This window comes from Uranotaenia lowii, chromosome 2 (assembly GCF_029784155.1).
Source record: "Uranotaenia lowii strain MFRU-FL chromosome 2, ASM2978415v1, whole genome shotgun sequence".
NCBI classification, from domain to species: Eukaryota; Metazoa; Arthropoda; class Insecta; order Diptera; family Culicidae; genus Uranotaenia; species Uranotaenia lowii.
Genome location: NC_073692.1, coordinates 226,793,562 through 226,865,650, shown reverse-complemented (window position 1 = coordinate 226,865,650; position 72,089 = coordinate 226,793,562). Strand labels below are relative to the sequence as shown.

The following is a 72,089-nucleotide window of genomic DNA, read 5'->3' as shown; positions in this document are numbered from 1 at the left end:
AGTATTTGAATAAGAGAAATTTTTCAATGATGAATTGAAGTCCATTTTTTTTTTTGGCGGGAAATCATAAAGGGAGAAGGGGGCTTCCATACATTTTTTTTACTTAACTCGAGAACTAACCAAGCAAATGGAACTAATGGCGTATTTTTTTTTTGATTCCGGATTTGGCTCTGAAACCGTCAGAATAAAAAAATGAGTTTCGGGTTTCGAGTTATTCCATACGTAGGTGTGCGTGAGAACGAGCGCAATGTGTACATGCAGCTGTCATTTTGTTCTCCCTTCTGGATTTCTTCATTCGGTTCTTCACATCCGGATTGCCGTTTTTCGTGTCCGGATTGCACTTGACTGCAGATAGTACGATTTTGCTTGGCTGAGAGGTTCAAAATCGCGGCAATAATCATTTGCCCGTTCATTATTTCAACTGTTTTGTTTTCAGCCAAAAACAGCTGTTTAATGTTTTGACAACAACGTTGAGAGTATTGGTGAACTTCTCGCAAAACTGACTTTTTTCTCAGGGCGACTCCGTCCCTTTTTCGAGCGAACCTAGGTTGCCTCTCGAGCAATAAATGAGCACGATGACAGCAGTTAGAGCGAACTTAGGTTGCCTCTAGTTTGCCTCCAGGTGAAAAAAAAAACGGTATAAATTTGGCAAATTTCAATACGAGAAATATTTTTATTTGAAAAATTCCTTTTTTGCTGGTGGTGGATTGGATTGGGAATATAGAATGAGAGGAGATAGGCTCCCATGCAACATTTTTGGATAATTCGAGAATTTATCCAACAAACGGATAAAGTTTGATATGGAAAATCCTCTTTAGATTCTATACCAGTTTTTTGGTATAATCCGAGAACATGTCAAGCAAAAGGGATCATATGTTACAAGTTAGGTTGTTTACGTACAAATAATCTGAGACCCTCCATTTTCAGGGCGGAGTCGGTAAGAAAGATGCAGGTTTTATTCATACTTGAGTTGATATTACTCGAAAACTCTTATCAAACAAATGGAGAAAATGTGGCATGTGGGTTATTTTGCAATTTGATGAAAGAATAAAAATCTGAATCACTTAAAAAAAATCATTTTTTAAAGGTGTAGCAAAGCACACCGGGTCAGGTAGTATCAGATAAACGCAAAACTTTTAATGGAGTGGTAAAGTGGTCCAAAGCCAACGATATCTCTAGTGAACAAAATCTGCCAAATCCATCAAAACTACCATCGAAAGGGAAATTCTAGGCAATTTAGCTGGGCCACGCAACGAGCTTGAAATTTGTATAAGATTTTTGGTCTCTTCGAGTGACATTTTCATCCGGTCCAATCCGGCTTAGTTTTTGCATAATATTTTCAGGTATGCCTGGAAACGTTCTAGCTAGTACAATGTATGAATTTTCAATTTTTATTATTCTCATTTAGATTTGGCCACTTAATCATAATTATCAAATATTCAATATCTTTATAATTGTGTGCAACATTTTTTAGAGTCCAACGATGAGATTATATTTATGGCCAGGCAATGATTGATGATCTTAATCGTTCAACACGATGCTGGCTTTGAAAATATCCTTCGTCCAAGCATGCAATCGAGAAAATCCCATAAACTAACAATAATTGTCAGTATCTTCATATTTTGAATCCACAGCTGAAATGGCTCATTACAACCGAGCTAATCGGCTTAGCTGCCCAGCTAGCTCTGAATATTACGGCGGTTCTGCATAACTGCCACCTCGTAATGAATTTGGACAATCGCATGCAAGTAGTCGCTTTTCCTCGATCGGTAATTTGGCCAAGCACACATAATTGGTTCGTTCAACTTGGAAAATGGGCATCAATCGAGGCAGATAGCGGCCAGGTGAGTGGGGAATCTTCGAGTCTCTAAGGTATATAGAGATTCCCCACCATCTCACCGGAGACCTCCCACGTGGTGGTGGCGCGAGTATGCCTATTGTTGTTACTTGCAATTAGCTTTGGTCGCACTTTTCAGCGTTTGTGACTTACTGACTGCGTACTACTACTCATCGAACATGGGTGTCAATAAACAAGCATTTTGAGCTTCCGCACTACGTATGTTTGTATGTTGTATGTGGCGGCATCACTACTAAATTATGCTCGCGGTGCCGCCCAAGCTGTCGGTGTGGTTCGACAAAGCCAATATGTAGTGTGCTGTCGATTACCTCTACCTGATATGCAGCATGGAAAAGTCCAAATAACTCAACTGTTTGCTGACGCGCCGCCAAATTCAGTTCCTAGTTACAATGGTGGGTTTGCAGGGTATTTATTGAAGTTTTATGTTTATTTATTGTAGGTTATATAATTGGCTGGTGTTAGCCGAAAGCTAAGTTTTTTCTAGCATCATTTGGTTCAGAGCCAAGCTTTGTTACCATACCTAAATATCGGTCTGCAGATTATAATTTACCATTTAATAAAAAAAATGACAACCTCCATTAAAATACGAGATTACATATTATCTGCTTGGATTTCTATTGATTTGCCTTACATTTGGGTATTAGTTGTGATTTTTTTAGGAGTATACATGTTAAAATTTCTTCTTAATTTCAACTTAAGTGGAATGGGATTATCAGTTTATAACTTTAAGGTGGCTGGCTCGATCAATCCGTACGTGATCATGAAATTTTTTTTTGTCAAGTTGCACCATGAAAAGTCAGTATGGTGAAATAAGTGTGAAATTTCGAATTTATTTTATTTATTTATCAAAACGCATGGGATCTAAAAAGTTTTCTTCTTTGGTCAACGAACGTGAACATTTATTTCTCAAAGCAGATTAAGGTGTGTTTTGATTTGAATTTTTGTATAGAACTTTATTTTTCAACGATTATTTCTTTATTATTTTTCTGAATATTTTATTTTAATGCAATGCAAAGGAAATGTCAATACAGGAAGCTGATACAATTAAAATAACGCCTTAAAAATGTATATTTATTTCCATTAATAGAATCTAGATGCCATGGTTTAACCGCAATTGAATTTGAATTATCTTTTGTTCAAGTTTTTTCAGTAGAAATGGTAGAAACTATAAACAACTATAGAGTAAATTGAACAAATCTTATTTTAAATTTTATTTTATAAGATATTTTTAATTTTCAAATGTTTTGTTAAATATTCATTCTCAACATTTTGCAGGATTTTAAAGTGTCGTTACTCCCTTGATGGACTCCAGTGTCCATATCTCTTAATGAACTATACAGGGTGACAAAAAAGTCCGGTCACACAGGAAAACCTCAATATCTCAAAGAATAAGAAGAAAATCTGAATCTGGCTTTCATAGCTTTATTCAGTAACTCATAAAGATACTTCACAGACGATACCTCGGAATTACATCACCTTTATCTGATCGAACCAGCTTCAGACGTCTCGGAAAGTCGTCGCAAGCGGCGCGCACCTGCTCCATCGGCATCTCGTCCCAGATTTACGTGATAACTCGCTTGAATTGCTCCAAATTTGCTATTTTATAGTCGTTCAGCTTCGACATCATGTATCCCCACACGAAACAATCCAGTGGATTCAGATCCGGAGAAGACGGAAGCCATTCATTCTTCGAAATTAAATCGGTTATTGTGGGCTTCCCAAGCAACCAAAAGTTCGAATATCACTTAAGGAACGAACTAATAAGTTCATATATAGCTGTACAAAAGTTCTGTGGAACTTTTTTGCTGTTCAAAATGCTTTTTCGAGGTCCATGGAACTTCATTCTTTATCAAGTTCAGCCAATACTCAAAAAAAGCTTTAAAGTACTGTTTTGGTTTCTGTTTCTACTACAATTGTGATATAGCTCAGTTGGCAAGTCTGTTGTCTCCTAAGCAGATGTCCGCGAGTTCGAGCCCAAGAGTAAACATCGAACACAGTTGTACCGGATAAGTTTTTCGATAACGATCCGCCAACTGCAACGTTGATAAAGTCGCGAATGCCATAATGATGGTAAAACAACTATAATCGAAACAAAAAAAAAATCGGTCAAGTTTTTCTCACACCACGCCAGAACAACCTCTGCGGTGAGGGATGCTGCGCCATCTGTCAGGAAGCAAGACTGACGTCTTATTTTGGACCCGGGAAACGTTCAGCTTGTCCGCAGGAGTTTCTTGGAGGCTCACACTCCAAACTCGATCATTTTGACGATTGACTGTTTGCTCCAAAACGAACCGCTTCTCGCCCGAAAAAAGAGCTCGGCATCTGCGCGCCAAACCGAGCAGCGATAACAGCTGCCCTTAACTCTGCCATGGTAAACAAATTGCACAGAAACGAAACTCTGCCACTTTGGGCAGCAAGGTTAGCCCTTTCATTTGACATATAGAAGGCACCAGAGAGATGCAGCGTGTAGGCTACAGGCGACCCCAAAAAAGTGTGACCGGACTTTTTTGTCACCCTGTAAGTGTTACCAATAGTAACGGTTTTTTTTCCTATCTGTTAGGTAACTACCTACTACTAAATTTATTCCGATAAAGCAAAGTATACAATCTGAAAATATTCGGCATAGTTTCGTTTGTTAATTCAATTTTTTAAGCGAAATTCAAGTTAAGGTTTGTGTAGAATTATTTTCAAAAGATCTTTAAAATAGAAAAATTCTTGCTTCGTGTCAAAAATTTATTTTAATTTTAAATCAAGTCTTTCAATTGAAAATCCTTGCTGAAAACCAAGGCCTGAAAATCTGCGCTTCCAAATCCATTCCGTCTTTTTCCACCGGGAAGCCAAACCAACTGGCAATCGGTGGAAAATGTGCAACACGAGACCCCATAGTGGTCATATCACCTCTTATTCACAACTCCTATCTCTACCTTCCCGTGGTGCCGGCTGGGATGCGAGTAACCTAAGCGGAGATCGGGTACCCAACCCCGGTGGATGCTTTGGTCGCATGCAGACTGAGAAAATGGCGCACGCGTCTGTTCCCCAGGTCAGGGGTGGCGTGCAACAACAACCGAGCGTCTGTTCTCCAGGGCAGGAGCGGCTCAAGCAGCGTCTGTCTCGCATGCGGCTCCCGCCAGCTAAGTCCAAGATGGCAGCCCCATCGCGGGATAGGGACTTCAGGCGAAAGTCGGAATTGAGCAGGCATGTACCGGGTCAGCCAAAGCAGCCGCCCGCTTACGATATGCGGAGCTGGAAAAGGCAGTTAAACGAGCTTGTAGACGAGACAAGAGAGCCTAGACAAACTCCCTAGCCGAAGAGGGAGAAAGAGCCGCCGCCATTGGAGATATCCGATTATTATATGATATTTCTCGCCGCCTTAGTGGTGCAAGGACTAATGCAAGACTGCCGCTCAAAGACCGAGCAGGTCAGCTGCTGACAGATCGAACAGATCAACTCAAGCGTTGCCCGAGCAGACTTTGATGCCAGAACCGAAAGCAAACTGACACCAAAACTAGGTGTCAAGAGCAAACTGATAGCATCATTTGCTTTTGACTTTTTCTTGATAGCAAAAAAGGTATCATTAAGGTTTGAATAATCTCGATTCGACAGCAAGCTGAGACCAAATAAGGTAGCAACAGCAAGCTGTTAGCAGAGTTTGGTCTAGAAATCAATTCGGCCCAAAAATCCAAAGGGGAAAGAGAGCAAAATTGACGAGTTTTGAACTAATAAGTCCGAAAATAAAATCAATGCTTAGCGAAAAATTGGGTTTTTTTTTCAAATGGGATAACCCAGAGGAAAAAAAGCGCGTTTCCTCAAAAGTATATTTTATACACTTTACCCCTTTTGGCTGCGAAGGCCTCAAATGTCATTTTTGAATATATATGTAACAACAGAAAACTACTCCATGATTCGAATATTAAACTTGTGTCGATTTTGATTCTTCTGAAACTGCCTATTCGTATTCTACCATTACCTAAGTTTTATTTGAATACATGGTCTCTAACAGGAACTCAAGAATATGAGACTCTTACAGTGATATTAACACAATTAGTTGAATATTGAAAGTAAGCAAATCAGTACCTGATCACACATCTCGCTGTTATTTTCACCAATGATAATACGCTTCACGCCACTCTTCTCCTTCGTCGTCTTTGTCTTGAATCCGATTCCTTGGTGGATTGAGAGCTAAAATCCTTATTTTCTGAGGCGGTCTTGTTGTCTGGGTGAAGCAAAATTTGTTGGCTGGTTTGATAATGTTCCCGTTTGATTTGATGGTTTGATAAGGGTACCGTCGTCACGAACAATTGCAGATTTAGACAATCGCTTTGATATTGTTTCGATAGCATTCTGAGAATAAAATTTTACTAAACTTTCCAAAACTGATCCGATTATTCCGATTATTCATCCGCAGTATTTTTTGTATGTTTCTGTCACCATGGTGGTAAAGGCCAAGGTGTGTATATATTCAGGAGGTGTTACCGAATATGGAATTCCCGATTCAGCCATTTTGGCTATGTAGGCTTTGCAACTATACGGAATTCATGAAGTTTGTTTACCAACAAACCACCGAAAAGCTGAGCAAAAAATAAACAAACTCATTGAGAGCCCCGCTCACTCCTCGCCTACTTACTGTGAAAGTCGGAGAACCTAGTGTATCAAAAGACCTTGGTAAAGGCTAAAACCAATGACAATTGACAGCCTATCTTTCCGTATTCATCCAGTTTATGTTTATAAACATTTTTTGTTAGCACGGATCAGAGGTGCCAGGTGTCCTGATAAATCGGGATTTGTCCTGATTTCCGAAAGAAATCCTATTTCTAGAGTTTGTTTTGATTAGGTCGTATGAACCAACATTATCAAAATTGAGTTATTTACTGCAAACGATTGAGAAACATGTATTTTACGTTAGATAAAAATTTGGTTTCATTTGATCAATAAATAAATTTTAGAACATGATTTAAATTTATGACGTATAATGAATTTCTCATTTTCGAATGCAATTTGGTTTTAACGACGTTTTGCGCAGCACTGGATTGCCGTGATGCAAAACGACGCATAAACAACAGTTCGTCGTGGTGGTTTTTACGACCTAATGTTTTTTTTGGCCAGAGAATTCATTGCCAGGTGATGAAAACCTTATTTTTTTACAACAGAAATCCTTCAAAAGAGTTTTTCTGCATCGTAGGGCAATAAATGTCTTCAACTGGGTTCCAACAGGTTCCAACTGCTGCACTGGTGTGGTGAGGAGATTCCTTCACTCCATGTTACAGACTGGGACCAGGCCCTCTCACCAATTTTGTAGTGCGCACATCACACACGGAGCCAGGTAACGCTCCAGAGAGTCACACGTAAGTCCTCTTTCTTTTATATTTTTGCTAGATGCTTGACAAATTAGCACTTGCAGATTTTTTTTCAAATTACTTACAAGGCAATAATCGAGTCACACCACAAGGAACTCATGTTAGGATTTTTGTAATGAAAGCATGGTAGCATGTATTGCCGAAGATTATTACAAAACAAATTATGTTATAAGATAAAATATATAAATGTTCAAAATGACGTTTGCGCCTAAAACGTAATGTAAAAGGTCGTTAGTACTTTTTAACCCGAAAATCTCAATTAATGCCTGTATCGAGCGCACTGCCACATTTCTGATCTTTTTTTGTATCGTATATTAATTTTTTAGACAATTCTGAGTCAAATATGAAATACCATAATTGAAAATGTGTTACAAAACTTCAGCAGCGATTTTCTCAAAATTAGTCAGGTGGCTGATACGACTTAATCAAAACAAACTCTAGATTTTTTTCTTCATCGTGTCCTGATTTTCGACAAAACCACCTGGCACCCCTGGCACGGATGCCGGAGTAACCTATTTTTGGCTTTTTAATGTAGTTACCAGTTACCAGTTTTTTTCTCTTGGAATAAACTTTGTTGAAAAACATTGCATAAACCGTAAAAAAATTGAATTACCTAAAGTCAAGTCAGCACTAGACAATGGTTGCTAAAATTGGGTGCTGTAACGAGGTTTTAACTCATCTCAAATATAAATCTAACATCCTGTTTAATAGTTTCCATTTCATAAAGTTTGTATCCATTACATCCATAACACGATTTTCAAGAAGAAAAAAAAGACTGGCAACTGACTAAATAGAAGTCAAAAATAGGAAACTCTGGCATCCGTGTAAAAATGTAAACAAAAAAATTTTGAACAAGCAAACAAAAACTGCTGGAATAAGGAAATCGCAGAAATTTTAAAGAAACCTGTAGTAAAAGTGGTGAGTTCTATGCCAGGTGCTTCGAAAATTCTCCTGACGCGATTGGCTAAGCGCAGATTTGTCCATGGCGACAGCTCCGGCAGTGTTTCATCCGACAGCAGTATAAAAACCACCAAAAAATGCTGCTGAACCCAGGCAACAACAAGCAGCGCCTTTGGAACAGTCGGATTATTACTTTAATTCCAATAAGGTATCGGATTTGAACCAGAGAACGACGATGAAGAAGATCGACGTGAAAACGGGGCAATCATCCTGGCATGATTCGTTGCAAGTTACTGCCGGAACTACATGAAGCCATCCAGTTAGCTCCGTAAAATCTATCTCGTGGATATGTATCCTCTGAGCGAATGGCATCAATTGGCTAAATGTGAGTATATTCAATACTTATTGGGGTTTATTTTTAAAACTTCGTGACCGGCACTAATTTTGAGCATTTTTTCAATTTTGAGTTCAATGGATTCTTGTCTGGGTTGTATGTTCTAATCACTAAACACAAATTTGATAAAGTTTTAATGAATATTTTCATGTTTTGTCAAACGTAATGAGAACATGTTTCAAACATATTTTGGTTGAGATTCTATCGCGTTCAGTTGCTTAAAATGAGTTTCTTTCTTAATTTGGCTCTAAGTTTGGACTCTGCAGCGGATGATGTGAAAGATGAAGATGAAGTTGAATTTGAAATCCAGGTTTTTTCATTTCGAAACGTACTGTACAAGAAAGATAAGAATCGAAAGAACTCAGGCATGCCAGCGGGTCTTAGGATAGTGTATAGCTCTAGAACGGGATTATTCGTTAAATCAAGAAAAACTCAACTCAGCAGCACTCACACAGGTCTCCAAACCTTGCACTTCCATAAATTTGTACTGCAATGATATTTTTCCTTCAAACTTTTTAATACCGTTTGATAAACTATCGCACTATTGTGGAGCTGCAAAATAGCGCATTTCGTACGCTTTTTTGCAGCTCACCAACTATTATCTGACGAGATTTGTTGCAAAGTTTGGAGATCTGTGTGAGTGCGTCTGGGTATGGTCAATTTTGTGAATAATTGTTTAAACCTACTTTAGAATCAATTTTAAATGTATTTGGCAAGGTAACGCACGAATAAAGAAAAAAGTGATTTTTTTTTTCATTTTTGTTCATTCGTTGTATAAACAAAGGCGCCAAATTTCCTATGAACATGGCCATTTATTATGAACATCGCTACCACTTGTGATTGCATAAATGGAGGCGATTTTCATTACCCAAGGTTTAACATTACTGGGCATAGTGAAAATGGCCTTTAGGTATGTAATGAATATTCATGATATGCACTTTTTTTAAATAATAGGTTTTAAAATTTACCGAGCATATTTTCAAGTAAAATTATAACAAAATTTGCTATCACGTCTCGGGGTAGAATGTGCTCTCATTTTGCCTGTCATAAAGGGGTACACAGCAAAACTGAACGAAAAACGTTTGAGCTTAGATAGCAGCGTGATGTAAGAATTTGGATAAAATTGAGACCTACTCATAATTTTTCGAAAAAATTGAAAGCATAATAATGTCAAATTTTGCTATTAATGAGAAATTTGTGATGCCTTATATTAGCATCATTGTGCTCTCCAAGCTCTCGGATAACGAGGTGTAGTTGGGGTCTCAGTTTTAGCAAAATTTGGTATCACTTTGCTAACCAAATATGAAAATTTGTGCTCTCATTTTTGCTGTGTACCACCTTATGTCAAGCAAAATGAGAGCAAATTTGGCCCTCAGGGCGTGATAGCAAAATTTGCTCTTATTTTGCCATAAAAGTCTGCTCGGGACTGAGCATTTTGAACGACTTTTCCGAGTTACAAATAGCAATGGCCAACAGAACCCGCAGCTCGAGGCGCCCACAGTAAGTCGCATTAATGGCGTCAACTCGGAAGCGCCCTCGCTGGCCGAAATAGAAGCGGCAATCAAAGACATGAAATCCAACAAAGCGCCTGGAATCGATTGCATTCCTGCTGAAATGCTAAAAGCCGACCCTGCCTTGTCAGCACAAATGTTGCACCGTCTTTTCGCTGACATTTGGGATACTGCAACATTCCCGGCCGACTGGATGCAGGGTATCCTCGTAAAGGTCCCGAAGAAAGGAGACCTGACAGAGTGCGGTAACTGGCGAGGCATAACGTTGATCTGTACAACCCTCAAAGTACTCTGCAAAGTGATTCTGAACAGGATCCAGGAGAAAATCGACGCTACACTCCGACGGCAACAAGCTGGATTTCGACCCGCCAAATCTCTCTACGAATGAAAATCCAAATCTTCAACTCAAACGTTAAATCCGTATTGCTGTACGGGTGCGAGACTTGGTGCACATATGCGGTGACGACGCGAAAACTGCAAGTATTTGTGAATCGCTGCCTGCGGAACATCATCCGTGCTTGGTGGCCTGGCAACTGGATCTCAAACGTTGAACTTCATCGCCGGTGTCATCAAAAGGCGCTAAAACTCGAGATTCGGGAACGTAAGTGGAGATGGATTGGGCACACGCTGCGAAAAGATGAGAACGAGATTTACAGAGAGGCGCTGGAATGGAATCCAGAGAGACACCGAAGAAGATGCAGACCCGGAAACTCGTGGCGGCGAAGCCTAGTCGCCGAAATCCGAACTGTCGACGAGAATCTTGACTGAAACCGAGTGAAGAAGCTGGCTCCGGCTATGCACCGGAGGATCGGCTCGGGAACATTAAGTAAGTTAAGTAAGTATATGACTTTGCCAAGACCGCAATTTTATACCTCACCGAAGGGAAAGGATGTTCCTGCATCAGTACAAGCCATTTACACTGAAAAATTTGGAAATAAGGTTATGGTGCGGCAAGCCATATGTGAATGCAGTAAAATGTGTCGTCCATTCATAACCACAGATGCAATAAATTTACTGTGTGGGTGAAACTCAATATGAGAACTCTCCAGTACCTATACACCGCGGACGTGCTTATATCGTCACCTTGGCATTATGTGGTTTCCACATTTACGAGTAAGAATATTTACAAAAAAGGTTGCTACATTTAAGCAAACCCGAGCAGACTTTGATGCCTGAATCGATAGCAAACAGTAACCAAAATGAGCTATCAATGCCAAAGTGATAGCATAATTTAGTATCATATCTTTCCCGATGGCAAAATTAGGTTTCATTGAAGCATCAATATGTTGAAAGATGATACCCAACCAATACCTAAATAAGCCATTGAGACCAAAATGAAAGCACTTTTTGGTTTTGTTTTTTCCAAGATAACAAAACGAGGCATCTTTTAGCTTTCATTTGCTATGATAGAGCGGAAAGTGAGATCAAAATGATAGCATGATTTGGTATTCAGTTTCAGTAATGAAAAATTAAATCTAACTAAAACAAACAGTTAATTTGTTTTTACCGGCATACTGCGCACATTTTTGAGTGTTGAATTCTCAGTCATTGCAAAAAAAGGCATCATTGAGGTATCATTATTTAGAAAACTCAAGTTACATAGACACATCAGATTATTCCCGTAGAAAAAAATCCTAAATAATATTTTTTTTTATTTTCAACTTCAGCTCAAGGGATATTAAAGGAGGTAGTACCAAGGAAACCTCATAACATAATCAAAAAAAATGCCCATACAACACAATCCAAATTAAATTGGAATTCCATTTATTTCGTAAATGTGTTTTTCTTTGAAATTTTCTGTCAAATTAGTGTATATTCTCGATAGATTGGCATCATGGCTCCCGGCACTACCTTCTTTAAATATTCTTGGCTCAGCTCAGCTTTTACGGCTTTGGCCGATGACATAGTAAGTGCGATGCGATGCGAACCGGCGAATGCGATTCAATGCGGCGAACCACATTCGATGAAAATGTATGTGAATCGCTTAAACCTGACATACTCAACGCGGCGAAGCAGATGTCAATTTGTTCCGCCGCTCGAGTTCGCATCGCATCATTCGCATTGCTCTTACTATGTCATCGGCCTTTTGCATGCGAACGAATCCATCGGTAACAGAGGTGCCAGGTGATTTTGACAATAATCAGGAAATCACGGTAAAAAAATCAGGATTTTTCGAGACACGACTAAATTGATAGAAATAACAAGTAGCTCTCTCCAATTGCATAAAAAGGCGATATACAGGTTCGGAAGACACCTCAAATTATGCAACGTAAGTCAGGAGAATGTTGGGTGGCCTGCAGTTTATCTCGAAAAACTCCATTTAAATATCATCAGAACAAAAGATGATCGTCAGTTGAAATATTTTATTACTGAATGGTTTGATGTTCTCATCATTTAACTTCAAATACCTACAATTTAGAATATTTTTAAGAATCAGGACTCCTCCTGATAAGTCAGGACACCTGGCACCTCTGATCGGTAATCCACCAAAGTCAAGAATCACTTTAAAATTCGACCAAATTGAAAAAATAAAAAATCCAAATTAAATAAAACTTTCAAAAATATTTCTTTTGAAATTGTATATTCATTTGGAATTATATAAAAAAAATATTTGGATGTGATTTCAACTCCCGCCATTGAACGAAATTAATTATAATTTGCTTACGTTGGACTTAATCTAGTTCGACAAATTGAATTCCACAATGCAAACATTGATATAAACATCGTTATTTTGATTATCATGAACAATTTATCAAAATATTGATTGCATTTTTATATGGGTTGAAATTTGCCAGATTTAAAATGCAACCTTTTTTATATTCTTATTTTTGAACACTTTGATTATTTGCGTCATTTTGTAATGTTACGCTAGAATTTAAAGACAATAACAAACACTTGTGGATGACATCACATCAAACTGTGAATTGCAGTATCGCTTTTTTCGTCATTTCGTACGAATTTAAACTTTATCTGAAATCTAGTATCGTATTTAAGTAGTAAAACATCCTTATTGCTTTTACCGGTTTCCGAGGACCTTTTAATTTAAAAAAAACAGGTAAGTTTCTTACAAAAGTTTTAGTTAGGTATTTATACTACTTTCTTCGTTTTGATGCGCTTAATACAGGAAGAGATCAGCTGACACTAAACGTAATGCGATTCTGGAGATGCGTGAAGCTGCTGCTGGAACATTACCGAAAAACGGCGAACCGCATAATTAATGGTCTTCAGCAACGTTACTCCTACGCAGCAATACAAGCTTTAATGTTGATCAACAATGTTATACCGTATTTGTTTATGCCGAGTGTTGCACTAGTGTTGCACTAGTGTTGCACTGGTGCACCACTAGGTGCTGTCAATCTGTTTGTTTATTCGGACGGTGTTGCACTGGTTTTGACCTGTCGGAGTTCTGCTTACGGACGGTGGCCCACCGATAATTTTGCCAGTGTTGCAAGAGAGCGTGTGAGTGGGTGAGGTAGCAATACACTGGCGACGATTTGTGTTTGTTTTTGTCGGGTACGGTGGAGCACTGATCGAGGGGAGAAAGCAAATACGGTATTACTTTTCAGTCAGTAGAGAAAGAGAATGATTCGACTTACCTTGTTGACGCTTGATCATATTAAGCTACCGGTAGCTGTCGGTCGATAGTGTCAATAAATACTACATAATACTACGAATATTACTATCACGATGAAATATGCAAATAAGTGGAATTAGCAGCATTTTAAATATTTACGGAAGGGCAGCTTTTACTCATTCGGAAGCAAATCACCTGAAGAAAAGATCAATCTAAACGAGTATGCCTTGTTTGAGAATTTGTTCTATTCCATGTAAGATGAGTCTTTTTGGCCCTACAGGTAAGTTTAAATTTAGTTGGTGTTTCTCACTTGAAAAAAAAATTCCCGATTTATTCGGGTTAAAATATGAAATCCACGGAACTTGGAAAGAAAGTATCCAACTGCATTTGACAAAAACGGTTGAATCAAAATTGTCCTCGATTAAACGCTTCCGTCCGGATCGTATTCAAAAGTTTAGCCAGAACTGGTTGATGAGCAAAATTGTAGCGGTCGTTCAATGGTTTAGTAGGTGATAGGAAAATATGAATGATATTTAATTTGATGATAATCGATATCTTTAAGACGTTGTTCCTTTTTTAAGTCTAGACGGATTGTATATGAACCGACACCGCTGACAGCATTTTAATTATTATTTTTTTCTAAACGAAAGTACATAATAACCTGTTTTGAATAATGTAAAGCATAATTTATAAGGTATATTTATATTATACAGTAATATAGAATCACTCATTTCATTAACTCATAGACCAAAAAAATATTCTGAAACCAACACAGTTGGGATGTATTGTTCAAGAGAAGACCATTATTTTCAATAATTCACTTTGAGGTTTTTTAAACTTTATTTCTTCTGTTGTAATTTAGAAATTTTTTGAATTAGAAAGCTTCTTTTAATACAAGGAAAAAAGAAATTTGAAGTAGAAAAGTAGCTTTCCTGACAACGAAATTCTTAAATGCATGATTCAAGCTTAAGTGATTTATTGAATATTCAACTGTTCGGTGACGTTCAGGCAAACAAAAATTTATTATCTAAGTGTTTGAGAGAAACATTAAAAAATTGATGAATAAATATTTAGGAAGAAACAAAAATTGAAATGAGTGAATCAACCAACTGTACAAAATATAATTTTTACAATGTATGGCGTATAATTTCTGTTCAAAACTATCATAGTTCATATCACATTTCCCTAATATCTCTCACACTTTGTTAGTATGATGTTTATTATATTATTATATTATTCAAAACAAGCCAAGTCTCAAAAATTGACTGATTACTTTGTGTTCCATTCCAATAAGTATTGGATTAAAGTTTTATTATTCAAAAGCGCTTAATTTTTATAAAGTGGTATTTAGTTTGAATTTATATTATCAAAAATGTAAAAATAAAACTAGCATAACGTCGACTGATGTTCAGATCAATACATAAATTTGGGGTTTGAACGATGGTTCCATAATTAGCATAGCTTCCAAAGTTATATTGTATCGCATTGTTGTTTGCATCATTGCGTTGGCTACGAGGATTAAGCATTTGGATTGGTATTTTTTAGGGCGTTCAGCTGGTTAGAATAGGTTTTTAATTTAAATTAAAACGCCTCTAAAATTATACCTTTTATATGAATTTTTCACCACTTTTAGATGCTGAACTGAAGGTTAAAAAACGCCTCAATTTATGCAATAATGAGTCAGGCCGATACTCTAACACGTTGCGATGTTTATTTTTGGAGTTTCGTTTGAAAAGACGATATTCATATACCGCTCACTGTAACGCCTGAGTGTATGCAGTAAAACGTTGCTTTTGATTTTGTTCGAGGAATCCATTCGATAGTTTACTAATTTTGTTCTTTTGCTATTATGACTTCTAAAAGAAATTCGGTAAAATTGTTTCCGAATAAAGGTGGTTGCAAAATTTGGCGCTTTTCTATAGCACAGTTCTGCCGAAAAAAAAATTTCACTGAAAGTATTTTGATACCTCGTTTAGCCCTCTTTTTTTATTTTAAGGAATTTTGAAAGCACAATGATGCCAAATTTTGGCAGTATATTATACCTAAAAGTGGCATCATTGTGCCTTCAAAACTCATTTTGAAATGTTTGCTAAACAAGGTATCATTAAGGTTTCAGTGAAACCTAAACTTGGGATTATCGAGGTATCCGTATATGAAAAGTGAGACCCAAATTTTGGCATTGTACCTCCTTTATTCGGGCAAAATGATACCTCAATTTACTTTCAAGGCATGATAGCAAAATTAGGTATTATTTTGCCATAAAAGTCTGCTCGGGAACAGCATAAGAATCCTACAATCTTTGTGGTGTGAAGTGGTATGAAGTCAACAAGGTCATACGTTTACCGAAAGACATGAACCCACCAAACTGTCCAGAGATTCGCTTCATCGAAACTTTTTGGGCTCCGACGAAGGCAAATCTGAGAAAATACATGAAACTAGCGGACAGTGATGAAAAATTCAAGTAGGATTGGCCATTAGTGATTAAAATCTATATACATATATAAAACAGGGAGAGAGACAGACCATACAGAAATGTGCGAACACGCAGAACTCTTCACTGGATCATCCGATTTGCATGCGATTTTTTTTTGTTGTGTTCGTCTTCACGCGAAGAATAACACAACGGAGAGATAATTTCGAAAATATTTTTGTGGAGTTTGAAAATTATGGCGTATTTTTTTTTGATTCCGGATTTGGCTCTAGAACCGTCAGAATAAAAAAAACGATTTTCGGGTTTCGAGTTATTCCATACGTAGGTGTGCGTGAGAACGAGCGCAATGTTTACGTGCAGCTGTCATTTTGTTCTCCCTTCTAGATTTCTTCATTCGGTTCTTCACATCCGGATTGCCTTTTTTCGTGTCCGGATTGCACTGGATAACAGATAGTACGATTTTGCTTGGCTGAGAGGTTTAAAATCGCGGCAATCATCATTTTCCCGTTCATTATTTCAACTGTTTTGCTTTCAGCCAAAAACAGCTGTTTAATGTTTTGACAACAACGTTGAGAGTATTGGTGAACTTCTCGCAAAACTGACTTTCTTCTCAGGGCGACTCCGTCCGTTTTTCGAGCGAACCTGGGTTGCCTCTCGAGCAATAAATGAGCACGATGACAGCAGTTAGAGCGAACCTAGGTTGCCTCTAGTTTGCCTCCAGGTGAAAAAAAATAAGGTATTAGTTTTTAGTTTTTATTCGTATCAAATAAAAGTCATGGCACCCAATTTCCATTTTTTTTTCATTCGAATCACCCAGAGAAGAAGGCGCCAAAAGCAATCAAGGCTAACTGATGTGCATTCATCTCTCTATACGAAGTTTTGGCGCCCATTTTCGTTGCAAGTGTACTTTTCACGTGGCACCAGTAAAATGGATACTTGGATATGATTGTCCGTATGGGGTGCTGCAACTAGCCGGTATGAAGCATATTTACGAAATTTGTTTTTTGTTGCATCAGAATCAAGGCAATTCTAATATTTTCTTATTTTCGTGCACCGTTAATTTGTTTGAAATGTCATATTCTGTTAGCAACTCAAGCAATATGGATGAAAAATTTTCGATAGACTCAAACATTACCATAACCAAATCATTTTTGATGAGTTTTGATAACACCAATTGAAAGTCATATAACTGATAAAAAATCACCTTTATTTATTTTTGGTTGATTTTTAGAAGATTTTAGGAATTTATCCAGTCAGTTTGAGAATTGAATATTATCAATTTTGTAATTCCAAGTAAATTGCATCACTATCATAAGAATGGATTGGAGGATCAGGAAACATTGAAAAATGCACACTACCTTTTATGCTCAGTGGTTAAAAGGAACTTTTCTAAAGTTTAGCCATATAGGACTTTAACTTGATATTAGATCCAACTCTCAGTTTCAAAAGTCGGAAAAAGGATCGTAATCGAAAATATCATCAAACTGGAAAGAATATAAAAATTTAACATTTAAGTAAAAAGCATGCCACCTAAAATTTCGAAACATTTAAGTATAGTGAAAAATCTGAACCAATACACAAAAATACAAAATAAAAGTTTCGTACCAGATATCAGATGAAAAAAACAATCTATCAAGCACAAGTGAGTTTAAGATTATAAACACTTAAAGTACATCAACAAAAATAAAATCAAGATCAAAGAAAATCAGCTTTTAGATTTATGTTCAAATATAACTGAAAATCCAGATTCATAAAGCCGAATTCAGAATATTGATATAAATTAACAATAAAATTCAGACTTAAATTTAACTGTTTGGATTACAGTTTCTTATCTTACGATCATAAACTAAAATTTCAAATAGTTAGTGATTGTTTTGAATTTTTATTCCAAATACTCAAAATAGATTTGCCTCCATTCAATGTTTCAAATGCTATGAGAAAAGTAATCCAAAAACATGACAGTTTAAATTCTTTTTTTTTAAATTCCTAATTTATAGTGCAGTTTGTCCATCCCTAACTGAAAATTGAAAAAAGATAATGATGACACAAATTTTAAAGACATTTTCAAACATTATATTGATTAGGAAAGTGTTGCTTTAAAATTAGATGAATAGTGACTTTTTTTGAATTGTTAAATATTTGTCAAACTCAACTCTGTCAATTCACAATAAGATTCAATTAGTGTTTTAGTACAAAGTCCGAAAAAAACGACATTTGAAATAATGAAAAATTAAGTTTAATTCATTATTCTTTAAATGTTCTGGTTTTGTCCAATTCATTTTTTTATTTTTCTATTCTGACGATCATGCTTAGAAAAAACTTCAATTTATTTGAATACAGAGGTAAACACAAATCGAAAAAAACTCAGTTTATGATGACTCCAGCAAAAAAGATCCATTTTCTGTTCAAATCAATCTTCAGCAATTTTAAAATACTTGATCAGATAGGAGTTTTCTAATAGGAATGATGGCTAAACTAAATTGAAACTTGATAGATTAAGCGTTCTTAAGTTACCGGAAGAAAATAAGTTCGCTAACCAAAAGTTAGCGTAAATTTGTGTATTGAACTATAATTATGGATTTTTTTTTTCTAACACAAGAGTATCCACTTGCTTTTATCCACTCAAAAGGAAGGCTGACTAAGGAACAGTGCTAGAATATAAAAAAAAATCTCTAAAATACAGGCTAAACAAAGTTTGCCGGGTCAGCTAGTAATATATAATTTCAAAACAGACCCGGTCCGATTGCCGGATTTGATTGAAAAATACAGGACTTGTGATATAGCTCAGTTGGCAAGTCTGTTGTCTCCTGAGCCGATGTCCGCGAGTTCGAGCCCAAGAGTAAACATCGAAAACGGTTGTACCGGATAAGTTTTTCAATAACGATCCGCCAACTGCAATGTTGATAAAGTCGCAAATGCCATAAAAATGGTAAAACAACTATAATCAATTAAAAAAAAATGGAAAAATGCTCTGATTTTTCCTGAATTTATTAACTTTTTTTTTTATCAAATGTAACCTCAAAAACCAAATTTGTTGAGAAAGTTTTATAAAAATAATCATGCAAGATTTTTTAGAAAGGTTAAAATAAGATTCAAAATCTGTCGATAAGTTTTGTTGAAAATCTTTTTTTCAATTCAATGTTCTTGATTTTTGTTGTGTTATTTCTGGGTTTTGTTTGACTGAATTTGCTCGGATATTGCCCAGTATTTGGTTATCAATTTTGAAATCAAATGCCAGGATTTTGCCATGTTTTTACATAAAATTACCCGGATTTGTTCGGCATTTGCCTAAAAAAAATCAAAATTTAATTTATTTTTACAAATTTCATTGATTTTTAGAAGGTATTGCAAAGCGCACCGGGTCAGCTAGTTGCTTTATAAATTATGGCTTTAATTCTAAATTTCGCCATGTTCAACAGTAACGTTTATTAATATACTTAATTGATTTATTTGATACAAGGTAATATGTATCAAGAGAGCTTTCAACACGTGAGAGTCACATATTAGTTTAGCAAGGCGATCGTTAAATATCAATCATCAAAGAATTGGGCGCTACAATTGACAGTTACTTGTGGGTGGTTACTTGTTGAAAGTGTCGGGCATTTCAAGCGGTTGAAACCCTATCTGACGTATAGGTATAACAAAGCCTCACAAACTCGGAGCGATTTAAGTGCTACCCTCTCGAAAGCATTCGTAAAGAAACAAACATACGCTTTTGAAATTTCACGTAAGCTTGCCCGAACTGATTACGAGCAACAGCTATCACATTTAACAACGGCTCCAAACAAACCCATTTCATATTTCGCGCTTTAGGTACGTGGCCCACATATGGGGAACTAGCTTATGTTAATTCTCGACAGGTTGGCTAGGCATATCGTGATGATGGTAACCAAACATAGTTGGTACAGCACCCGCGCGTTTTTCTACTTTTTTTTTATTACGTCTGGGAAGTACTTAGAGGTTTATGTACTCTATTAGTTCAGGTTGTCTTATAGGATGTTTTTTGATCTAGAAAACATGAAGAAGCAAAAATGAAGTTCCAAGCAGACCAAGTTTTCCCACGCTGTTTCATCACCGACAATAGATAGGTATCAGATTGCATCATGTTTTTTTTTGCTTCTCTCAGATGATGTATGCATTATCCGCTAGAAAGGAGTTATGAATGAGATTGGGGAAGGTTTACATTTGCATCTTTATTATGAACAATTCTAGAGACCAACAAATTAATGTTGTAGTAAACAAACGATTGTTTATATTGCTGTTAAATACTCACAGTTCACGGTAACAATGACGATCTTTATAAGTTCATCATGCCTTCGATACCTACAGAGAACATTGTCCAAATATGAGAGCTACAGGTATTTTCTAAATTGATCGTACGCCTATTATATATGTTTTTTAATTGTATTTCTGGTATATAATTTATTTTTCTATATATCACGAGAAAAAATTGTCTTGAATGTGTTCTTCACATACGATGCACAACAAATTTCAATTCAAGGAACTTAGAAAAAACTCTCTAGCTACAATGCACAATGCTTGTTATTTCTTCAAGAACAAGTGGATTTCCGAATTCGTATTAAGCATATATTTCAGCTATAATATTAATCCCTGTAAGGGGACATTAGTAAATATTTTAGTGACAGTTTGTTAAATCACGATTAGTGATTTGTTCCGTTTCAAGCAATGTAAATCCTCTTAGGTGCCTATGAGACAACCCGATCACAAGACCAAGATCTTGCTACCTATTAAACATTTATAATGCGATTACACAATACAATAATTATATAAGGTTCCATCTTTCCATCTTCGAATATTTCACAAATATCACAAATTTTAGCAAATGTTCCTGTCAAAAAAAATAAAAACTCGACCGCTTTCTTCGCCCACGGCCTACCAAGTCTCAGAAGTCAAAACTAATCGCATCTCTTCCTAAGCTACGTAGTTTTCTGCTAGAGAAAGCACTCACAGGCAGGGTTGCCAACATTTGTTTTCAAAAATCAGGGAACTGGCGAACTAAAAATCAGGCAAAATCAGGCAACGTTAAAGTAACGGAAATTTCACTCAGAGTGATGACCTTTTTTTAGTCATCGCTCCACATTTTTGTTCACTCTAATATGGCCGGCCTTCGATCAGACCGAACTGAGCGCCATTAGAAAATTTAAAAATAACAGAAACAAAATCTCGAGTTATTCATGTTCTAGATCGCGAAACCGAATACAAATTATCGAAATGAATTTCTTGGATTATAAAATATTGATTCTAGCTCATAATCATCAAAGATATTGTTTCTAGATGATAATATTTGCACATGAAGTTAAAGTGTCTCGAAAAAATGCTGATGGCGTTCAGTTCAGTCTGGTCGAATCCCGACCATATGTGTTGTGAGCCTACTTGATTGAATAATTCTACTGCATCAAGCAATCGAAAGATTCCATTTAAATCTCTTTTTTAAATAAGAATTAACGGGAATGCTTCGATTGCTTTGATTCAGCCACATTTCCACTTTTTCTCTTCAGCTATGGTACCTATTCCAGATCCTCACTACCCATTTTTTATGATATTCGCAAAAATCAGGCAAAATCTGGCATATTTTCTAAAATCAGAGAGAATCAATGGCTTGTCAGGTTGTCAGGCAGAGCCTCGAAAAATCAGGCACATTTGCATCTCTGCTCACAGGGCCCCATTTATGCACAAATTGTTCTCTTTGCTCTCGAGTTTGGTCACGGGTGTTGGCTGATCCACTCACGAATGTGCCGGTTGAGAATCAAGGGCCGGTTCTTCAAAATCAGCATTATCAACGTGCACAGCCCTCACCTCGGAAGTACCGGTGACGACAAAGACGAATTTTACGCGCAGCTGGAGCGTGAATACGACCGTTGCCCAAAACATGATATCAAGATCGTCATCGGGGATTTTAATCCTCAGGTCGACCAGAAGGAGGAATTCAAACCGACAATTGGAAGGTTCAGTGCGCACCAGCTGACCAACGAAAACGGCCTTAGACTGATAGATTTCGCCGCCTCCAAACGAATGGCCGTACGTAGTACCTTTTTCCAGAACGGCCTCCCACACAAGTACACCTGGAGATCACCGTACCAAACGCACTCACAGATCGACCACGTTTTGATTGACAGCCGGCACTTCTTGAACATATCGACGTCAGATCCTGTCGAGGCGCCAACATCGAGTCAGACCATTATCTGGTGATGGTGAAAATGCGCCCAAAACTCTCCGTAGTGAACAAACACACACACCGACGCCCGCCTCGGTTAAATATCGCATGACTGAAGCAACCTGAGGTCTCGGCATACTACGCGCAATCGGTCGAAGCAGCGTTGCCGGCAGAGGGCGAGCTTGACGAAGCCCCTCTCGAGGACTGTTGGGATACCATCAAGATAGCCATCAACAGTGCTGCGGAGAACGTCATCGGTTATGTGGAGCGAACTTGAAGGAACGACTGGTTCGACGAGGAGTGTAGGAGGGTGATGGACGAAGAGAATGCTGCGGGGGCGGCAGTAGTGCAAAGAGGCACCCGTCGAAATGTGGAAAATCACCGACAGCGGAAGAGGCAGCGAGTCCGAATTTTCCAGGAGAAAAAGCGCCGCCTTGAGGAGGAGGCGCTCGAGGAGCTGGAGCAGCTGCATCGTTCCCAAGAAACACGAAAGTTCCATCAGAAACTCAATGCATCCCGCAAAGGCTTCGTGCCGCAAGCTGAAATGTGCCGGGATAAGGACGGGGGCATCCTGACGGACAATCGTGAGGTGATCAAAAGGTGGAAGCAACACTTCGATGAACACCTGAACGGCTCACATGCAGGAGATCAAGACGGTGGGGAAAGGTACATCGCCCGGATCTGGGACATAGAACAGCTACCGGTGGAGTGGAAGGAGGGAGTAATATGCCCCATCTACAAGAAGGGCGACAAATTGGACTGTGAGAACTACCGAGCGATCACTGTCCTCAATGCCGCCTACAAAGGGGTTGTCTCGCACGAAGTGTAACTTGTATATGACGCTCATTAGACCGGTTGTTCTCTACGGGCACGAGACATGGATATTGCTCGAGGAAGACCTGCGTACACTTGGAGTATTCGAGCGACGAGTGTTAAGAACCATCTTTGGCGGCTTACAGGAGAACGGAGTGTGGAGGCGAACGATGAACCACGAGCTTGCGTGATTCTACGGCGAACCTAGTATCCAGAAGGTGGTGAAGGCTGGCCGGATAAGGACATGTTGCGAGAATGCCGGACGATTGTCCTGCAAAACAGGTGTTCGCTACGAATCCGGTAGGAACAAGACGAGCGGGGGCGCAACGAGCGAGGTGGTTAGATCAAGTGGAGCGTGATCTGGCGAACGTGGGGTGTCCGAGATATTGAAGAACGGTTGCCATGGACCGAGTGAATTTTAGGAATTATGTTCGTCAAGTTATGTCGTGAGACGGAATACTATCTAAATAAAAAAATAAATAAATAATTAACTTGTATTTGTAATTATCGGAACAGTCTAAATATAAACGAACTAAGTGTTTATTTATGGCTGTGGTATACATAAAAAATATCTTCACATGAATATTAAATTTTATTGATTCATATCCTACTTACTGTTTACAAGACTTATCGCGGCACAAAAATTGTGCCAGTTTTCAATTCAAATAATCAAAACCTTTGCAAACTAAAGATCGGTTGTGTTTCATTTCTGATTTTTTTCCGTTTCTCATGATGCATTGTAATTTCTTGAGTGGAACAATTTGCTCGAACGAATCGAATGAATATCAAACATAACCGCTATCATTTTTTTCCTTCAAACTGTCCACGGGAGCTGATTAGCGTAAGTAATGGTATGCAGGCTAGTGTGCATAAAATCAGAGCGCACAATCTTCCGATGCAATTATGCATCGCCTACCGCTTTTCAGCCAGCGTTTTTTTCCCTCTTTTAGCCAACTGCAAAGCTAATTCTTTCTGCTTGACACCTACCTATTTGCTGCTTGTAGCCTGGAAAATGTTTCCTAGCAACGACTTTATGAAGACATTTTCTTCATTTAGGGTGCGCTAGCGGACATGTCTCGATTGTTCTGTTGTTGGTTTGATGGCACTGATTTGTAACTTTTCCTGTTTTGTTTTTGTTAAGCTTTTCCTTGGCTGTTTTTTTTTCTCTCATTAGCTTGTCCTCAATTAGGTTAATAAATATAAGTTTTCCGCTTCTTCTGAGCGATTTGAGGCGTTTGTTTGTGTTTTTTCATCTCTTAGCCCTCTTTGGGTGCCTTAGAAACAACACTGATGCGTATAATAAATAATGTTGGCTGCTCGCGTTCGGTAAACAACACGTGCTCCTTTGGGGGTTTAGTGTGTTTGATAAGGTGTGTAGTTTATATGTGATGTAACATGGGGGTGTTAGTCAGTCAGTTTTCTAGTTTTGAATATTAGAGATATAGTTTAACGAGTAGGAGCGTTTCCTAAATTGACTAGTGTGTGTTAAAATAACATTTGTTATCAATTTAATTTCTAAATAAATATGTTTTATTAGGTATTGTGTCATGTAAATCTACAAGGAAAACCGCATCGTCGCTTGTTTTCTTTCTTTCAGAATAATGAATTTTATGATTTTTTTGTTGCTACAATTACTTGCAATAGTATATCTAAAAAAAACTGAAACAAATTCAAGATTTCGAATCAAAATGTTTCCTTATTGGTTCATCGCACGATTTCCTTGCAAAATTATCATCCTACATTTTGTTTAAATAAATAATGTCAAACTGATTTCGTTTAAACAATAATGTTCTGTATTAGTTTTAATTTCGTTTAAGGTTCGTGTTCACTTGAGTTACATATGGCCTCAGTATATCAGTAGTGAATTAATCCCATATAACAATGAATTAAAAATCGATAACGCTACAATATACTTTTCGAGGTCGGGCATGTTAGTATAAAATTTCCTTAACTGTTCCGTTATGTTTTTCATTCTTTCAACTGATGGAATGTAGTCTGATCAAGTCGTTTTGCTTATCCGGAAACTCAAGGTTAGCTTCACTTTCCTATGGTGTGAGAATTTTCGCTCCGAAAAAGAAGGTACAATTAGGGTCCTTTTTTTCTCGGGATTTGTTTCGTTTTTTCTTAAACCGTGTTCGATCGAGTGTTTCGTTTCATTTTTTTGGTAAGTGTTTTTTCTTTAATTCGTCGAAAGTTCTCCATTTTCCAACACTTTGGTCAAACTGTAAAGTGGTAAGCTTTTGATTTCCATGTAGTGCAGGAAAAACGTGCTTTTTGAGCTTTTCCAAAGAACAATCCAGAAAAAAATAAAATATTCGAAATTCGTGGGTTTCGAATAAGTAGAGCTTCAATTCCAAAACTATCACAATTTTTCTTCTAAATTTTATAATAAATATTTGAGATTTTTAAACAAATTTTTGACATCTGGGAAATTCTCTAAAAAAGCGCAAAAGCATCTATTTTGTTCTGTAAAATTAGCAGGATAATCCAACCAGACCAGGCTGTGTCCATCTAGAACGCCAAGATTTGGCTACGCCTTCGATAAAACTACTTTGAAGATGGGTAATAATAGAGGACCGTATTTCCGGGAAGCTGCCAGTGGGAGGCCTGAAGCTCGATCAGCTGCAGCAGAGTGCGGCGGATGGCCGGAGCCGAGGCCGAAGAATTGAGAAAAGCATCCCGAACGGCGGCCAAAAGGGTTTCCAGCTGTTGGGGCAGATGCATCTCAAGATCACGACCGATGCAGGTCAGCACGAAAAAGAGACATTCGATCTACGGATAAAAAAAATTAAATTGAAGTCAACACAGTGAGTAACAAGAACACGAACATACCTCAGAGAGTGATCGAACGGGTGGCCGAACGCAGTCCTCGCAGCATTTACCCAGCAGTGTTAGCAGGAGCAAGGGCGGAGGGACTCCGTCACATTCCGTGCGTAACTGCAGCTGGCGACGCTTTAGCTGACAAAACATCTCCGTGAGGAAGGCCATGAAGGCGGTGAACCGGGGCCGGGCTGGATTTTTCATGTTGAGAATCGGGGGACCGAGAACCTAGAATTGAGATTATAAGGTTATAACATCGATGTCTTTGTAGATTTATCTACTTTAATCACCTTATCACGTTCCTGGTACCACTGCCGACAAGTGTTCAACAGAGCCTCCAAAAAGGTTTCCTTCTTTTCCTTTGAGATTATCGTGATGCACAGCCGTGAGATTGGAAGCGCATATCTAAAATATGAAAATTAGGGTTTTTGAATAATATAGGCGAAAAGGAGTTAAGTTGTACTTTCAAAGTTACCGAACCGTTATAATGGAATAAATTGTTAAATAATAGCGTTTGTTGTAAGATTTCAAGTCTGATTAGGTAGGGTTTTCATACATTTTCACTTACTTTCGTTACTTTCTCTACATTCAACTCGATATTTTTGAGCTCATTGACCCCTAAGGTTATTTTGAAACAAATTTGTTCTGAGACATTTAGGTACGTACTTAATACGAATGTAGAATAGTTCGAATATAAGAAGCTCTTATCCCATGCACCGCCTCTTTTGGGCTTTCAACGACCCCCAGAGGGGCGATAGGGATCACTTTGAAAATCATTGAGGTAGATCAAAGTAGAGGTGGTGCAAATCTATTTTGAAAGTTAACCTTCATTACGACGAATTCCAATGCAGCAGTAGCACGTAATCCCTCCAGGGCCGAGGTTCTTTAGTAAGAAATGTGCTAGGACCAGACGGTATAGCTTGGTAAAGGTTCCCGAAGTACGAGATACGGTTTTAGTGTTCAGAACACCAGGAAGACCAGGGAAAAATCTAGGGTGAAAATGGTTGATTTTTGTGCTGGTAGCTGGTTGATTTTTGTGCTGTGGTGTACCTTCAGAATACTTTTCTTGTTTGTCCTCCCGATCCAACGATAATTCATAGAGCGAGCTTTCAGATCACTCATGTTGGTCCTCCCGGTCCTAAGATAATTCATAGAGTGAGCCTTCAGAACTCTCTTCATGTTGGTCCTCCTGATCCAACAATAATTTGTAAAGTGAAGCTTCAAAACACTTCTCATATTGGTCTTCCCGATCCAACGATAATTTATGAAGTGAAGATTTTTTTATTATCTCAAAAAATACGCTTGCAGGTAGGAAACGATTTGTAATGATTGCACAAATATGTGTATGCTGACAAAGAACATACATCCTATAATAAAGATATAGAAAATTTATACAACATTCAAAAACTTTCAAAAACTGTCAGTGTATACTCATATCGCCGGTTTTTTTTTCTTACGCAGTGAAAGTCGCAGTAATTTGGACGACTACACGGATAAAAAAACTCCTCAGGTTTTAAAATTCGTATGGTTGGGTCTTCCATATCACAGATTTTTCGTTGAACCCATAATTTTGCTTAATCAACATCGAGAACTAAAAACAAACTAGCGTTTATGTAAACCTGATTTGGCTCTCAACATACATTAGACAATCTAATAAAGCATGGATCATCCAAAATCTGGACGCACTGTATATTATACCATAGCGCTCCTAGTTTTTGGATCTGGAATGTTTTGACAGTACTTCGTTCGGAAATGTTTCCTCTATCAGTGCTGAAAATTTCATAACGATTCGTTTTGTGCCAATAAAGTTTCACGTAATGGAAGCCGCGAGGCGAAAATTAATTTTGGATACCCATGTCAAAAACCCGACGTGTTCTGGTTCGAAATCGTGAAATCTGATTTTGGGCGGCTTCCTGGCCAAAAATTTTACAAGCCACTGGTCGAATGATGTCCCCACCAAATTCGAATTCGTTTTTGCCGATAAGTTGGCAAGAAAGTGTTTGATCTGGCAAGGTATTTGCAGCTGCGGACGAAAAACCCCGGTTTTTGTGAAAAACAAGACCATGGACTCAGAAATGTACAAGGAGAAGTGCCTTACAAAAACGTTTTTTTTTCGTACATTAGATCTCACAAAGGACCAGTAAAGTTTTCGCCAGATTTGGCAAGCTGCCACTACTCAGCTAAGAGGTAGGCTACAGTGTTATCGGGCCAAATCGGGTGGATTTTGTCGAAGAGGACATCAACCCACCCAACTGCCCTCAATTCCGCCCTATCGAAGAATTTTGGGCAATTGTCAAGCAGAAGATGAAGAATAATGGTAGAACGAATCGGGATGCAACAGAGATGAAGAGATTGTGGAACAAAATGACCGCTGAGGTCAGTGAATAGGATGTTCAAACTATGATGAGTGGTTCTCGACAACATCGGAATAATTGTTTTATTATTTTTCCTTTAAAGTGCAATAAAAACCCTACATTTTGATTACAAAACATTTTTATTTCGTTTACATAGCTCCGAGATAGACCCTTTTTAATGCGTCCAGATTTTGCGTGATCCATGCTTTAAATTAGTTCTCAAATATATGTAACTGATGCTTGACTAGACCTTGAATATTGTTCAGCTAAAATTTATTTCTAAGATCAACAAGTAAGATTTTCTTTGAATCAAAAAATAAAAAAAGCAGGAGAAGGAGGCATTTGTAGTGCTTTTGCGGAAAATTTTGGTCAACAGGAAAGGTAAATTGATTAATTTTTAAAGTATTTCTTATTTAAACAGTATTAATTGGTTTCAGTATGTACATTCACTTGGACAATGCTGCAGCGAGCAAACGCTGATTCCTGTGGGACCAAATCGGAAGGTGCATATTTAAAAAAGAACTATATAAAACATTGAAACATCAATTGAATCAACGAAAGTTTTAATATTTTACGAATATTGACAATTTTGGATCCCGCGGGTAAAACAGCAGCAACCATCAGGAATTTTAGTAAAAAAAAAGGAAAATATTTTTCACTTTAAAATAAAAACTAATAAAAGATTTCACCTGCCTCATATTATTGTTATTTATACTCTGAATCTATTATTTTCTACATTCGGAAAGAACAGAAATTATGATCAACACAGCCACCCTATTGAATTTCATCCATTGCTATATTAGCCATAATCCATTTCAAGGCAACGGATATTTTTTTGGTTGGCCTGGTCAAATTTTCGAGTCAGAACCAAACAACCATAGTATTCATGTAGACGTGTTATTTAGTTAATGAAGATATATATTTTTCTCCATGTACTCTTTGAATTTTATGATTATCAAATGTTTCAATTCTAGGCGCTGTACATCAACTCTTTTCTAGAGTGAAACATTCTCTTTAGGGCAAACATCCATCCATGAATAATCTCCTCTTAAGTATCTTCTACACCCATAGAAGAGGTTGCAAAAATCCAATGCCTATTTGGCAAATCTCTGTGCCGATAATGCCATGAAATGTGTACTGTGCCGAAGACGGTATGTTTGGAAAACCGTAACTGGCATAAGGACTCGAGCTCCCAACCAAAGTGATGCATGACCACTACATTCAAGCGAAACAAGAAAAACATTTTATGGGATTTCCTTCCTATTGGATAATTCATCCCAGAAACAAGAAAAAAAAAACCACAGTGCCGTGGGGAGAGTCGAACTCAAATCATCAACTGTATCGTCTTCCCAGTCCGACATCTTAACCAGTATACTATTTGAGCTTCATGCAGGACGAGGAATATTTGGGACGAGGAAAAAAATAACAAATTAGACAACAAATGTGACTGAAATACAATTACACCACTAGAATCGGTATGAAATATGCTTTCCTGTGCATTAGACTGAGTCGATTTGGGGTCATTTTTGAATTTCTCAAACCCTGGAATCTTAAAAGCATCGTTTTAATTCAAAACTCATCCATGATTTTTGCAGAATTTTTAAGTAACTTTAACGTGAGTAAATTTGAACTTTTATGTTTGTATGGGAGTTTCAGTTACAAGTATTATAAATTATAACATCTGGATTCTATAGAACAATTCCTTCACCTAAATTCAGCTTTGCACTGGATTTTGAATATGTTAACGTACGGTTTAGGCAACAAAACTATGTGCACAATAAACTAAGTCAATTTGGGGTCATTTTTGAATTTCTCAAACTCTGGGATCTAAAAAGCTTCGTTTTGGTTCAAAACTCAGCCGTGATTTTTTTTTATCATTTGCGTTTCTTCTGTGGATTCGAGCCTGCTATTGACTTTGACGAAGATTGTAACTTCTTATCTTATAAGGCAAAAAAGTTATCAGTTGTTTCATAAGGGCATGTCTTTTGGTATTGAAAGACTATAAATTCCATTGAAATCATTGCTGGGTGCATGAAACCCTCCGCAAAGCATCAGCTGATATCAATTGAATTTATAGTTTTTCATTCCTAAAAGACAAACCTCTGTTAAAAAGCTAATAACTTTTTTGCCTTATAAGATACGAAGTGACAATCTTCGACAAAGTTGTTCAGCGGGAAATTTTTTTTTGGAGAATTTGTAAATTGGCTCAAAACCCAGTAGCAAGCAGGCTCGGTTCCACCCAAAAAACATTAATGATATTGATTTTTCAGTACAAAATATTCAATTTTCCCTTACCAACATAAATGTTTAAATTTACTCATGTAAAAGTTACTTAAAAATTCTGCAAAAAATCATGGATGAGCTTTTAAGTTTCAAAGCAATAGTAAACTCTCATTTTTTTAAGAAGAAATTTTTGAAAATGTATGTTATGGTTATTATTGATCCCTAGAGTCCAAAAAGATGTATTTTTTTCCTGAATGGATCGTGATTATTGGTTATCATGAAATTACTAATATCTGTCCAATAACTAATGTTTATCCAGTAATTATCTGTAAAAAAGGACTAAAACACTGTACTTATCTAAAAACTATCTATCTTCTACTTAGAATTAATCTTGCCGCAATGCCATTAAAATATTATAATCAACAATTATAACGGCGGCGGAGTTCCTTCTCAGCCTCGAACGAGAGCGGTCGCTTTTTGTGTTCGGTCCTCGCTAGACAAAGACTATTGTTTTCTGAACTGAAAAGTTGTAAAGTGATAGAGGCGCGATGAGTTCATCGCTGGGTGTACTCACGGATAGGACAATACCGACATAAATGGATCCACAGAACCTGCATGGACGATTGTACTATTTGGCACTGAAAGCAGCAGATGGGCATAAGCTTCCACAAAATCCGTTTTTGATTGGGAGATCCGTCGAACAGAAATCGGGAGGAAAAATTGATGGCGCATTCTTCGAGAAGAAAAATGAATGGTATGTTCTAAAGTGCAGAAGTAAAGAACAAGTCAGGGAACTGGCAAAGCTAACTTGTCTGTCCGATGGTACACCTATTATTGTCGGACGCCATCCAAGTCCTAATACTCGAAAGTGTGTCGTTACTTGCCACGAAGCCGAAGGAATGAAAAAAAAAAGAGTTGTTGGATGAATTGTCTCCGCATTACTGTCCATTACTTTGGACGTGCAAAGAATAACTAAGAAAACTCCCGCTGGTATTGTAGGTACTCCAACGCTGATACTTACTATCAGCAGTACCGTAATACCGGAGTTTATCCACTTCGGATTTCTTCGAGTGCGAACTCGCCTTTATTACCCGCTGCCGCTACTGTGTAGGAATTGTTTGAGATATGGACATACTAAGAAAAAATGCACCAGCCCCCTTTCGTGCAGTAAGTGCAACTCAACAGAACATAACAGTGAGAACTGCAAAAATCACCCGTACTGTGGAAACTGCGAAATGGAAGGACACTCACCCATCAATCGATCATGCCCAACCTGGTTAACTGAAACAGCAGCGATCAAAATAAGCACCGAGCAATACATCCCGATTGCAGTCGCCCGAAAAATGATTAACACGTTCGTCGCCACGTCACCCATATTCGGTAGACGGGTGTATTTCCTGGGGGGCCCCGTCACATCAAAAAGCAGGTGACGCTCTCTTACTCGAGTTTACCGCTCAGCTTCGCCACACGTTTCAAATATGGGAGTTCTCCCTCTTTGCTTTCTCTCTCTGAAAATTTCTTTGGGCCCGGCTAGCAAAACTACCAAAATGAGCGTGGCGACGAACGTGTTAAGCCAACCAACAGTAAACAACCAACATTTGCCAACATAGTGAAAACGACGGACGAGCACCAACCGAAAACAATAGACAATGCAAAAGCGCAAGCACCAGCCGAGCCGAAAACGAACGACGACAAAAAACAACAGCAGCCAACTCAACAGAAGCGGACAAATCAACAAACTGCAAACCTCAAACCAACATCTACCCCTCGGAAAAAGATTACCCCTCAACCCTCACCCGCCCAATCGTCGGATGAGGCAGATGATTGCAGCAAAACCAATGGATTTGCCAGTTCCCGATCGAGGGAACAGTTGATTTTAAAATCTCCAATTCCTACCACTCGCCCTCTTCCCTCTCCTTACCCCTTCCAACCACCCCCTAGTCTTAAGAAAACCACTGACCCTCGGCCTACTAAAACTTTGTCTAAAAAGTAAATGGCCTAATAAACATTATTTCAATTAAAAAAAAATTATAACGGCGATAAAAATCTGAAACAATTATCTAAAAACTAGAAAATTGCGCCTTAAAGTATGCAATGACTCTAGGGTTGTAGACAAACTCTTAGAATTATGTATCTTTGTCTGATACTTATCCATATTCTCCCCTAAATTTTGTAGAAATTGGTTAAGAAACAAGAGAGTTTGAGCGAAAACGGTGTTTGCCGTAATATGACCGCTCGCGGTCATATTTTGCACGACGGTGTCTTGTCCGATCCAATCCCGGTAACTGCTGGAGTGAGAAAAGGTCAAGGATGTATCTTATCTATGATACTTTTTCTAATCGTAATGGAAGAGATTCTGATTGGATCAATGTTCGGAAAATCGCTCAAGAAAAGCAATCAGGATTCATTTCAAGCTGGAAAACGTATACCTCCGAGTGCTGTGATACGCACATGGCGATGGTTTCCGTTGAATATTTGTCGAACATCATCACTAACTCGATATAAGAAAATATACCATGTCCCATCGAGGGCTAGCGTTGCTATTCGTCACGTGGCTTTTCAAAGGTGATCGACATACTTGATGATACATTTTGAACGTCGCTCCCACAGTCATTCACGAATGTCAATCCACGCATCATTGTGTATAATGTTCGTTATTGATAGATGATCATGAATGTATCAGAAGGAAAAATTGAAGAAATACCAGGACCAAATGTATAAAAAAAGTCGTAGCACATGCTGGACAGTTCATTGCGGTTACCTAGTAATGATTTGTCCTTCTATTCAAAGCGAAATTAAAAAAAATCAACTGATAGCCTCCTCATATCGCTCAAAACTGATACATATCAGTTGTGATCCTAGAAGGTAGAAACCATCAAGGAAGGCTATCATCATCGAGACGTTCAAAGCTGATAGGGTAACGGACCTATTTTGGACCGCTTTGGGAAGTGGCTGTGCTATTTTCTGAAATAAAAAAGTACATGTTTCAATTTTTGACTGCTTTATCCGTTCATTACGAAGATCAAGGCTTTTTCTATCGAAACATATCGTCGTTTGTTGCAATGTAACAAGATTTAAGCCTAAAAACTCGTTTCTTTGATCATTGCTCTGGTCGGTATTTTGGACCACCAGGTTTCTATTTTGGACCACCCTCTGGACCTATTTTGGACCACCCTTAGCCTGAATCAGTTTTTTTCTAAATTTTGCTATACTTACGACAGCGATTGATGCGCAATTATAACAATAATTCAGTTGATCTTTACCCTTCGTATTCTTGTAATCAAGATTTGTTTGTTCACGTTAATTTATTCCTGAACTCACTTTTTTAAATTTCTCCCCAGCCTCTATTTAGGTACACTTGTTTGTTTAATAGATCCTACTACAACCTGTTCTGTTCATTTTTCAATAACTTCTAATGCTTTTAAACAGTAGTTTTTGATAAGAATAGATTAAAAACAGAAAAATTCCTCAGTTATCTTTAGGATCAATTTTTAGAACGCAAATCTCCTTGAGGCGATTCAATGATAAGTCTGACATCATCAACTCCGCAACATCAATTGATGCATTTTGACTTCCAAAACCTCAGTGGATTTGGTTTGGCTTCAGTTCAGAATACATAAATAAATATAAAAAAGAATAAAATATACGAGAATTATACGATCGTTTAAATCATCTAAAAGCCAGATTAATTTTCGCTTGAAAATTCACAAAAATTGAGTTTTAAAATAACTTTTGTTCTACGAAAAAAAATTATCGTTGGAGTAAATTCTTAAACAGTTTTTTTTTTCAAAAATTGCATAACCTAAGGGGCTGAAAAACTTTTTAGTATGGGAGAGTGGGGAATCATGGGCCACTTTTTTTCGTTGTTCCATAACATCTTTATTATAAAAGATAAAATTAAAATAAAAAATGGTATGGGTTTCTACATTTTTAAGGTATCATAAAGTATTTTTTTTTAATTTTTAATAAGTTATTTTCCCCAAATTCTGACTGTTTTAAAAAAAGCAATATTTTTTGGATTTTGAAAAATGGTGGGGAATCGTGGGCCACCAAATCCAAATTGACCAAATAACATGCAATATTTATGAGTTGACCCAAAACTGTGATTTCCTAATTCATTTCGTTATTTTAAAGCAATTTCAGATGATGAAATAAAAAAGAGAGCTGTGTATGATCGCATAGATTCCAAAACCTGGCTCGCGAACGTTTTGGCAAAATTTCTTATATGGAATGGACAAAATATTTTCATAACTCTTGATTTGGCATAAGAAAACTTTACAGATAGGTAAAACGTATTTTGAGTTCTGAATGTATATAAAATTATAAAAATATAGGTTATTCAAGATGTGTGGCCCACAATTCCCCACAAGCTATGATTTGCAAATTGGTTGCGTTTGTGAGACTTATTGATGTTTCATCAAAAATTCCTTTTCCATGTGAAAGATCATGACAAAACTAAGATCATAAGCATATGAGCATATTTTTGTTATGCACTTTAGGTTCCCCATCGATGAAATTAGCGGGTGTTTTTTTTAATTATGTAAGTAAATTTTTCTAACTTTTTTTAGCTTGATAAATAAAAGAAGCATATGATTCAGTCAACAACATATAGAAATATATGCTCACGCAAAGCGACGACGATGACAGTTGGTTTGAGATTTTTATCTCAACACACAACTGAGATATTAAAAGTGGCCCACGTTTCCCCATGGCCCACGAAACCCCACTCTCCCCTACTTTTTCGCTTGTAATTTTTACACATTCAAAATTTTTTTTAAAGTTTTGAATCATGTTAAGACTTTTTCATAGCTATGGTTGAATATATTTTTATTAAAATTGTTCTTCTATGAACCGAGATATTTCAACTGTTACAAATATTAAAATCTGTTACATATTTCCGATTTGTTGTCCTTATTTTCTCAACCCCTACTTTAGACTGGGTTTATATTTCGTCTTATACTTAACCTAACCTAGTGAAGCTGCATTACATGTAGGTTCACTATAACCAATTTTTTTTCTCGAAAATAAACCCTGTATGGTTGAAACTTTTTGACCAAACTGTTAATAATTTTTCATGCAGCATAAAAAATAATGACTTAATAAAAAATGATGCCTGTTTTTAAGCTTCTTGCTGTAGCTGACAATTGTTTATCAAATAGTTGCCATTAATTTAACGTAGTTTAAAACATGGTGCACGAAAAGTAAGTTAAAACAATGATTTGCTTGGTTTTATGCCGATTGAAGTGAACCCCGTCTGAAGGCGGGTTTGGGCTTTAGCGAGTTGATAAAATAAAATAATGTCAAAATTCCAAATTTTATGTATATCAAACAATTGAAATAGTGTGCTTTCCATATCGTCGTACAACGTTTTATTACGTTCATGAACTTTTAAAAGCAAGTTCAATACTCAGGTTATGTTGGGTGGTCCAAAATAAGTCCCTAAGGAATTATGTAGGACCTATTTTCGACATGGGTCAAATTGCTATCAAAACAAGTTTTTTTGGTTCTTCGGGCTTGCAAACTAGTTTTCAAGTGTTTTATCATAGCTGTGAACATGTTTGTAGTTGTTAAATTTATCACAGCTAGGCAGAAAACTTCTTAGAAGTTGACTCCAATAATGACACGTCCTCCTGAAATGGGCATGATTTGGCCCAACCGTTAAAAATCAAAACTTTGTTTTCAATTTTCTCTCTCTTATCAGTTTATTTAAATGGAATCTTATATATGATTAGAACCATAAGAAGTAGCTTTTCCTATATTTGATCAAAATTTTCATAGTTAACATGATTTAAGAGAGAAAATTGGAAAAAAGCTGCAAGGTGGTCCAAATTAGGTACCTGGTCCAAAATAAGTCCGTTACCCTAGTCTGCGTCTTTCTTTACCACATCATGTTTTGCAAGAGTGTTTCAAATACAGGAGCGTCGTTGTCATGCATGATTGTTTTTATGGTTTGAATGGAGAAGAAAAAATTGACTACTTCGATTTTTTTAGCTCAGAATGCAGTAAAGCATGGCTCAGTGAAAATGATTGATTTTCGGAACATTGGATTGGATTGATCGACTGTGCAAAGAACCGAGGATTGTCGTGGAATCCTTCAACAATGAAGCTTGAACTAGCAGACGATATTTTTTTGCTCGCAGAAGGCAACAAGACATGTAGAGCAAACTCGACGACCTCACTGAAAGCTCCAAGGCAGCAGGTCTCAAAATCAATATCGGAAAGACCAAGTCGATGCAAATCAACACAGTAAATCCTTCCAATTTCTTAGTAGCTGAGCAACAGGTTGAGAAAGTGGAGTGCTTCTTGGTATTAAAACTTAGTTCTTTTATAAATGAGACAGTAAGGAATGCGTGTATCTCAGAAACCATTCGTTTGATCTAAATACTTTCTATGAAGGAAATGTAGGTAATCATATGATAATTCATGAAAAAAATTGAAAAAAATATTTATTGTTTTTGTAAGAAAAAAATCTACTTTATTCTTGGTACCTCCCATCGGCCAGTGCACATTTTTTTCAGTCATGATATTGATCAGTTTTTCAAACTTATACTTCGCCTAATCTGTATTTTAGGTGGCTACATCCTCCTCCTTCAATTTCTGATTCTTTTCGGTTCAATACTTCTCTTTTAAACGAAACTGAGGGCATTTTAGTGGCAGTGACAGCTGTTTTAAAATTAACAAATTTGATTATTTTTGAGTCACTTTAATGCGTTTTTAATGGAATTTTTGATGGCAAAATCTGACAATAACGAAGTAAAACCATCATGAGATTGAACTTAAAGTATAATGCGGCAAACGAAGGATGCGGCAAACCTATTCATGACGTTCTTCCGAAGCGTGTTAAGTAACAATTTACCACCTTCGGATGAAGCGTACCTGAATAGTTTGCCAGTGTACAACGTTAACCTACCGCAGTTTCAACTCACCGAGAACGATGTGTTAACCGAACTTGAAGCCTTGGACACATCTAAAGGAGCAGGACCTGATCAACTACCCCCGTCTTTCTTCAAAAACTGCGCTCGCAGTATTAGCCGCCCTGCGCAAATGCTTTTCAACCGCTCTCTGGCCGAAGGCACTTTCCCAGCACAATGGAAATCAGCGTCGATAACCCCCATTCATAAAAAAGGTAACATCAATAAGGTCGAAAATTACCGAGGGATTTCCGTTCTTAGCTGCTTATCGAAAGTTTTCGAGCGTCTGGTCTACGATGCCATTTACTGGAATGTCCACGGAATAATTGCCCCTCAGCAACACGGGTTTATTCGGAAGCGCTCTACAACCACTAACCTAATGGCGTTCGTCTCGTCTCTGATTGATAACATGGCCAACTCTGAGCAAACTGACGCCGTGTACATCGATTTTAGCAAGGCATTTGATAAAGTTCCACACGCACTGGCAATCGAAAAACTCATAAGGATGGGCTTCCCCAACTGGTTAACGCAATGGTTATTTTCCTATTTAAGCGGCCGCCACGCACATGTTAAAGTAAGGACAAGTCGATCTGAACCGTTCGAAATCTCATCTGGAGTTCCTCAAGGGAGCATCTTAGGACCTCTGATTTTCGTTTTATTTGTTAACGACCTCGCCACTGTACTAACGTCATCAAAACTATTTTATGCCGACGATCTTAAAATTTTCAAAGTTGTGAAAGACGATTTTGATAGCTCGTTGCTTCAGAGGGACATCAATGCTCTTCTCACGTGGTGTCACCGCAATGGCATGGAAGTCAATGTAGACAAATGCTGCGCAATAACATTCACTCGTAAGAAATCGCCACTAATATTTGATTACGCAATGAACTCAACTCCCCTCGACAGAAAATCTTCAATCAATGACCTAGGACTACTTCTAGACTCCAAGCTTTCATTTGACGAGCATATTTCTTTCGCCACTAACAAAGCATGCGCAATGCTGGGCTTCATTAAGCGGAACACACAAGACTTTCGTGATATCTACTGCCTGAAAGCTATCTACTGCTCACACGTGAGAAGTATTTTGGAATATGGAATCCAAGTGTGGGCGCCGTATCACGCCCTGCACTCTGATCGCATTGAAAGAGTACAGAAAAGATTTCTCAGGTACGCTCTTCGCCGATTACCCTGGAACGACGCAACGCATCTACCGCAGTACGAAAGTAGGTGCAATCTGATTCATCTTCCGACGCTGGCGCAGCGCAGAAAGCTACGTCAACGACTTTTCGTCTACGACCTGTTGTGTAATAATATCGACTGCAGTGAACTCTTATTTCGTCTGCCAATAAATGCACCCCCGCGGACTTTACGCCAACAACAATTCTTCCGGCTCCCGCCTTTCCGCACGCTTTACGAATTCAACAATCCCATCTGGACATGCTGTAGGAGATTCAACGAGACAAGCGACAACTTCGATTTTAACGTGTCAAAATTAACCTTTAAAAGAAGAATCCTTAGTTTGTAAATAGTCTGTGCATAATTTAGTATTTTGAAGACTAAAACAAATAGAATAGATATGTATAATCGGTTAGTATAGATCGTATGTTGCAAATGGTACATACAAGATTACTCTTTTTAGGCTTTTAAAAACAGTGAAAATCAAAGTTTTTGTTTTGAAAATTGTTGTTTTTTCCACAGGAGCAGAATTTGGCAAATCAATATATTTTATACAAAATAACGAGGAAATACATACTTTAATATAGCCGGGACCTTGCCACGAGCAGCCATGGTATAGGATTCGAACGTTGGAATTTGTTTAAAATAGGGTATTTCATAAGTTTTGTCGTTCATCAGAAAGCATCTGTCCCATAGCCTCGGTACTGCCTATACAGCTTACGAGCTCTGGAACTAGCAAAAATGGTTGTTCAAAGTAAGGTTTGAATCACTCATCACTAGGCAACACTTTCAGCTTATCTGAGAAAAAATGTGGGACATTTCAGCGATCTACACTTAGTTTTTCACTTACTTAAAAATAAAAATTCTGGTATGAGACATGACTTCCTTAATGACCCTTAACCGTAGTTGCTGATCATGTGCTTCACTCCAATGCTTGATGTGAACTTTGGAGACATTTTTGACAGTGTTTGCATACTTTTCCACCACTCACACCCAGTTATTCTTTGAATAATCAACGGTTTTGTCAGCTATCAATTGAAAAATGATGGATTTTAAAGGATACTGTGCAAGGTATTTTTTTCCTTTTCTCTTGCAACGTAAATATCTCTGAAACGTGTGAATTGAAAATTTTGAAAAAAATTGGTCAGATATTACTTTTAACAGGCAACAAAATGCTGTCAAAATTTTGAATGTCCGATTAGAGGAGAGGCGGGCTATATGCGCATATTAAGGAAAGCACTCGTTTTCTCCCATATTCCAAAAGATAGGAGTGCGAAAACTATACACACATGAGAGGACATCTGTTTTATATACGTTTGAGCAATTTTTCTGTTAAAATCTCTTACAGTTTTTGTGAAAATAATTTTATAATAAAAGAAGTCAAAATAGCCGATTTCCGAAACTGGCGGGCTAAATGCGCATATTTATGTTTTTAGCTATATTTCATTAACACTTGCAATATTTTGATATCATTTAATTGAAAATGGGAGAAACGGATGTTAAGCATACGTCAAGGCTGAAATTTTGGTGAAATTTTTTACATCACTAGTTCTTTTGCATGAAACATAGTTAAGTATGCCATATGGCCATATTTCATGGTAATATTTTGTTTATATCGTATTTTTATCGGATCAGTATGAAGTTCTTCTTTTTTCGCAGTAAGATCGTGATTTGAGCGTAGATTTAATGTTTCAATGATAAAAAGTTAAAAATTTATAAGACTAATCTATTTTTCTTGATATAGGCATTTAACCTACCTTGATATGGGCATACAGAACCTGTCTCTTATTCCAATATCTTATCATTTACAACTTAGCCAAAAGCTCCAATTTGTTGAATTTCTGATTTGTAGATGAAATAGAAAGAAAAACCATTTAAATTTTTGTTCACAGAATCTGTACGCACGATAATTAAAGTTCGATATATTATAACAAAACCGACAAAAATCTTGTTTGAATTTTCAAATTTTTTCGACTTCATATAACAATTTATTTTTTTTATGCCATGTGTTAAAAGCGTATTACCCTCTAAACTGCACTGATTAGATATGATGAATCTTCAGCCATATTGTCAATCGGCTGTATGCGCATATTACCCAACTTGCGCATTTAGGAACACGTCCCCCTACTACACCCAAAATTCAGCCTCTGTGCCAATGGCGTGTAGTCAATTTCATAGCATCATTGGTACAAGAAGATAACGCGACCGGCACTGATTCGATTTGCGCCCACCGGCATTAACCTCCCAGCGCAACCGAATTGCGTATGTCTGAATGAAACAAAATAAAAACGTTTTCGCGTCCTTCCCCATCGCATCACAAGCCGAAGAAGGATGGAAATAAATACCGGCCAACACCAGGCAGCCAGCGAACCGAGCACTGTGCGTGAGAATGTAGCAAAAGCAACAACAAAAACATCCTTCTAATTCAATCCCTTCAATCCACCGGCAAACAACCACGGCCAAGCTGTGCGTGTGTATGCAGTAAAAGCAACAAAAAAAACATTGCTTCAATTCAATCAACCGGCAAACAACCACGGCTAAGCTGTGCGTGTGTATGTAGCAAAAGCAACAACAAAAACATTCCGTCAATTCACCGGCAAAGCTGCCCGGCTTTAGCAGCTGTGTATATGTAGCGTGTGTATGTAATAGCAGGCAATAAGCTAAGCACATGCAGTTCTCATTCAATGGGTTTCCCTTTGCCTTCACTCCCGTTCCCTTTCCCGTTACCATCGCAAGACAAAGGACTACCTTGAAAGGCGGCCAAACGCCGGGAAGCCACCGTCGTGCGTTTTTTTGTGATTGTTCGGCGGCAGAAAGCCTATGACAAATATCCCTCGTCCTGCATGAAGCTCAAATAGTACACTGGTAAGGATGTCGGACTAGCAAGACGATCGGGTTGGTGATATGAGTTCGACTCTCCCTACGGGCGCTGTATTTTATATTTTTATTTTCTTGTTTCTGGGATGAATTATCCAATAGGAAGGAAATCCCATAAAATGTTTTTCTTGTTTCGCTTCAATGTAGTGGTCATGCATAATTTTAGTTGAGAGCCGAGTCCTTATGCCAGTTACGGTTTTTCAAACATATCATCTTCGGCACAGTGCACATTTCAGCGCATTATCGGCACAGAGATTTGCTAAATAGGCATTGGATTTTTGCAACCTCTTCTATGGGTGTAGTTAACGAGTTATTAGCGAAAGAAAGTGTCCCATTTATAAAAGAACTAAGCTTTATGGTAGCCAGATAACGCCTGATTGTGGCATCAGAAAAGACATCAAAACCCGAATCAGAAAGGCTCATCACGCCAGATCTCTCTATGAACGAAAATCCGAATCTTCAACACAAACGTCAAATCCGTATTGTTGTACGGGTGTGAAACTTGGTGTACATATGCGGCGACGACGCGAAAACTGCAAGTATTTGTGAATCGCTGCCTGCGGAACATCATACACGCTTGGTGGCCTGGCAATTGGATCTCAAATGAGGAACTTCATCGCCGGTGTCATCAAAGGACGCTAGAAATCGAGATTTGGGAACGCAAGTGGAGATGGATTGGGCACACGCTGCGCAGAGATTTGCAGAGAGGCACTTGAATGGAATCCAGAGGGACATCGAAGGAGAGCCAAGCCGCCGAAATCCGAACTGTCGACGAGAATCTTGACTGGAACCAAGTGAAGACGCTGGCTCCGGATCGTCAACAGTGGAGGTCTTTCTATCCACCTTTCTTTCAAATTTCTATAAAAAAAATCTCTCTAGTTTCCATTCCGCCGCACATGCCATTAAAATTATAATCTTATAGATATTAAGTTATTTTGTACAATTCAATGTATTCTTCAACGAGTACCAACCCGAAGGTTTTGAGAGAATTCTTGCTTGGCTGAGCAGCAAACAAGCTCGTTGATTATAAAGATTCAAAGCTTAAAAGTGTCGATTGCAATATATTCGCTCTTATGAAAAGGATTTGCTTCCTTCAATTTGAAAATCCACATTAATTTATCCACCAATCGTTTGACTAACCTTCGTCCATCGATAGCCCGGTGCATCAGGTGCGTGGCCAGTTCCATCAGACAGCGAGCGTTTAGCATGTTGGGATCCTCGGCCGCCTTGCCGACGATTGCCTGTATCTCCGGGGGAAATGCACCGATATCGTTAGCTTCCGGCCCAACGGCCAGTCCCAGTCCGGCCAGACCACGTGTCAGTGTGTCGGCTGAGGACAGGGACTTGGAGCGCTGTAAAGGTGCAACATTCAATGGGTTGTTATTGCTGATGGTGTTGTTGTTGTTGTTGTTCTGACTGTTGGACAGCACAATTGTCGATTGGGTGCTGTTTTTGGTGTTTTGTGGCTGTTGAAAGCTGTTGCTGCTGTTGTTTGCGTGTGATGGATGAATCAGAGGCTCCGGAGCAAATTTGACACGTGGTCCAGACTGCAAACGATACAACAACAAGGCAAGAACTGATATAAGCAACGGATACAAGTATAGTAGGTATCTTTCTGGACAAGCGGGATGATCTCATGATTGAAGGAAGCTGAGCGGTTTGGGTCTTTTGGTATCGTTTACTCACGTGTAGGATGTTTCCACTGGATGGTGAATTAACGAGAGGCATGTGAGAGGACTGCATCTGAATTCCTACATGTTGCATCGGTGGGTTAGACATCATGATCGGTCCCCGCTGAGGACTGCCGATGTTGCCCAGTTGCATTCGATGTGCCTGAGGGTGCATGTTGAGTGGCATGGTCACATTTGACTTCGAGTGTTGCAGCGAGCTGCTGTAGATGTTCAGTGACCTGCAACAGAAGATGACATAGAACCAAGGGAAATAATCCAACAGAATTTACCTTATTAGGTCTACAGACCGAGAGTTCGGCAATGGGAGTCGATTATCGTTCAAGCTATTCATCTGAAACTCTTGAGCATTGACGTTCAGTTTATGATTCGGTTGTTGTTGTTGATTCGGCAGCCCATCGAGGCGCACATCTACGGAGGTAGAGGTTACAATTTTTATTCATTACCGTTCTGTTAGTAGCGTTTGGATTACTTGGTGGACGATAGATCTCCATCGGTGGCTTACCACGCAACTGTTGCTGCTGTTGTTGGGCGTGTTGCATGGCCTGGCTCTGACTGAAGGCCAAGCTACGTCGTTTGTTGGCATTCTGCAGCGAGTAAAATGGATCCATTATCATTCAGTTCACTTCCCTTATCCTCAACACAAAACACTGCTAATCTTATGAGATAATAAGATACCTCCACCAACTGTTACCAAAACCTTCTAGGGACAGCCCTTACACTCAAACATTCAGAGTAGTATTAGACGAAAGAGAAAACTATTGAAATTAGTTTGACAGTAGGTTTTAAAAGTTGAAGCAAAGAATATTACCATATCCATTACCTGCTGGTTCGAGGTTCGGATAAAGCTACGTTCACGAGAAATCCCCGGAGAGAGGTACGGTTCCTGAAGTTTGGCGCCCTGCTTATCGTTGAAATCGTTCATACTAGCGAATCGTTTCGGTCGTTACCAAAGTTCAGCATATGCGTTGTGAAAATCTGAAACAAAATTAACAACAACAAAAAAATGAGAAACTGGTGGAAGTTTTCAAGCAATGGGTTTGGTTTTGGATTTGTTTTTAATGGAAAATATATAAAATTTTAGAACAACATTTGTATACATCATATGTGTGGCTGGCAAATGGTGGATAAAGTGCAACACGAGGACCCATAGTGGTCATATCACCTCTTATTCACAATCACAACTCCTATCTCAACTTCCCCGTGGTGCCGGCTGGGATGCGAGCAACCTAAGCAGAGATCGGGTACCCAACCCCGGTGGATGTTTGGTCGCATGTAGACTGAGAAAGTGGCCGCAAGCGTCTGTTCTCCAGGTCAGGAGCGGCTCAAACAGCGTCTATCTCGCAACGGCTGCTCAATTTATGAAATGCTGCTCCCGCCTGCTAAGTCCAAGATGGCAGCCCCATCGCGGGATAGGGACCTTAGGCTAACAACCTACTGCTCCCGATTCATTAAATTGTTAAGAAATCCGAAAGAAATGACCGAACTGGAGCTTTGGCGACGACTTTTAGCATGAAAACACGGACTAGAATTGGAACTTGGAACGTTTTAACCTTGTCCAACAAGGCAAGCTAGCTCAACTTGCTAGAGAAGCTAGCCGCCTCAAGCTTTTGGGACTGAGCGAAGTCCGTTGGCCTCCGACAATCAGAACCTTGAGCGCATCATGGGGCGCCATGGTCTAGGACAGATGAGCGAAAACGGAGAGCTGTTTGTAGAATTTTGTGGCAACAACAACATGGTGATCGGTGAATCGCTCTTCCCCCATAGACCAGCATATAAGGTCACTTGGGTATCCCCTGATGGCCGAACAGAAAATCAAATTGACCACATCTGCATCAGCCGAAAATGGAGAAGAAGCCTTCTTGATGCCCGCAACAAACGAAGCGCATCCACTTCCATCTGTACCGTTGAGCCGTCAACACGTACGCCGGAGCATCGTATCGTTGCTGTGTACCTGCAGGAATATTTTACATTATTTATTTTATTTTCTTACCTGTTTTTAAATCAGCACTTTTCAGTGCTAAATTATTTTCATTTTCTTTTATTAATATTTTCTATTTACCTTCCAGCATGTGGAAGTCATCGGCCGGCTCAAGAGCCGGAAGAAAAAGAATTGCTGAAGCTAATTCAGGCCCATCGGTCACAGAAATTTCCAATTAATTGGATGTCCTTTATAGACCCGAATGACCCGGGTGGTTAAAAGGTCTCAAATAAATTATAATAATAATAATAATTGGATGTCCTTTATAACATCGGTAATAAGCAAATATTCTTATTTAATTCTGATAAGAGTAATAAGAAACCTTCTTGTTTTTATACCTACTCTTAAAAATGAAAAGGTTCCACCAGTAACGGTCACGATTCCTGACTTCAATGCCTTTCGGAAAGAAATCGTCACATCCGTCAAGGATTTCAGATCTGTCGAAGATGAACTGCTCGTATATTAGCGGAATCTTTTGATGGTTTTCAAAAAGTTTTAAATTATTTGAATATCAAAAAGAGCCAATTTTTTACACCGAACACCGGATTAGATCACAACCGAATTAAATTCTTTGTTAGGTTTTTCTCCGATTCTATTTATTCAAATGAAGAAAAGAAACATTACGAATAACACCAGTAGTTTTGGTTTTGCTCATGAACTTTATTTGATCAATATTGAAAAAGGATCAGGTTAATAATTTGCAAATTCTTGAAAAGTCTCGTTTTATGTTTCATTGTCGAGTCAAATTTGAACTGTTTCAAAAATTTCTACTATTTTTCATCAAAATATTACGCAATGTCGTCGTTGCCAAGCTTTTTGTCACGGCACTAAAAATTGTAGAATGAATGCCAGATGCATGCTTTGCGGCTCATTCGATCATGAAAAATCTAAATGCCTTTTTGTTGGTGATAAACCACAAAGAGAATTTTTCAAGTGTGCAAATTTCGCAGATAACCATTCCTCGAATTCTATAGACTGTCTCGATAGGGCAAAAATTATTGCTTCTAGGAAAAATCCCCAAGTTTCCAGGAAAGTTTCTTCTCCTCCTTCCTCTTTTTCGTCTTCACACGTCAGACCGGCAAACAATCTGCCTGTTTGCGGTCAGCCTCGGCCTACATTGAAATCACATCTTGGTAATGCTCGAAGTGATTTTAATGTTACCTGTGCTGATTCTGCGCGACAGACTCGTTGTTTAACGTTTCCAGAGGTGGTTGAAAATGGATTGCCCTCTTCAGGTTTAACTAATAAAAATGGGAAAAACCAAGCCTCAACGTTCATGCGAAGGCTTGGAAAAGTCCCCGAAATTCAAATACAATTCAAAAATTTTTGCATCAAAATTTAATGAAAATGATGCAACTTACATATGTTGAAAGCAAATTCAATGTTTGAAGCTTTTCAAACTTCCTTTAATTATGCTAACAAAATTATTATGACTTCATGATTCCCTCATGGATCCAAATAGGTGTTTAAATATTATGAATTGGAACGCTGGATCTTTACTGGCTAACCAAGATGAGCTCTTTTTATTGTGAAAACCCAAAACATACATATTGCTGCCATCACTGAAACTTTTCCAAAGCCAGACAATAACTTGAAAAGTAATGCATTCTTTAAAATTTTGCGATATGATTGACTTGATCGACAAGGTGGGGAAGTAGCTATTGTCATCAATAGTCAACTCAAATTTATACCGTATTTTTTTCACCTGGAGGCAAACTAGAGGCAACCTAGGTTCGCTCTAACCTCTGTCATCGTGCTCATTTATTGCTCGAGAGGCAACCTAGGTTCGCTCGAAAAACGGACGGAGTCGCCCTGAGAAGAAAGTCAGTTTTGCGAGAAGTTCACCAATACTCTTAACGTTGTTGTCAAAACCTTAAACAGTTGTTTTTGGCTGAAAGCAAAACAGTTGAAATAATGAACGGGAAAATGATTATTGCCCCGATTTTATTTATTTATTTAATCGTCTTTGGTTTAAATTACCGTACAGACTGATAACTTAAAAACTACGAAATTCCGCTTAAACCTAATTTAAAACGACGTTTGCACATATTAAAATTAAACAAATGATACACTAAATTAAAAAAGTTCACAACACTTGTCAATAGGATGGTTTTGACCATAAGCAGTACGGTGGTGAGGTATTGAAAGAAACTGACGTTGTCGAAGTGTTCTCGTTGGTACATAAATATTAACACGTTGTAGAATGTAAGCATAGTCAATACGGTTGGTCAATGTGTCGAATATAAAACCTTGCTGCAGCTCGATGCGACGCTTTTCGAGTGAGGTTAGGCATATCAGTGCAAACCTTTCCTCATACGGCGGTAGTTGGATCGGGTCGTTCCAGGGAAGACGCTGAAGAGCGTATCTTAAGAAACAGCGTTGAACTCGTTCAAGACGGTGGCATTGTGTCCTCTGAGCTGGAGCCCACACCTGGACGGCGTACTCCATGATGCTACGTACTGATGCACAGTATATGGCTTTCAATGCGTAAACGTCATCGAAATCCTTGGTGTTGCGACGCAGGAATCCGAGAGCAGCGAATCCTTTTGCAGAAGTAAGCGCGACATGTTCAGCAAATGTGAGCCTGTTGTCGATCTTCACTCCGAGGTCGAGAATAGACTTCACGCTCTCCAGCCTTACTCCGGTTAGTTGGTAGTCAAAAAGGATCGTTCTTCTTGCACGACAAAAGTTTATAACCTTGCACTTCTTTGCGTTTGCTAGCATTCCGTTTAAGCGGCACCATTCATCTAGTCTAGCGATGTCAGCTTGAAGGGCCAAACAGTCAACAGTGTTATGAATCTTCCGGAAAATCTTCAGATCATCGGCGTAGAGGAGTGTATCGGACTGAAGTGATGAGCACAGGTCATTCACGAAGATTATAAATAGCAGAGGTCCGAGGTGGCTCCCCTGGGGAACTCCAGACGGTGTGGCAAACATTCGTGAGCGCGTGTTTCGTATTCTGGTGAAAGCCTGGCGGTCGGTTAGATATGACGCAATCCACTCGAGTGCCCAAGCCGGGAATCCTAGTCGATTCAACTTTGCAACCAGTATTTTGTGCGGCACACGGTCGAAAGCTTTGGCAAAGTCAATATAGACTGAATCCACCTGGCAACCTTTCTCCATGCTTTTATTCAGTGAACTTACGTAGCACATCAAATTTGTAACTGTTGACCTTTTCTTGACGAAACCATGTTGATATTCCGAGATCAAAGGTTTAACAGCGGCATACATTCGCTCGTGCATCAGAATTTCGAAGATCTTTGACATTGAATTTAAAATCCGTATTGGCCGGTAGTTTTCCACGCTGTGAGCACTTCCGGATTTGTGTATCGGAGAAATAGCCGCAACTTTCCATGCATTAGGAAACGATCTTTTGATTACCGATCGATTAAGGATACTGCAAATCGGGGCGGATAAAGATGCAGCACAATGTTTCAGAAGAGCGGGAGGTATTTTATCTGGACCAGAACCTTTAGAAGGATCGACTGTGGACAACTTTTCGTAAATATCTTGTTCGGTGAAGCACGGTGAAGACAAATTTACAACGTAAGATTGCAACGATGCAAGGTAGTTGCAGTCTGCATCAATATCAACAGAACAGTACACATTTTGGAAAAAGTCCGCGAACAAATTGACCGACTCGGCTAGATTGGAGGCAGTGACACCGTTGAAGCTTACATCTACGGGTACGGGGACGTTATGTTTTCTACCCTTAAAATGCTCCCAAAATGATGATGGATCCCGTTTAAGGTTTTCTTCGAGTCGAGATATATGTTGTCGGTAGAGAAGGTCGTTTAGATGTTTGAATTCATTTTCCAAGTGCCTCAAGTAGATGTCAGCTTCTGTGCGGTTCTTGTTGAAGCTTTTGCGAACTTTACGTAGCTGGTTCCTTAGTCGCCTTAAATCGGAGTTTCACCATGCGTTCTTAGTAGTTTTGGAACGATTTGTACGTTTTAAAGGTACAATTTGTTTTAAAACGGAACATAGTTTTACGTAAAATAAATTAAGAGCGGATTCCACGTTTTCGGCAGCCTGCAGAGATTCCCAATCTGTCGAAACTAACGCAGCAGCAACCGAAACATAATGGCATCTACCAAAATCAAAATCAAACTCTCCAACGGGTTCTTCGTGGGGACTATCCACTTGGTTGATATCTAGGCATAGAATGTATGCCTTATGATGACGGTCCGTAGGCAAAATCGGGACAGCTGGCTCGAAAACGTCCAGATTTCGGGAATTTGAAAACGCAAGGTCTAAAAAGCGCAAACTGTTGTTCGGTATGCTAAAGATCTGGTGCAGCCCAGCGGAAAGTAACGTTTCGGTGAGTGCGATTTCAATTTCTGATGAGGGGTTCGTCGGCAGGAAACTATCTGTTTCATGGTCATGCGTCCAATGAAGAAGTGGAAGATTATAATCACCCACTACGATGACGGTGTCTCGGTCAGATGCTAAACTCATTATTTTGTGGACTGCAGCAAAATGGGTTTCATAATTGCGAAGACAGCTGTTAGGTCGCAGATAAATACAGCAAAGGAACAGAGAAAAGAATCCAACGTTGATCTTGACGACGTTTTGTTCGAGATGTTCGCAGTCTTCGATGAAAATAGGAATTGCACTAAGTTCATTTTTTACGGCTATCAAGACACCACCTCCACGTTGAGCTGTGCTTGTGTCAGAACTTCGGTCACAACGATAAATCGTGTAATTTGACGACAGTTCGCTGCTACGGATTTGATTGTTCAACCAGGTTTCCGTTATTAGAATGCAGTCGTGGTCGCTTGCAGAAAATGCATTACAAAAAGCGGTTGTTTTGGGGCGCATACCACCAGCGTTCTGATAGTACAAGGAAAAAGTCCGGGGAGATACTGGAATAGTTAAACCAATGCTATTCGGATGTGGAGACACGACATTTTGAATCGAGCATTCAGTGGGATCAGGTGTTATTGTGTCGGAGTTATGTACGGAGTTGTTTGAGCTGTAGTGTTCAACGGCAACGACGGATGCTTCGGAGCCCAAAAAACCTCACTAGATACATTACCGGTGAATTCTCTAAAACGTATACCAACAGGCCAGGTCTCGGTGGCCAGAGCTTTGTTTCTCAAATCAGCATTCATGTCGACTCTAAACGACACAAATGAGAGGGTGCTGATATCTCGCCCCCTAGGTACAAGTTTTTTAATTTTCACGTTATTATCACCAAGATGACTACGAACCATTTCTAAGACTCTTTCATCTGAAACGTTGGGGTGAACTCCTGCCAGGTAAAGTGAAAACGAGGGCACTCTGGGCTCAGCACTTTGTGTGGAAATACCAGTAAACTCAGAATTTGTGCCTTGGGCACATATGCGAGGTGGAGGTGGGCGACGCGGGGTTGAACTACGGTCATCGTCAAATCTTCTGCGCTTGGTACTTATCACGGTTGAACCTCTCAGCCAAGCAAAATCGTACTATCTGCCGTCCAGTGCAATCCGGACCAAGCATGGAAAAAATCGGATCGAAGTACATTCAATCTGCAATCCGTGGTGAACTCATTCAATTCTAACTGCCAATCGAAGCAGTCGGGAAAGGAAAAAGTTCACACACCAGAATGAACACTAACGATTGCAATCCCGAATGAATGAACTTTTAATACGTTCGGGTGAACGAAACGAAGCCCGAAACATTCGCCGCGTTCAATTGGATCGTTTTTTATTTTCACCACGACGTTCGCAAATGATTGTCGAAACACAATCGCCAAACGATTGTAAGATTGCATTCGCGAATGTTTCCGTAACCGGTAAAGGATTGCGCCATCAGGTGCTTGTTTTTCGGCTAGTTTTGTGCGTGTTTTAGCCCCCGCGCTCGATGATGGTTTGTTTTCTCATGATGTTATTTTAATTTATGTTCGAATAGGAACATTCAACATATAATTAGTAAAAGAGTGGACTTTTGCACATTGCGTAGAAAACTAAACTAACAATGGGGGGTTTGAAAATAGGAGGCAAGGACGTCGGCCTGGTGTCGATCAAAGCCGTCAATATTGTTTCAGTCGAATAAACGTCGTCTTAGCTGTTGATTTTCCGGTGCGGAATTCGCTTTTATGTCCCAATGGGATACGAACGCAAAACATACGTATTAGGCTTAGCATTTTTATAGTTAGGTATTTCAATTAACAATAAAAATTTAAAAAACATTTCGAGCCAATACCTCACAATTTTTTATTTCCTTCCGAAAACCAATTCGAACAAAACAAAACGCCTTCAAGTAGGCAAGCACGTAATCGCCTAGATGTAGGCAGATATTTGAGTGCTGTGTCGGCTTACAATATTTATGTGTAGGATTTTATAACTTTTATATGACGCATATAAAAGTAATAATTTTGTATTCTGTATTCTTGCAATCTCAACATAATTAAATGATTATTTGGCAATTTTGTTTAAAAAAATGTCCCAGTAGCCAAAAGCTAAATCCCTAGGCTTCGTAAACAAGAGTGAACATTTTCAAACCCCCCATTGTCAGTTTAGTTATCTACGCAATGTGCAAAAGTGCTGAATGTTCTTATTCGAACAGAAATAAAAATAAAATCATGAGAAAACAAACCGTCAGCGAGCGCGGGGATTATAACACGCACAAAATTAGCCGAAAAACAAGCACCTGATGGTGCAATCCTTTACCGGTTACAGAAACATTCGCGAATGCAATCGTGCAATCGTTTGGCGATTGTGTTTCGACAATCATTTGCGAATCAATTCACCCAACGAACGTCGTGGTGAAAATAAAAAACGATCCAGTTAACTGCGGCGAACGTTTCGGCCATCGGTTCGTTCACCCGAACGTATTTAAAAGTTCATTCATTCGGATTGCCAATCCGACCAATCAGCGGTCGTCTGTTCACGCTCGCATCGCCGATGCTATCATCGTGAACGGAGCGGTGATTGAGAATCAGTAGCGTTCATGCTGGTGAACGAATTTTTCCATCCTTGATCCGGACACGAAAAAAGGCAATCCGGATGTGAAGAACCGAATGAAGAAATCCAGAAGGGAGAACAAAATGACAGCTGCATGTAGGTAAACATTGCGTTCGTTCACGCACACCTACGTATGGAATAACTCGAAACCCGAAAGTCGTTTTTTTTATTCTGACGGTTCCAGAGCCAAATCCGGAATCAAAAAAAAAATACGCCATTAGAATTCTTCCTTCTTTCAATACAAAAATCTTAGAAACAATTGGAATTGAATTAGAAACGTCTCCTATAAGAAAAATTATAATTATTGCCGCATAGTTGCCTTTTCAATGTAACGGTGAACAGAACATTTTATTGATGGGAGATTTACAAAAACTCACCAGAAATAAATGTTAACTTTTTATTATTGATGACTTTAATGCTAAACACCGATCTTGGAATAATATTTCATTTATTTAATGACTGCTCTGCAGGTTATTATAATGTTGAATATCCTAATGGGCATACTTGTTTTTCTTCAATTAGGAATCCCTCCACAATTGATTTGGTTCTAACGGATTTAGGCGAACATTGTAGTCAATTAGTTACTCACGCGGACCTCGATTCAGACCACCTTCCAGTAACTTTTTCTTCATCCCAAAGTCCCATTGAAAACCCTTTAAAATCAACTTTTAACTTTCAAAAAGTTGACTGGGAGCGATATAGGAATTTTATTGAACGTAATTTAGATGTAAACGTTCCGCTGAATTCAATAGAAGATATTGATTTTGCTGTAGAAAATTTGACAACTTCAATAGTCAATGCTAAAGCCGCTTCAATACCTAAAGTTAAACATAAATTTAATCAACCTTTGATCGATGAAAACCTTAAGTTTTTGATACGACTGAAAAACATTCACCGACGCCAATATCAACCAACTAGGGATACTTGTTTGAAATTTATTTATTGCGACCTTCAAAAAGAGATCAAATGTTAAATTTTATTCGTAATGAAAATTTTGCAAAATTAGTAGAGGACATAAAACCCTACTCAAAGCCATTTTGGAAATTAACTAAAATTCAGAAAAAGCCCCAGAAGCCAATTCCTACTTTGAAAGATGGAGATAAACTTCTTTTAACTAAAGCAGAAATAGCTGAAAAATTAGCCCAACAGTTTGAGTCTGCTCATGATTTTAATTTAAACGTCGCGTTGTATGTACGTCCAATTGTCCAATTGTCCAATGTTCGAGAAATTGGAGAACGGTTGCCATGGACCGAGTGAATTCTAGGAATTATGTTCGTCAAGTTATGTCGTGAGACGAAATACTATGTAAACAAATAAAAATAATGTAAGTCCAATTGAAGCTCAAATTTCCCTCTAATTTGATGATATTCTTTCTAAGCAAAATGTGTTTGAAAGTTCTTGTGTGACAAATATTGATGAACTTAAATTGATTTTCAAAGCATTTAAAAATATGAAAGCTCCGGGGGAAGATGGGATTTTTTATATTCTTATTAAAAAGTTGCCTGAAAACACTTTAAATTTTTTAGTTAAAACCTTCAATCAATGTTTTCACTTGACTTATTTTCCCAATGAATGGAAAAATGCCAAAGTAACTCCAATTTTAAAACCTGGAAAAAATGCTTCAGAGCCTTCAAGTTATCGATCAATTAGTTTGCTTTCTTCGTTATGTAAACTATTTCAGAGAGTTTTTTTGTATAGAATGATGATTCACATTAATCAGAATTCTATTTTCCCTGATGAACAATTTGGTTTTCGTCATGGACATTCTACTACACATAAACTTTTGAGTGTAACTAATATGATTAACGCTAGCAAATCTGAAGGTTACTCAACTGGTGTTGCTCTTCTTGATATTGAAAAAGCTTTTGACAGTGTTTGGCACAAAGGTTTAGTAGCTAAATTAGCTCGATTTGATTTTCCTGTATATCTCACCAAAATTATTCAAAATTACTTGACAAGCCGGACTTTGCAAGTAAGCTATCAAAATTCATGCTCTAAAAGGACACCCATTAGAGCTGGTGTCCCTCAGGGCAGTATACTTGGGCCAATTTTATACAATATTTTTACTTCTGGTCTTCCTGATCTACCAGAAGGAAAAGGTAGAAGATTATTTGCTGATGATACTTTGCTTTCAGCCAAAGGTCGGAATTAACGGGTGGCACGCAGTAGATTGCAACAAAATTTAAATTCCTTTTTGAATTATTTGAAAATGTGGAAAATTTCTCCTAACGCTTCCAAAACTCAACTTATTTTATTTCCCCATAAGCCAAGAGCAAATTTTTTAAATCCTAATGAAAATTATTCCATAACTTTTAATGGGTCTTTATTAGAATGGTCTGATCACGTAAAGTACTTGGGACTCACACTTGATCGGAATGTTACCTTTATAAATCACATTGAAGATATTCAATCTAAATGTAATAAATACACTAAATCTCTTTATTCTCTCATCAACAGGAGATCCCGACTGTGTCTGTGGAATAAGATGCTCATCTACAAACAAGTGTTCCGACCAGCGATAATGTATGCAGTTCCGATTTGGTCTAGCTGCTGCGCGACGAGGAAAAAAAGCCATCCAGAGGATTCAGAACAAGGTTCTGAAAATGATTTTGCGGCTTCCAACTTGGCACAGCACCGAAGTTCTTCACCGGATTGCGGGCATTGAATCTATCGAAGAGATGGCCAACAAAATCATCTCCAACTTCAGAGACAAATCGATGCAGTCTTCCATCGCAGAGATTCGTTCTCTTTACAATTAAGTTAGTTTTTAGGATCTAGGATTAAGTTTATAAATTTGTTTTTGCTCTGCAGGATATTTTCCTATATATCAAATACTTTATTGCTATAGCAATTTTAAATCAAATAAACAATGTTAAGAATTTACAGAATCAAAGAGTTGATTAACTTGAATAATGTAACTTAAATGTAATGATTAAAAGACTAATAAAGACATATTTACTTATTGAACACCCTGTAAGGCGTCAAACTATTTTGCTCGTAGGGATGAATCATCGCAGAGGATGAAAATCCCGTACAAAAAAAGTATTTTGCTATACATATCGAGGTTTCTTGAGATTTACGAATCAAAATTTGGTTTATCAGAACAAGGCCATTTCCTTTAAAAGTATTTTGAACTCCTGTATCAAGGCTGGTGAGTAATACTAATTAGAGTATGGTGGGGTAATAGTACGACTTTAGTGCTATCCTATTTTTTAGAAAACTTTGAAGTTGTTTTCCAAAAAACTAAGATCAGCATTTGATTCCTTAGGCTTTTATCTCTCTTCTAAAAAATTACGAAGATCGTTATCTTACCTTGAATATTACATCATTTATGCAAAAAAGCTTCTTTACCTCATTTTTCGGAGTATTTTCAATTTCAACGAAAAACAATTATGTCTGGATGAAGGTTTTCTAATTCATTATCAATTCACACAAGAGTTTGGAATTTTGCTGTTCTCAGTTTGTGATGATCTCAAAACGTACTTTTACCCCACCTTACTCTATTGTTTTCTGTAAGCTTGATAGGTACTCAATACAGCCCTGTTCGCATGGTTAGATTTCCAATCAATCATTTCAATTTTACTTTGTCGCCTCCGCTTTCGCAACCACCGGCGATATCACTTATTTAACTGATCACCACACCCCTAACCCGGTGTGGCAGACCGACAGATGGATGGTGCGCGGGGTTCCAACTATCCCCGGTGCATTTTTTCACACCCGCGCACATATCACGAACAGGTTTCACGGTGCTCTGCTTGTGTTTTATGTCAACAACAACGACAACGGTTTGTTTATATTATTATATTTTTTCCGTACGGTATGGAGCAAAACATGAGCGGACTCACATAATTTGGTATCTATTCGTATGCGATATATTCTCAAAAACACATTACATCACACGCAAACGCACCAGCGGAGATGCGATGTGCAAGTGCGCGCTACGCTTAAGCCGATCGAACGCAGGGGATACACCAACTGTAGAGAGAGAAAGGGACTTTGATACAGTCCATCAGAATGTTGCACATACTATACACAGGAGTAGTTAGATAGAACTGGTGATGGCACACATGAATTTCTATGAGTAAGCACTAAACAATTACTGGCGGTCGTTCGATGCTGAATATATTTAGTAGCGACAATTTGTCTTGTTTCCGCTCGTGGTGAGCAAATCTTGGTTTGTGTTTCAAATATTTTTTCTTCTCCGCACATCATCATCACCATCAGAAGCACACAAGACACACATTCGCTGGGCGGATCGCGTGTGGGTGGAGGCGAATGGTGATTTTGATCTTGGTTTTCGCCATCTTTATCTTCTGTTTTGCGATTCTGAGAAAATTCACATTTCATCTGCGGGGCGAGTGTAGCTCCAAATTTTTTTCCTCAAATCTACCGACACACAAAGCAACAAAATTCCATCCTTATCTCTAGTAGCTAGCTTTTAATGCGCCCGCTTAGCTCATCACTTCTCACCTTTTTCTTCGGCCCAGCAGCACGTAATTTCACTAATTAGAAACTTTTCTTTAAGTGCTTCACTTGAAAAAAACCACGAAAAAAGCTTATTCAATAAAATTTTCACTCAAAAAATTTCCTATTCAGGAAGTTATTTTCTCGCGTATCCAAGTTTATCGTAACTTTTTAACAATTTTCGTTCAGTTTCGAACCATCTGGTTGTGCACTTGAATCTGCCAGATTCTAATCTTATATAAACTCCGGGGATGCGTTTGAGCTGATGTCTCGATCGAAAACGTCACGCGCGCTTTCCCGCTTCCGGTTCGCTAAAGTTTGTGCACCAGGAAAAATTTCAAATCGAACAAAATAAAATGACAAAAAAAAAAGATTTTCTCTTCACTTGAACCAGCCAGAACAGCCAGCCAGAATATTCGGTGTCGTGTGTGTTGTCGGAGTGGAGTCGAGTTGCTGTACTGAATGCCGTCTCCGTGTCCGAGTCTCGCCGAGGGAGATCAAATTTGGATTCGCGCAAGATTCTTTGCCGTCTCTAGTTAGTCCCGACAGAGTGAGTGTGTGATGTGACGACGAGAAACTTTGTTTGCTAGTATTCGGTGTGCTAGTGTTTAGTAGGTAGTAGATACGTGCTTGCATATCCAAAACTGCGAACTGCGGCATCTCGCGCTTAGAAGCGCGCGCGTTCTCCTCTCGCGCAAAGTGGTTTATTTTTGTACGGAATATGTGTCCGTACATCCGTGTACCAACATGATACAGAGAAGCGGATGTGTTGACGATGTTTGCACCAGAAGAGAATTATTGCAGGGGCGTCTGCACTTATGGTTAAGTTAGTGATTACCATGTTTATCAGCACTTCAAGTTTGAAGTTTGAACCATCAAATATGTATTTACATACGTATAAAACGTTCAAAATTAATTATTAAAAAATTTCACATACGCACCCGTTCGTTTTTGGCAACATTCAATTAATGGCAACATCCGATTTTGGTACATGTACCAAAATCGAAAGGTGTTTTGGAATAACGTTACCAAATAGTTTTCGCTATAACAGGACTCATATAATTTAGACAAACACCATAAATACGTTTTTATGTTCTTGAATGTTGATAAAATATACCTAACAGCAATAACAAAAAAATTAAAAAAAATTATAAAGCACTCAAAAATGACGAAAAACATAAAAATTTAAAAAAAAAAAATCAAAAACATAAACAGAAGAATTGATATGACGAAATTATATAAAAAAGATGCAAAATGCCAAATAAGACAAAAATGATTAAAATAAAAAACGTTTTAAATACAGGCCCCTTTCGTTTTTTTGAACACATTTGAGAATTTCGTGTTGTATCGAGCCGTGCCAAAATCGAACGGGTTTTTCATCAACTTTTTTTTTATTACCTATTAATAAAAATAAACCATTGTTACTATTAATATCTCAATTTTTCATAACTCTTAATAATTCTTAGTCATTATTTGTGTTAGCGACAATATCCGCGCACTGTAAACGACGAATTTACTGGGAAATTGATGGTTCCCTTAATTGTAAGTCTCAGAAAACTTAAACTTAATTTGGGACTTAGCTTAGTGAAATTCCGGTACGACGTAGTAAAAACGCGTGGTTTTAGAGTGACAATTATAATTCAAGAGTTCTTGTACAAAATTTGTGTGTTATATTTATACCTTCTTGGTTTGTATGTATTTGTGTTTTTGTATAGAGTTACAAAGATAATGTATTGTGTTTTATGGGAGAAATAATTTGTATTTTGTAAGAACATATTCTGATGATCTCCGGAACAAAATTTGTTGCCGAGACATACCGGGCCCCGTTGAAACCGTCCGTTTCAACCTTCTTGAACAGCAGCACCTCCTAGGTCTCCAGCTTCGTCAGCATCGATGTCGTCACCGTCAGCAGTATCGACCGGCAGCACGCAGATTTTGGTAACAGCTCGGCGGAACACACCACGCGCAGTTCGGACCAGCACTACGCGCACCAGCCCATCTTCGCCTTTGATCGTTTCGTCCACTCGGCCGAGGTTCCAATGATACGTGGGTAGATTGTCATGCCGCAGTAGGACGAGATTTCCCACGTCGACATTTTTGACCGCCTGTCGCCATTTGGATCGCTGTTGAAGTTGGCTAACGTAATCTCTGGACCAGCGCTTCCAGAGTTGTTGTTGGAATCGACGTGTTTCTTGTAGCCTAGTCAGCCTTTTCACCGGTTCTGCTATTTCGGGCTCGGGGATTGAGAACAATGGTTCCCCAATGATGAAATGTCCTGGCGTCATCACTTCAAGGTCGTCGGGGTGGTCTGTGAGGGGGATGAGAGGCCGAGAGTTGAGGGTACCTTCTATTTGACCTACAGCTGTCGAGAACTCATCGTAGGTGTACGATCGTCCTCCGAATATGCGACAGAAATGGTATTTGAATGACTTCACCCCCGCCTCCCACAGTCCACCAAAATGTGGGGATCTAGCCGGAATGAAGTGGAACGAGATGCCCGAATCACGACAATAGTTGTCCCATTGATTCGTGCGGAACTGCTGCAAGTACTGCTGACGAATTGCCTTTATTTCGGTGTTAGCGCCGACGAAGGTGGTTGCATTGTCGCAATGCAATTCGAGTAACCGACCGCGGCGACCCACGAACCGTTTGATCGCATTTATACACGCAGACGACGTTAGGTTCGGAACGACTTCGAAATGGACTGCCTTAACCGAAAGGCAAACGAATACCGCGACGTACATTTTTAGGCTTGCCCCCCTCCCGTACAACGGACGAACGTTAAATGGCCCGCAGTAGTCCAGACCACATCTGGAAAATACTCGAGCTGGAGTAAGTCGCACTGCCGGTAGAGGACCCATTTGTTGGTGTGCTAGTGTTGGTCGACAGCGAAAACAAGTCACGCAATTTCTGACTATCTTGCGGACTAGGATTCGGCCTTGCAAGGGCCAAAAGCGCTGCCTCATCGTTGCGAGTAGGAGAGATGGTCCTGAGTGAGCAGTTTGCAGATGCAATGATCGTGCCAGCAGCAAACTTAGTTTTCCGTCGGCTGGGAGAATGTATGGGTGTTTTGAATCGAACGATTTGTTCAAATTGCGCAATCGACCGTCCAAACGTAAAAATCCTTCGCTGTCGTAAAGAATATTCATGCCCTTGAGAGGCGATTTGGCATGAAATTCCAAAGGAGTGTTTGTTTGTTTACTCACTTGTACTTGACGCAGCTCTGCTTGGAAGCCACTAGCTTGTTCGAGGCGTATCAAAGCTTTCAATGCGTCTTCAATTTCCGATGGGGTCAGAACTCCAGCACGACGAAAACCAACTGGCAGGCGAAAATTGTGGTAGAAACGAAGGCACCAGGCTACGACCTTCAGCAGTCGGCTGAGTTCGGCAAATCGTGAGAGCAATGAGTCATCTATTGCAGTAGCCAACATTGCGACAGTATAACCACAGACAAACAGACGGGACACTCTTAATAAAATCTTCTCTATTTTTCGCAAGAATGATTATACTGCCATCTGTAGCCGACATTGCCTACCAATCAGTTTGTTCCATAAAAATGAATCATGGTCACCTTTGACAATTTGACTTTTCTTTCCAAAACGTAAACAACCAAATTATCAATTGTATAGAGAAATTGTGTAGCTGATCATTCTGTTTAAAAACTTAATCATACTTTGTATTTCAGGAATTATTGTAATTGATTTACTACTGATAACGAGTTTTAGTTGAGTACATATAAAAAACTCAAAGTAAGAACGTAGCGGTTTGATATTCTCAGTCCTTCTTCTCAAAATGCTTCCGTAAGAATCAGAAAATAAGTGCTTTTGCTCTGAGTTATAGAAAGGAAGTTTTTGAAAGAATCGGAGTTGCGGAATCTGAAAAGTTAAACACAATCATATTTATGTTCAACTGAAATCAACTGAGTTTTCGAGCACTTATAATCAAATTTAGTCGAGATTATAATTCAATTTAGTTCAGCTGTAAGTCATTCAGAAAACAAAACGGGACGGTTGAAATAGGGAAACAGTAATGAAAGGAAGACAATGTTTTCTTTGAAACATATGATTTATTTAAATTAAGGTCTTCAATTAACACTCTATGGATTTGCTAAAACACGGTATTTCCAGGCACTGAATCAACTTTCAACACCTTTCAATTTGAGTAACAAGGCACATTACCGTTTGATAAACTGATGAATCTTCCAATCAACGACTGATGCTCCGAAATCGATTCAACACAATTTGCCACCTTTCCTCACAACAGCTAGGAACTTGCTCTTACTGCTAGTGGACTGGTCTAGCGTTCCGGGAACTCTGATATTTAAAACTTTGTAAAGAAAAATAACGGGATTACAGCTCTTACTTTTGAACGACCGATTTTTTTGCAAACACCAAGTTTGTTTATTATTGAATTCGAAAAGCATGGATACTATGGTGATACCCATATATACCTGAAATTAAAGGCTAAAATGATTAGAAATCTTTTATCCGAATGCAGTGCACTCTGTTGGCGACATTGCCTAGCTTCCAGAGCAATTTGCAAAGAATGGAAAAAGAGTGTCCTGTCTGTTTATCTGTGGTATAACGTTGACGCTTTTCAATGTTCATCTCGTCTCGGTCCACAGACTGAAGGTTGGAGGTTGGTAAAACGGGTGGCCAGAACTCCGGAGCGGCCACGAGAAAGTCTGTTCCATGCCACCAAAGATCGTTGTCGAGAATCTGGGAGGGCCATGCCCCTCGAGAGAGGATGTCAGCTGGGTTGACATCGGTGCGAATGTGTCTCCACTGGGAGTTTTTTGTTGACCTCTGTATTTCGGCAATTCGATTCGATACGAAAGGCTTCCAATCTGGAGGTGGAGATCGAATCCAGTGTAGCACGACAGTTGAGTCGGACCAAAACACCGTTGGTCCATCGAATTCTGTTGTTGTCCGTAGTTTCTCCATCATCTGGCTGGCTAGAACTGCCGCACACAACTCAAGTCTCGGAATGGTCAGATTGCGAAGAGGTGCGACGCGAGACTGAGGGATCAACAGCTGGCTATGAGTGCGATCATCTGATCCCTTGCTTACCACATACACACAGCATCCATAGGCACGTTCCGACGCATCGCAGAAACAATGCAATGTGAACTCATTATCGACGTTAGCCAAAACACGACGGGGGATGGAGAGACGTTGGAGATCTTGTATACCATCACGAAATTCATTCCACCAGGAGCGATCGTCTTCGGAAAGTGGAGCATCCCACTCGACACTTGCAGCCCATAGTCGTTGCACGAACACTTTACAGCTGACTACTACAGGCCCGACGAGACCCATGGGGTCATACAATTGCGACATTTCGGATACTACCACACGTTTCGTAACTGGGTTGGCGGTACACAGCGACGGAATTTTAAAGCTGAATGTATCTGTTTGGGGGTTCCACAAAAGGCCAAGAGTTTTTGTTGTTGTTGTGGACCGACCGATCTCGGTCTGCGACGAATGATTCCAAAGTTCTTCGGGGACATTTTCGAGAACCTTTGGTTGATTGCTACACCACTTGCGCAAAGTAAAACCAGCTATTTTCAGCATCTCCACAAGTTGACGACAGGCTTCGGTTGCTTCGGCTAAATCATCATATCCGGCTAATGTATCATCCACGTACGTTCGATGCTTTACAATTGAGGAGGCGAGGGGGTAATCATGATGATAATCGGTGGCAAGCTGGTTGAGAACGCGCGCCGCATGATACGGTGAACTGGCTAGACCGTATGTTACAGTCTTGAGTTGGTAGACTTGGAGGGGTAAGGAGGGATCTTTTCGCCAAATGATCTGTTGATATTTTCGATCGTCTGGATGCACCCATACTTGGCGAAACATTTTTTCTATGTCTGCTGTAAAGACATACTTCGGCTTTCGAAAGTTGAGAACTGTAGATAGAAGAGCCGGTTGTACCGTCGGACCTGTGTGGAGAACGTCGTTCAGGGACAGCTGACCCGATGCCTTGCAGCTAGCATCGAACACGACTCGTGTTTTGGTGGTGGTATTATCAGGGCGTCGCACTGCATGGTGCGGAAGAAAGAACTGCGGGCCCGCGACGCGACGGCACACTTCCATATGGCCCAACATCACATACTCCTGCATAAACTTCTCGTAATCTTCTCGCAATTGCTGATCAGCTGACAGCCTCTTCTCCAATAGCAAAAAACGACGAACAGCTGTGCTGTATGAGTCACCCAACAATGGAACTAGTTCTTCGCGAAGAGGTAGTCGAACCACATATCGGCCGTCGTCACTCCGCGAAAACGTTTTTTCGAAGTGCGTTTCTACCTCCTTTTCATCCGCGGTTAACGCTTTTCCGACGTCGAAATTGTCCACTTGCCAAAATCGTTCGAGTTGTTCGTTTAAGTCCGGTGGCTGCATTATGGCGGTGTTGCATATCGATGTGTTCACGGATTGGGAAATTGATTTTCCGGACACTACATACCCCAGAACTGTGCGCTGTAACAATGGCAGTCCTACGCCAAGGAGGATTTGGTGTGATTCGAGAAGCGAGAAGAACAGTTCAGCGCCAATTAATAGATCGATTCCGTGGGTAATATTGAATTTCGGATCAGCGAGAGAAATGTTACGAGGAATTTTCCAGTCAAAAATATTAACGTTCCGACTGGGCAAACAAACCGTTAGTTTGGGCAAAACGAGACAGTCGAGTGTAAATTCGGTTTGATTGAAGCGAGAAGTGATTTTTGCATGTACTTTATAATGGACATTAACTGTTGCTTGTCCGATACCGCAGATGGGTAAGTTGATTTTGTTGCGCTTCAAATCCAAACGTTGGCATAACGATTCGGAAATAAAATTTGATTGCGATCCACTATCGAGTAAAGCGCGTGCGAGATGATAATTACCGTGGCGATCCAATATTCGCACCAGAGCGGTAGATAGGAATATAGTGGCATTTTCCGGCGAAGTGACTTGTGTGAGTGATGTGGGCTGTTCTTGGGGGGAAGGTGGTTCATTTTCGAATGACGACGAATATTGCTGCGACGCGAGAGGAGGGCATTCGACAACCTGCTCTCCCGACCGTGAGAGCAACCCAAACGACGATTCACCACTCGATCGGGTGTGGGTAACCGGCGACGACGAATTTGACGGACACGATCGCACCACCGGCGGTGCTCGCGATACCGAGAACGATTGTGCTGATGACGTGTTGGTAGTCGCAGCAGTCGACACAGCTATGCAGGTTTGTGGAGTTTCACTTTCAGTTAATTCTTCAGAAGTTGTGCCGTTAAAGTTTCGAGGGGGGAGATAAAGCAATGTATGATGTTTTTTGGCACAACTTCTACACACACTACTGCGACAGTCTTTCGCTAAGTGCCCACTTCTCAAGCAATTGATACAAAGACGATGGGTTTTGATAAAGTCTAGGCGAGAGTTCGGAGTAAGCTTGAGAAAAGTGGGGCACTGCGAGAGTTGATGTGCCTGCTTACAACTTAGGCACTTCACAACATTTTCCGACACGACATGAGATGCAGAGGGTTTTCCTCTAGTGTTCTTCATTTGCACACTTGTGTTCGTGTTGGTTAACACTTTGCACTTTTGGAGCATTCGAGACCTCTTATGGATGAACTCATACAACTGGGAGTAAGTGGGAGATTCCTGTTCTTGGCACTGTGTTTCCCACTCCATAAGGGACTTTTCATCGAGTAAGGTACTCAAATGCTCAACGAGGAATGAGTTCCAGTGTTCACTAGACTGCTCCAACTTATCGAGAATTCCCACGTGTCGGTTGAACTCATCAGCTAGCTCAGCCAACCCAACGGCAGATTCCCGCCTAATTGCGGGGATTTTCAAAATGGCTGACATATGACGCTTGATGAGAAAGTTTTTGTTCTCGTATCGATCACAAATAGCTTTCCACGCAATCGCGTAATTGTCGGCAGAGATCGCGATTGAGGATATGATACGAGAGGCTTCACCCTTCAAGGAACCACGCAAATAGTGCAATTTTTGCACAGGAGATATCAGATTGTTCATATGGATAACTGAGTTGAAAAGATCTCTGGACTCGATCCATTCTTCGGGATTCCCGTGGAATTCAGGGAGTTTTAGTTCAGGAAGTTTCACGGACAGAGTGGGGTTCACAGGGGGCACAACACTTTCGGGAATTCTTCGGCTAAGGACAGGTGATGCAGATCTCGGAATTTTACTATTGAGAGATGCTTTCAGCTCATAGTACAGAGTCTGAAATGTTTGTCGAGATTCTGCGAACACTTCTTCTTCACCTTCCATTAGCTCGATTTCTTCCTGGACGCTTTCGAAGCGATCCCATAGCTCATCTAAACGCTCGATTCGCACTGGAACTTGATTTGCTTGTTCCATCAATTTAGCAGATCCAAGAATATTATTTCTTCTGCGAATCAGCGTTTCTAATGGCAACGTATTCTTTTTCACGACTTTCTTTGACGGAGCCATTTTGTGAGCCAATATCACTCTGTTAACCACTTTTTTCACGAAATTTCACAATTTTACAGTGGCAGCAACACTAAGCTGAATTCTTGCAATCCTATCGCGAATTAATCAACGGTATCGAATAAAGAACTAGCACCGACGACAATTGGTAAGTTCGGGCTAGGATTATGAGGAACCGTAACTTCACTACACGTGGTTGCTCTTCCAGCACAATTTTTGGGAATTTCTTCCCGGGTTTCGGCACCAGAATGTTAGCGACAATATCCGCGCACTGTAAACGACGAATTTACTGGGAAATTGATGGTTCCCGTAATTGTAAGTCTCAGAAAACTTAAACTTAATTTGGGACTTAGCTTAGTGAAATTCCGGTACGACGTAGTAAAAACGCGTGGTTTTAGAGTGACAATTATAATTCAAGAGTTCTTGTACAAAATTTGTGTGTTATATTTATACCTTCTTGGTTTGTATGTATTTGTGTTTTTGTGTAGAGTTACAAAGATAATGTATTGTGTTTTATGGGAGAAATAATTTGTATTTTGTAAGAACATATTCTGATGATCTCCGGAACAAAATTTGTTGCCGAGACAATTTGATATTTTTTATCATGTTGTAGACACATTTAGAACTTTTTTTTTTGTTATGTTTAGAATGTTTTTTTTAAATTTTTATCATATCTGAAAACCGTTCGATTTTGGCACATGTGCCAAATTCGGATGTTGCCAAAAAAATAACACAAAAATGATGAAAAGTTTAGTTATTAATAATAACAATGGTTTATTTTAATTGATAGCTAAGAGAAAAAAAATTATGAAAAAACTGTTCGATTTTGGCAACACAAAATTCTCGAGCGTGTTGCCGAAAACGAAAGGGGCTTGTATTTGCGTGTTCAAGAATAAATTTGCATCCCTTCAGATTCCATGGTTCCAAGTAAAGAGGCCGACATTGAACCCCACAACATCTGATTGTTCGTGGGCTGGAGCTCCATTCCAGGTTTTTTCCGCACAATTTAGAGCAAATTCACTGGTGTTGGGAAAAAGTGGTAAAAATTTCGACACTTACGGTACATTTTGAAAATTTTGACATGCAAAAACATTTTCAAGATCTGTGGCCTTCTAGTTTTTTTACAACACGTGTTGTATTTACGCATGCTGTGATGCAAAAATAGCAATATTTCTATCATATACGGCTGAAATGGAAACAGTGTTGTAAAAAAATACAACGCCCCAAGATCTTGAAAACATTCTTGCATGGTAAAATTTTCAAAATGTCAAAATTTCTACCACCTTTTCCCAACACCAGTGAACTTGCTCTTACTGTCTATACGATCCGAAAAGGTTTATTTTTGTTTCGTCGGTATATAGAACATTGTTCCAGAACTCTTTAGGCTTATTAACATAAACCTTAACAAATTTCAGTCGTTTTTTCATATTTACCGTTGAGATAAAGGGCTTCTTACGGGATACACGACTTCTCAAACCGCTTCTGTGCGTTACCCTCCGGACAGTATCTGTGCTGAAAGATCTTCCGATGGTCCCAGCGACTCCAGTGGTCAATTTCGGGATACTTGTTTTAGGTTTCCTTTTTCAGAGTTCGCACAATTACCCGTTCATCTGTAGGAGTTAAGATGCGTGTTCGTCCTCTTCCAGCAATATTTTTCACGGTTCCTTCATATTTCCACTTTTTGATGATTACTGCATTGTACAGTGGGTTTTCTCGATAGATTCTGTTATTTCCCGCAATGACCTTCCGCGACAACACATACTTATTATCAACGATCGCGTCGCAATGTCCGTTTCCTTGTGCTTATTTGCCATTTTGATCACAACTCTTCGAAATTCAGCAAAAAAACAAAAACAAACACTGCCCAAGAAGCTGCTGGGTGTTGACATGAAACACTGACAAAAAAAAACTTCACTTATCCACATTTTTCTTGTTTACACAAAAAAAAAATCAGGTTAAATAAAAGGTGTACAATCAATTTAGCATATTTCTCATTTGGGATTTTTATCAACTTCTCGATTTATAAAATGAGCAAAACATGTTTTTGAAAATCGTCGCAATCAGGTCAATAGCTAAATTTGTAAACAATCAATGTGTATCAAAATCATAAATGTTGAACCATTTTTTCCCACCAAATGAATCAAAAGAGTTAGCATTAAAAATAATAATCTAATAACAAACCACCAATCTTAGTTTTGGTATACAGGGTTCTTTACTTATTAAATTTGCCTTTCATTATGCACAAAATAGTTACTATTAATTCGGAGAAATAGCATAAGAAATACATAGTATTTTTTCTTGATATAAAATAGTTAAAACTTTTATTTATGACAATTGTAGACTTAACTTGAATACTGTTTCTTCCTCGAGTCTAAAATTTATAAATAAGTTCCAACAACTTAATTCCGACAATTTAGTGGAAATCGAATAACTTTTGATGTTTAATTTCATTTTATTATCGATTGAACTAAAAACCTACAAATCAGAACTATGAATAAAAGTTCCTTGGTCTTGTTAGCACCCTTCTTTTTCATTTAAAAAATCTATGAACAAATCTGTGACGCCTTTTAAATAACACAGATTCCATTCGGAAGATTTTTTTTTCAATTATTTAAGACAATACATTTTAAAGATTTTCATTCATAGCCATCCAAAATGTTTGCTTTTTAGTTCAACCCAAAATAAATTTACAAAACCTGATCAATTTACTGAAATCTGTCTCAATTGAAAAAAATGGTCTGTGGTTGTGACTTACAGAGACAAAAACTTTTTTCTCAACTCTGTAAGTTTACAGATATTGTCCCTACCCTGGCTATAACTTGGTTTTCAGAGTTCTTCAAAATCGTTTTATTGTTGGGCATTGAACATACTCGTTGTCATTTCAATTCTAAGTTGTTCTGTTATTTGTAAAAAAAATATGAATTTAAAAATGAATTCACCGCCCCCCCCCCCCCCCCGAGCCCATCCAACGCCCCCCAAATTTAAAAGTTGAGCTCACCGCCCCCCTAGGAGCTCTCAACGCCCCCAAGGGGACGGTAGGGATCACTTTGAAAAAAAAAAAACCACTGTTCTAGAGTATATTTTTTTCTATAAGTAGAGCAATTTACCATGGGTGCACGGATTCACTGCCTTTCTGCCAAAATAAAATTTTTTGCATGCTAAAGGTAAGAATAACGGCATTTATGGATTCGAAAGAAAATTTGTGTTATAAATATACAAGGTTCTTCACTATGGGTGCACAGATTCACAGCATTTTCATCAAATATTGCATTTTTTTTTTAAAATATTTTGATAAATCTTAACTATACCAAACTGAAAATGCGGTAATTGAATTGTATGTATTTAAAAAAAAACTAAACATTTGAGTCTCGAATCACACAATCACAAAGCACACCAAGCACACAAATTTTGAACGAAGATTCAGTAACAGTAATATTTTTTTCATATTTGATTAAAAGTCAATCAATGTTTGTAATAAATTTGGTTTCGAAACTTTTAAAAGTATCCTTGAACTGATTTCGCCAGTTAAAATATACTGTTTCTGTATTATGTGTCCCGCATTTTCAATGTAGGTTACAAAATCACCTTATTACAGATTTATACTGGTCAACTAGTAATCTAAGCTTTAGTAAGCATTGATGAATAATCTACAATGTATTAATTTTCATTCTTCATTCAATTTTAGGCACAATACTGAAAAATCACATGGAACATTATGTGAGATTTTTTAATTTTACAGATGCATAAAATTATGAAGATACGTCCGCTTATTGTCAAGGATTTCGAAAATTCTACCAGTTGTCAGGAGCATAATTTTTAGAGATTAAAATTTTCGACTAATCACATTTCAGTTAACTTTAACCTTATACTTCTAGATTTAGGAAAGGATAGCTAAATCTGGGAAGTGTCATAAACAAGCTTGATATGTTGAAGAAGCTTTTCTTTGCCGAAGAAATCATAAATATTCTGCTTATGTTAATATGATCACATCTTTCACTTCAACAGCATGCAATGTATTCATTTAAGCTTGATATGAATTTTAAATCGTCTGGACTCGATATTTGCCAACGCAATAAAAAATTTATAGTAAATCAAAAGATATTACAAGAGTTGACGTTCCAGAAGAGAAGCCAGATTTAAAAGATTTAAATAAAAGAAACATCCAAGAGTTTGAAGATGCTTTTAAAGTAATTTTGGTAACACAAATATTTATTGATCATTCATATATTTTGTTTTTTTTTTAATTAAAAACAATACCAATAAATCTTTCATGTGGCTCTTTTATATTCTGAAATTTTGAAAATTTGGAGTTTTTATATGATCAATCATCAACCTTTTTTTCCCTATATATTACAAAATCAAGTTTTGAAAAATTCAGAAAAAAATATGTCTATATAACCTACTAAAGAAACCGTCTATACGTCTGCGAATATATATTTAAATATCCAAGGAAAGGTTTAATATTAATAGGGGAAAGGATCCATTTTGGACTTTATTCGGGATGTTTATTGCAAGCTCAAGTTGAATATAATAAAGCATTAACAATTCCCAATTCAAATGTTTTAATTTCTTAAATCTTCAAAATAAACATCAAAACAAAGCGAAATACATTTTTGAAGGATTGCATTGAGATATGTTCCGTGAACTGGGGGAACTTTGATCATTTTTTTCATTCATTTTTGAATATTTTGGAAGGGGTTGCTTTTTCGTAATACCTAAAAGTTTTAAAACACTTACTGAGGTGAGGATTATAAAACATGATCATTGCATTGATTGCAGTAAATTCAAACTACATTGGTGGTTATGATTAAATGTTTGTTACAAACCCAGATTTTGGGTTTCAGGGTAATTTTGTTCGCTACACAGCAAAAAATGTCTAAAAGTATACGGAATCTAAAACACGAGTAGTCTAATTTTTTACAAGTGTAAATCGAAGACGATGTAATTTTCAACTCCTTTTTATGTAATTTTAGACTTTTTTCAAAAAGTGAATAGAAATACATTGTTTTGCTATAATTTTACATTCCGTGATGTAAAAATCAAGCGGTCAATGAATTTTATATCACAAACAGTGTAAAATTGTATGTTTGATTTAAAATTAAATGGAAATATGCAACTTGTGTGGCGCGCGTCGGATACAAAGTAAACAAGTAAGAAAATTATTCGAAAACGAGTCGTAGGCTGTCTAGCATTTCCATAATCCTTCAAAAGATGGTAGATTCATAATAATGTCATATTGAAAAAGGAATGCTGTTGAAATTAATCAGTTTTCTCTCCATTGCAGCAAGATCAGATTTTTCGCAGTGGCAGTGATTTTTCGGAGAAATTTTCGTCAGGCGGAGGTGACGCGGACCGAAAATTAATGGTGTTCTGGGACGAATCGAGGATCCTGGTGACAGCCATCTGTTCAACATCACCGTGCTGGGAATCATCGGATGAAACAAAAATTCCAGGCTGACGCTGTGCGTGATGGTGCATATCTTTAATGTGATTTTTGGAAATATATGCGAAATTAAAATTTTAAAAGCAGCGTATTCATTCATATATGAATATATAGACAACAGCAAAACCTGAATATTTAGTAAAAATTTCTAATATTTACGATAGTAAATCTTAAAATTTACATCCCCGTCTATTTGTACACGACGGCTTTCGTCGTCCGATTTCGTGCATTGTTTTCGATCTAAATTTACACGCCTCAAAAATTACATTCTTGAAAAAAATACATCGTGATAGAATTTTACATCAAAATCGATGTTCCGTTTTCGTGCATCGTTTTCGGTCTAAAATTACACGAATTTTTCTTGCTGTGTATGGTTTTTAAGGTACCTCAACATCTTCAAAACTACTTTTATAGTGCCATTTAGCACAGAAGGCATAAAAATTAATAACAGTAATTTTTGTTAGGACTAAACTGATTTTTCCAACGTTTTTTTTCAAAAACTTTTAAAATCAAAAGATGGACAATGTTGCTGCATACATGTAGGGGTAAAAAATATAAACATTTCTCAAATTTTTATGGCCTTAAAAACAAATGAAATTTTACCTTCATGCAATTCCCTAGGTCCTCGCACTGTTCCCATGTTCTTTTTTTCTTCAAATTGAACCGTTTTATAGTGTTTAAGCCCTTTTTACTATAGAAGCTTTCTCATGAAAAATCGCCGTTATTTTTTCAATATTCAAAAATTATCACCAAATGACAATAAAAATAACACTTAAACAAAACCTAAACAAAGAAAACTTTCACATAATACAACCCATTTGCTCCTAAATGCTTAAATTTGATCAGGAGTGATGTTTGTTTGTGAGCCTTCGAAAAACCAGATATTTTAAGATTTTAAAATAACATTTTAAGTTTTATCAAAAATCTTCTAATAAAAACCAAATTTAGCTTATTTGTAACTAAATTTACAAGCTTTCAAACGTTGTAAACAGTTTCCAAATATTCTAACTTTTTACTTAGTTAATGATGATTATCTGCAAAAATTACATGTTGATCAAAGTTACCCCGGTGATCAAAGTTCCCCCAGTTTACGGTACCCTAAACGTTCTTCAGTTGTGTACCCTAACATTCCTGTAAATTTTTGAATAAAATTCCATCTGTGAATGTAAATATTCGGAAAGAATGTCCTTACGAGTTAAATTCAGAAAACAAGGAAAAAAAATATGTTTGATAGAATTAATGACTACACTGCCGTTGGACGCATAATTGTCACATGTGACATTTCGACGTTTTTGACTTTTTGATGCCAATCGTGATAATTTGATACGTATTATTGAAATTCTGTGTCGAAACATAAAGTTTATTCTAGAAATTTCGAGAAAAATTCAAAGTCAATATGTCACACTGGAACAAATGGACCCATAACTGTCACACTGAGACGATTGGACGCATGTTTGTCACACTCAATAAATGAATGTATTATAACTTCGGAACGTCTAAATAGATTTTCACCAAACTTGGCATACGTGTCCTTGATAGTCGCGAGGGGATCATGGAAGTATAAAGAGGGGGAAGGGTCACTGTTTTCGTGACATCCCAGTATGTGCAAGAAAAACCCTGCAAACTGCTTCGGGTTCGTTGCTGGCTCTTGGAAAAGTGAATGCAAACGGAACCCTTTTCACAACATTAGTCAAATATTACTCTTCTGGTGCCGTGGAACTGTAATCCAAAATTGTCCA

General features: G+C 38.4%; 3 protein-coding genes across 22 annotated transcripts; all 3 read right to left on the bottom strand.

The window, feature by feature from the left end:
• Nucleotides 1-23,589: 23,589 nt before the first annotated feature.
• On the bottom strand, nucleotides 23,590-56,927 carry LOC129746664 (uncharacterized). Of its 20 annotated transcripts, none has more exons than XM_055740465.1 (9): nucleotides 56,458-56,927; nucleotides 43,871-44,037; nucleotides 43,532-43,646; nucleotides 43,332-43,470; nucleotides 43,058-43,280; nucleotides 42,512-42,918; nucleotides 26,121-26,235; nucleotides 25,843-26,058; nucleotides 23,590-25,782 (listed from the first exon to the last, which is right to left on the bottom strand). In XM_055740465.1, the coding sequence occupies exons 2-9, from the start codon at nucleotides 43,982-43,984 to the stop codon at nucleotides 25,558-25,560; spliced, it is 1,554 nt and encodes a 517-aa protein (XP_055596440.1). In that variant the 5' UTR covers nucleotides 43,985-44,037; nucleotides 56,458-56,927; the 3' UTR covers nucleotides 23,590-25,557. The 20 variants fall into 20 exon arrangements, with proteins under 20 accessions (XP_055596440.1, XP_055596460.1, XP_055596446.1 ...); XM_055740485.1 differs by having other exon boundaries at nucleotides 42,512-42,723; XM_055740471.1 differs by having other exon boundaries at nucleotides 43,332-43,401.
• Nucleotides 56,928-58,292: 1,365 nt separating this feature from the next.
• LOC129742368 (uncharacterized) lies at nucleotides 58,293-59,195 on the bottom strand. Its single transcript, XM_055734260.1, has one exon. The coding sequence runs from the start codon at nucleotides 59,193-59,195 to the stop codon at nucleotides 58,293-58,295; it is 903 nt and encodes a 300-aa protein (XP_055590235.1).
• Nucleotides 59,196-60,923: 1,728 nt separating this feature from the next.
• On the bottom strand, nucleotides 60,924-64,910 carry LOC129742367 (uncharacterized). The gene has a single exon (XM_055734259.1). The coding sequence runs from the start codon at nucleotides 64,908-64,910 to the stop codon at nucleotides 60,924-60,926; it is 3,987 nt and encodes a 1,328-aa protein (XP_055590234.1).
• Between the last annotated feature and the right edge of the window lie 7,179 nt (nucleotides 64,911-72,089).

Excerpts from the sequence above, each read along its gene's own strand:
- LOC129742368 (XM_055734260.1), bottom strand. The coding sequence starts at position 59,195 with ATGTACGTCGCGGTATTCGTTTGCCTTTCGGTTAAGGCAGTCCATTTC.
- LOC129746664 (XM_055740465.1), bottom strand. The coding sequence starts at position 43,984 with ATGAACGATTTCAACGATAAGCAGGGCGCCAAACTTCAGGAACCGTAC. Across the intron at positions 43,281-43,331 it reads CGGTCTGTAGACCTAATAAG|GTCACTGAACATCTACAGCA; the intron begins GTAAATTCTGTT and ends CTTCTGTTGCAG. Across the intron at positions 42,919-43,057 it reads CCAGTGGAAACATCCTACAC|TCTGGACCACGTGTCAAATT; the intron begins GTGAGTAAACGA and ends TATCGTTTGCAG.
- LOC129742367 (XM_055734259.1), bottom strand. The coding sequence starts at position 64,910 with ATGGCTCCGTCAAAGAAAGTCGTGAAAAAGAATACGTTGCCATTAGAA.